Genomic DNA, 72,089 nt, shown 5'->3' with positions numbered 1-72,089 from the left:
CAGGGAAAGATAAATCCAGGCATTTACTCCAGTTTATGTAAATATCACCCCTGATATTTTCAAGGAGGACCTAATGTTCCTGGGTGGAGAGAAGTGAAAGGCAAGAAGGAACATAGTATACACATTACCCACATCTGAATATACAATGAGAACCACATCCCTGTATTTCCCTCACCAACTAGAAGTGTATTCTGGCTACTAAAAATATTAACAATCCCTCTTTCTTACATATGTATCTACTCTCCTTCCCCCGTACCCCAACTGCTTGATAAAGAATATACAATCCTCATTCAGGTTCAGCTGAATGACTTCCCTTAACTTCCATAATATTAAGAAAAGGGGAGGACACACTATCAAATGCAGAGTTGTTCAGAATAAAAATGATTATCTTAAATAGCCACACGGGGGCACCTGAGTGGCTCAGTTGGTTCAGCATCTGACCCTAGATTTCAGATCGTGCCATGATCTCAGAGTTGTGAGATCGAGCCCTGCATCTGGCTCCGCACTCAGAGCAAGTCTCCTTGTCCCTCTCCCTCTGCTCTTCCCTGTACTTTCTCTGTCTCTAGTATCTAGTATTGTGCTAATATCACAGCTCTGTGGATGGCAAAGGGCTATCTCAGTGAAGTTATAAATACATATATGTGGCTACATTTACATTTGCTGGGAGTTTGTAAATCTTAGACGGTAAGAGGCCTTATTGTAAATACATATTTTTGGATCCTTTAAAAATGATCTTGATGATTTCTGGATTGGATGGTCGAATTGATTTTCCTAGTTTGTTCAAAAAATGTTGTGCAGCCAGAATTTGAAATCCTAAGAACTCATGGGTTTTTTTTTTTCTTTCATTCACCCTTTAGGTTATGTAGAATATATTCATGTCAATATAAATAGGAATATGAATAAAAAAGATGGATTAAATAAATTTAACACAAATTCCTATGCTTACTTGGCCTCCGGACTGCGTGTCTGCATTTCCACATTCATAACACCAGATGGCGCACTCTTCCGTTAATTTTACTATGAAAATGCCAAGCAATTCTTCCAATCTCAGAAGGATCGTTTTACAGAATTAACAAACATCACATACAGAGTGTGTGTATACTTTGCATTCTAAAACAATCCACAGCTTCCATCTGACTATGAGATAAAAATATGTTTTGTAAGTAAAAACAAAAAAAGAAAAGAAAATCAAATTTTAGTCTATAATTGAAACATGGTTTTTTCTAATATTTAATATCAGAGAATCTAATATCTAATAATTATTATAATTATGGTCTCTTAAAAATCCTCATTTGTATAGGTTAAGCATGAGTAATAGCTAAAAGAACATTTTCTCTATTCAGAATAAGTTTCACAGTCTACTTTTTTCTGCTTGATGTTAGTTCTCCATGTAACATTTTTTTTAAAAAAATTTTATTTATTTAAATAATCTCTATACCCCCATGTGGGACTTGAACTCAGGACCCTGAGAACAAGAGCTGCATCCACTTGGGTTCCTGGGTGGCTCAGTCAGTTAAGCGGTTAAGTGTCTGCCTTTTGCTTAGGTCATGGTCCCAGGACACTGGGTATCTAAACTGTGTTGAGCTCCATGCTCAGTGGACAACCAGCTTCTCCCTCTCCCTTGGTCCCTCCCTCCTTTTTTTCAGCCCACCTCCACTGACTTGTGCTCTCTCTTGCTCTGCTTTCTCTCTCTCAAATAAATAAATAACATCTTTAAAAAAAAAAAAAGAGTTGCATCCACATAACATTTTTAATGGGTTTAACAGATTACCCCATTGGCCCAAGGTTCTTCTGATTAATCAGTAATAGGGGAAAGTCAGAAATTGGTTATAATTCAGTTTTTTATTATCGTTATATAGTTCTTCTTTCTTGATGTAATGACCAAAAGAAAAAAATATTTTTAAATATTTTTAAAGAATATATCATTGAATGCAACCAATATGTTTTAGGTCTCAATTTTTCTACTCTTTGATTCATAAAACATGTTGAAATCTATCCTAATTAAAAAGTAAGAGCAAAACATAATAAAATATACCTTAGACAATGATGTGTGTGAAGAAATGTTTGTCTCAACATGATTTAAAATTAGCTGACTCCCATTAAAGCTTCAATGTCTAACAGTAAGAAATGGGGTGTTTCGCTTTATTTAACAACTCATAATTTTATGCAACTTGACAAAACATATATTTTTTAAAGATTTTATTTATTTATTTGACAGAGAGGGATCACAAGTAGGCAGAGAGGCAGGCAGAGAGAGAGGGGGAAGGAGGCTCCCCGCCAAGCAGAGCGCCCGATGCCGGGCTTGATCCCAGGACCCTGAGATCATGACCTGAGCTGAAGGCAGAGGCTTAACCCACTGAGCCACCCAGGTGACCCTATTAAAACATATTTTTAAAACACATTTAAGATCCTGATAGATTACTATAAAATGCTTTCAGTTTAATGTGACTTTTTTTCCAAAGACTGCAACACACCAGTTTGTATATACAGTTAAAATCCCAATTTTATGAAACAGATACAAAGGTATTTATTGAAGTAGTTATTTTGTGGTCCTGATTAATCACTTCACATATAAGATCACATTTTATAGATACAAATTACACATTCAGCACCCCCATTAAAAAAAGAGTAGAAAAGTTGCTAAATTGAAAAATGAACTCTAAATTAGTTTTCTGCAAGTCCTCTGAAGTATTTTGCAAAAATAATTTAGAGAATTGAGCTCCCATGGAGCAGATAGAAAATCTTCTAGCTTAAGCCTATGATTTGCAGAAGACAAGAAATTGTTCTATGCCAGTAGATCAAAGCTGCTAACGCAGCTAACCGAAGATTCAAAGAATATGAAGACAATACACAGAACAATGTAAGTATAAAAGAACTAAATATTGGTAGCAGAAATTATTTCAAGTAATTAAGTCTGATGTGGACAAATTTGTTACATATTCTAGAAATTTTTTGTTGTGAGATTTATTAAAAGTAGCATTTGTCCATTTATATTGCAGTGGCATTAATGCACTATTCTTCCCCTACCTTACTGAATTCTTGTAGTTCTTTACTTTGTTTCAAGCCTGAACCCTTTTGTACCACTAGATAAGAGAAAATTTTCTCAAGGAAGAAATCATTAACATGAAAACAAAGAGCAAAGATGACACAGTCTTGGTTTTTAAATTTGAAAACGCTGGCTTGGGTATAGGACAGATAAGAGATCCTGACTTGTGTCCTTGAGAAGGATGTCCTTGGTTGTTGGGCAGAGTCTGTTCCAGAGAAAGGAGTGTTCATTTTTTGGGTAGGAAGCTGTAGATTAAAATTATGGCGTGGATGTCTAGTCAGAGAGGGCCTGAAGCACCCTTTCACAATGCAAAATTTCTGTGGAAGAGCATCTAAAAGTATTCCATAATTTTAAAGGATACACCAAGTGGGCTGACAGGTGTGCATGTGTATTAAGTTTAAGTCAAGGACAGAACATGTGGATGTGTGGACATGTAGAGTGGATTCCCTCATGGGGAATGATCCTACCTGAGACCAGATGTACAGGACAATGTACATCTTAGTGGATGCTAGGATAAATTAGTAGTGTACGTCAGACACCAAATGAATACTTACCATCTCGATGCCACATCTATACACTGATGTAAATCTATACAACTATTGGTCACTTTAGTGTGGAGGATGAAAGGCAGAAAACCCTTAATTGATGTAACATAAACTTGAAACTGACTCAGGTTTTCTGAATTTGATTAAGACTACAATTTTCCCCATTAGGAAGAATGAGTCCCAAAATAAAGATTCTGCAGAATTATTGAAACAACAAAGGATTGCACATTCAAATATTTACCCATCTCATATTCATTTAACATATATATATATATATACATATATATATATATTCCTTAATATGTCCCAGAATTTATGATGGTCCTGATAATAACAAAACAGATTAGATACAGATTTGTTCCTATTATATTGTGCAGACAGATAATCAAATGGATAAACATAAACATATACCAAATGCAAAGAGTCCTATAGTCCAAGCTATAGCCTAATAATGATCTTGTAGGGACAACTGCATGGCTCATAGGTTAAGCATCCAACTCTTGATATGCGCTCAGGTCAAGATCTTCAGGGTCATGAGATCATGCCCTGCTTTTGGGCTTCCCGCTGGGTGTGGAGCCTGCTTGAGATTCTCTCTCTCCCTCTGCTCCCCCCACCCCACGCTTATATACTATTTCTGTGTCAAAAATAAAGAACTAAATAAAAAAAAATCAAGGTCTTGTGGTGTAGATAAACCAAGTATTTACTCTGATGTGGGTGTTATCTAATTGTATCCATGGGATGGAGTGAGTTTAGGATCTTCCTAGTCTGCCATCTTCCCTGACGTCCTCCCTGCATTCAGCAAGTAAAGGAGACGAAGTAGCTGTGTCAGTGGAGGGGAGGTGATGAATGGGTGAAGCGAAGTGAAAGACAGGAAAGACGAGGAGCTTAGGAACGGCATGCACATTCAACGAAGGAAATGAAATAACAGATTGCAGGAACATAACTAAGAATTGTGACAGATGAACCTGGGTAGGTGGCAAGAGTGAGATGATGGAAGCTTTGTAGGTCATGGTAGAAGTTTCGGATTCAACAAATGTATGAAATAACGAAACAATATAAAGGAGATAGAAGATACCTGATTAATTTAGAGGTATCATGGCTGGATCTTGATCTTCAAATACTTTGGGGGAGATAGGAACAGCAAAGTTATTGTTGGGAAGATTGATGGGTTGAGAATTGTATGTGTTGAACTTGAGGAACACTTACCAGCTTTCTAAGAGACATATCTGGTATACATTTGGGGGAGAATCTAGATGTTGGCAACTACTATCCTGAACATTTTGATTTTTTAGTTCTCAATATGCAGGTAGGTAAGCCCATGGCAATATATAAGATCGATAAGATGGAGTGTTAAAAAGGCACAGGTTGGCAGAGGTAGAGGTTGGAAATACAGGGAGTACTTTTATGCAGAGAGTACATTAAAAAAGAGGAAATCATGAAAAGATTAGTCAGAAAAGGTAGTGTAAGTTCAGTGTTTTGTAAGCCACATAATTGTTTTCAAGAAACAGTGAAAATTCAACAATGCAAATTGTTGAGTAAAATATGGACTCCAATAAGATAGACCCCCCAAACACTGATTGAATTGAGAAATTATTAGATGAATTGAAAATTAGTTTGTCATTGAAACAGGAAGAGAGAAGGTAGAATTCAAGTACCAAAGGATTGAAACGTGAGATGAGATGAAGAGACACACATTTTAAATTGGCACCCAATGGACACGGCTTGCCATCTTAATGTCGTCTATCCACATGACTGTGTACGTCCTCAGAGCCATGGGTCACTTTTGTGTGAAAGGCTCTTTTATAAACTTAGACTACTCTTTTATGAAGGTGTCCATGAGAAGGAGAAGTAGACTGATTATTAGCCAGATGGATCCCTAAGATTAAAAAAAGGATTTTTGAAGACATTTACAAATAAATCTCTGGAGAACCTCTCGTTAATAAATTGTCCATTTAGCGACAGTTTTCACCTACATGGCATCTGATATTGGAGAAAACATTAACATTTGTGGGATAGGCAGGTGACTCACAATGTCTCTAAAGGGGAGATTTTATTCGTCCCATTTGGTGGTAAGAGAGCTGGAGCTTCAGCCCTCTGGTTAATTTGAACATGACTTCAAGGTCAGGTAAGCATTAGAGATGAGACTTAAACCCATTTTTGCCCATTTAATTTATAAATTCTTGCTCTCACATGCATATAACCATATATAACAGTATTTCTCAAACATAAAACCTCATAATCACTCCTAAATGCCCACAGAAGCCAATCTGGGAATCACTACATTAAAAAAAATTAAAATACTTTAAAGCGATCATTTGGTGCCAGTAAATAAAAATGTTTCTAAATAAAATTTCCAAATAAAAATGCAAGTGAAGACCCTGGAATTACATTACAGTACTTAGTTTTATTGTGGCTAGAAATGGCCAAATTATACATACACCTTTTCAGTTATAATAAAAGTAAAAACACAATAAAGTAGATTTTAGATACAACTAGCCCCCACTATGTAGCAAAGTTGGGATCCAGATTGTGATCCTAAAGACCCAATGCCTTTTTTCTGTCAGTTATAGGCCCCTGGTTTTCTCATCTTCTCCCTCTCTCTCTCTTTTTCCTGTCTAGCTACACGTACACACACACAGAGACACACCCACACACACACACACACACACAAACTGTAGATGTGAAAGTTTAGAAAACCAAAGAAGTCATATACTTTGCCATGATAAGTATTAAAAGCTAAAATTATGTATACTCTTTAACCTTATAATTCCACTCTATACTTCTTTTCCTATGGGGGAGGGAGGCATTTGGAAAAAACCATTTTTTTCTTTTGGGAAAGTGTGCATTTCTAAACTTTAGCAGTTTTATTTTCCCAGTTTAGATTTTCCCTCCTTTAGCATTAACTACTTTTTCTCTCCTACTGTCAGTTGAGTTCAAGTCTCTACGGATACGTCATGATATGTTAGTGATTCTGTATGTTTGGGAGCCTTGTCCTTTAAAAATTTTCTTTCCATATTCTGGCTTCCTATGTGCTATTTGTCAAAGTAAAATTCTTGGAGTAAAAATGTCCATCCCAACTTCTGCTGATAAGCACCTAAAGCCAAGACATGAAGACTCAACCTTCAGGTGGAGAAGAAGCTCCTAGAGGTGCAGTGATTAGAAAATATACTAAATTTCTATCTGAGCACATAGGAAGAGAGAAACCAATGGCCAGCATGCAGTGATCCAGACAGAGGAGATGGCCAGTTTTCACTGGCTAGGAAGAGGGAAAACAATTCAGAGGCTCAGAGAGATAGACGATCCGTTAATTCATTGGTTAATGTATTTACATACCTGTTTTAATTGGTAGATTTGCTGATTTGCTCATTCATTTGACAGATTTGTACTGGACTCTTAATTTATGCCAAGTAATGTGCTAGGTTTTAGAGATACTAAGATTAATAGGACATAGTTTCTCGGTCAGTATGATAGGCAAAACTTAAATCTGTATATTGTTAAACTAAGACAAGACAATCCAAAAACCATTGTAGATACATAAGTATGTATCCGTGTTATGATTTTAATCATAACCATTAGGTATAGGTTAGACAAAGGATCAAAGAAAAAAGATGCATTTTTTTAAATTCATGGAACTTACACATTTTTGCATCATGAACAAGTCTTTAGTTTGTCCAGTGGGTTCCCATTACCAGTTACAGTTATTAACTTAGTGAAGAAGGATGTGCTCAGAATTACCGTTTGTTTTCCCTGGAAGACCAACTTAAACTCCACCACAGAGGGAAAATATTGAAATAAAAACACTGTATTTAGCAAAAAATTGAAAAATTATTGTATAATTTAATTTGTGATGTAATTTTCTAAAATTCATTCAAAGCAGATCAAGGAAACGAGTGCACAATAGCAAAATGTAATCATTACTCCTATTTGAAATTGATATTCTTTAACTAAATATCTAAAAAATTTTGCTGATAACCCATTCTCTCTTGCCCGTTTACCAGATGAAGAAACTGAGGTACCCAGGGGATAAGTGTAACGTGCCAAGGACGCACAGGTTAATGAGCAGATTCAGGATTTGGGTTCATAATCTAGCTTTAGAATTCCCCACCTCTTTTTTTTTTTTTTTTATAAACATGCGGAAAAATGGAAAGCAACATGTTTTCTGTAATGCAATGGAATCTCTAATATGTGGTTTTATTTAAATTTCCTTGGCTAAACTCTCCTAATTCATGATTTGTAGCCACTAATCATTATGACTATGACAATTACTAGAAAAATAAGTAAAATCTTATTTATCCCATTCAAAGAGATCCCAAAATTGAGTTGTGTTTCTATTGCATGAATTTTTAATTAGAAAGTTTTGGAGATGATTTGCAACATTTTAGGTTGCCACATGTAGCGTGTTTTGTATCAGGTAATATAATCTCTTTACAGAGGTGCAGGGGATCCCAGTTCTTTTTCTCTCATTATTCAGTGTTTGATAGTTCGGCAGCTTGGGTCGAATGTGTATGTGTTAGAAAGGACAGGTTTGCAATTGAAGCTGATTGTTTGCCCAAACACCATCTGGCCTACCCATTTATATTATGTCAAATGAGACTGCCCAAGGTGTGAGGAAAATCTTAATTTCACATTTATTCAGGTCGTATTGGTTGAGAATCCTCTGGCCACAGTTCAAACTATACCATTAAAATGACTATATTTTTACCAAAGCCAACATGTCTTTTATTTTTCTAAATTCTCTAGAATGTTTACCTGATTTTCACTAATTTCCTTTTAATTATTTTGCATACCTTACAATGAAAAGTTTTCACCCACTCTCAATCATAACATTAAGCATTTTGCTATAATATATAGATTATTATAACCTTCAGTAAAATAATTTAAATGATTTGAAAACCAAATGTCCTTGATGAATCTCGCTTCTCTTAAATTCATACTTATTAAAATTTGAGTATGCATAGATGAAAATAAATATATATATTATATATTACATATTATATATATATATATATATATTTAAACACACGTATATGTATATATTCAAATATTTAAATCACTGCCTCTTAAAAGAAAAATATTCTTGCTTATTATTACATTTTGAAAAATATATCAGTAGGTAGGTAATAATTATCCACAAATTTGAGATTTAAACAGAGTTAATGACTCAAGAATTTTTTTTAAAAACTGAGCAAATATTTAAATAAGACTAAGAAAATAAACACTTAACTTTGCAACAGGCCCTCCCTGCAAGAGGAGATTCCATTAGAAGGAAAGGCTGAGACTTTTTTTTAATAAACTACATGAGATATTTTAAATCACCTTACTAGTTATGAAATGATTTCTACTTTCTTAATTGAAAGAATGATGAGTACTAGGGTCCAGAAGCAATGGCATTTTGTAAAAATACATTACTTTAATGTTCTAAAAGGAATGCAAGTTATGAGTATATGTTCTGTTGAATTCAGTGCCAAAATTATACTGAGAAATAAAACATTTTGTGTAGAAATGGATTCCTACTTAAAAAGTAGCAATAGCATATTACTAGCTTAGATTAATATGAAAAGCTTATTGTGAAGCTGTTTTCCCAAAATGTCGTATTTCATAGTGTAACTCCTTAATTGCTAGTCAAATGAAAACTCTAGTACAGGTATTCCAAAAAATATCATGGCATTAATTAAAGAATGAGAATTTTCTCAGCTCATTTAATAGTGGACATATTAAGTCGTTTTAAAATGCTAATTCCACGATCATTATGGCTGATTTTAAAAATGTCACTATTCATCGATAAAGAATATATTTTCAAATTAAAATTTGGTCTGAAAGAGAAAATAAGTTCTGATTCGGAAATACATAGAATTTGAGTTTTCCACATAATATACTTTACTGTGTGTGTGTGTGTTTCCCAGAAGGCATGTGTTAAGACTAAGCCCAGAACAAGAAATGCATGTGACTAGTGTGTTCTCAACTCTGAAGATCACCCTAATGCAAATTCTTATTTCAGTGGTGGATGGCAAGTCAAGTGAAGAGAGGAAGACAAAATATTTACATTAGTGATGAATAAAATATACCAGAGTAGTACAATTCCCTTGGTTTAATCGGACATATGAAATGTTAAAGTCTTACAACTGATAAAAAGAGTTTGGAGGTATATATTCCTGTGATAAGAATTGTGTATTTTGGACAAGCAAAATCTTTTTTTTTTTTTTTTAAAGCAAAATCTTTTTAACATGTAGCATTTCTCAGTGAATCATTTTGTATATGCTAAATGCTATTGGTGATATTTGGATACAAAAATTGCACATGCTTTAGAGTCCTAAAATGAAGCAATTATATTCTTCCTAAATTAATTCTTATGGCAATCCAATTAACTGAATACTTTATTTCAATTCTTAAAACAATTGAATTGCTCATTTTCTTTTTAAACATTTTTACCTGAACTGTGTAGGAATTATTACTCAAAGATGAACAGATTAGTACACATATGCTATTTTAAGGAAAGTATAATTACATGGTAAAAGCAAGTAATAGTTTATTTTTTAACTCCATATATCATGTAAAAATTTAGAAATCAGATGATATTGACTCTTTCCAGTTAACCGCATAATTAAGATATTTATGAAAAATTCTTAAAGGAATTATTTACCAAGTTTCCTAATTTCAAAATTTAAATATCCTATTTCTGTTATTAGAATTAATTTCATTGCCATATCTAGAACAGCCAATGTATATAGAGGTAGCTATTAGATACTTTATGAAACGTATGTTGGTATAAATAACAACAACAACAACAAAATCTAAGCGAAAAAAAAAAATCTAAGCTTTTACTTCTTCCAGAAATAGCAGTCATTAGTTTATGTTTTGTTTTGTTTTTGATTCCAGTATAACTAACATACATGTTACATTAGTTTCAGATGTATGATACAGCGATTCACCAATTCGATCCATCACTCAGTGCTCATCAGGAGAAGTGCACTCTTAATCTCCTTCACCTGTTTCACCCCTCCCCCACCCGCCTCCACCCCGCTAACCATCGAGTTCTTCTCTATGGTTAAGAATCAGCTTTTGGTTTGTCTCTTTTTACTTTGCTCATTTCTTTTGTTTCTTAGATTCCACATACCAAGGAAATCATGTGGTATTTGTCTTTCTGTAACTGATTTATTTCACTTAACATTATAATTAGGATTATACCCTCTAGATCCACCTGTATTTTTGCAAATGGCAAGGTTTCACTATTTTTTATGGCTGAGTAATACTCCATGGTGTGTATGTGTGTGTGTGTGTGTGTACACATAGACAACATATATAGTATATAAGTGATATATGTATATCTGTGTACACATATGTATATATGTATATCACTTCTTTATCCATTCATCAACCACTTGGGTGGTTTCTATAATTTGGTTATTGTAAATAAAGCTACAAGAAACATAAAGATTCATATATCTTTTTAAATTAATGTTTTCATATTGAGTAAATACCCAGTAGTGGAATCGCTGGTTCATATATGATAAATATATTTTTAATATGTTGAGGAACCTTCATACCATTTTGCCCATCAGTTGTCAGTTTTTTTTTTTTTTTTTTTAAGATTTTATTTATTTATTCGACAGAGAGAGATCGCAAGTAGGCAGAGAAGCAGGCAGAGAGAGAGAGGAGGAAGCAGGCTCCCCTCCAAGGAGAGAGCCCGATGTGGGTCTCGATCCCAGGACCTTGGGATCATGACCTGAGCCGAAGGCCGAGGCTTTAACCTTCTGAGCCACCCAGGCGACCCCATTTGTCAGTTTTGAATGAGGTTTTGTTATATGAACTCATCTTTACATCAAACTTAGCAAAACATTATAAATGAATTTATTATAGTAAAAGCACACTTAACTGTTTAATATTTTATGTAATCCTTTTTGTTTTGGTATATTTAACTCCAAGAAATGATTGTCATTTTTAAGTACCTATTTGATTTTTAAGTCATGTATCTTTGTAGTATTTCAAGTTTTATTCTTCAGTTATGCAATTAACTGTTCTTTTGAAAGCAACAAAAAGTAAAAAAAGTATATAAACTTCTCATAAGAATAATAAACCTGATGTGCTTAAGAATGAAGCTTTCATGAATGCTAATCAAAAACTTTAAAAAGAACCAATATATAATGAAAATTGAATTCTCCTTTGTTGATTTTGAAGATGTGCTTTGAACAAATTGCTTTTTCATTGGAAGATCAAGTTCCCTTTTTTACTTCAAACTATAGTTGTGACAATTTTGCGTGTTACTACAGAGATAATTGTGAGGTCTGAAATAGTGTTGCAATTTCACTGCAGGATCAATTTACATAAAAGATTATATGGTATGAGTGGACATTTTCTTAAATATACTCACTTTTGCTGTTCTTTGAACAGTAAGATAAAAATAAATACTAGAAATTTACAGAATAGTTTGGACACTATTGTATTTGTGGTTTTTGTCTGCTTATTTGAAAGCCTTTCTTTTAAATTCTGTTTATTGAGTAAGTCACTTTCACTTGCCTTGCCATAGAGAGTATTTCAAAATGGAATGCTAATTTATTTCCCTTAATCTGAAACTTCAGATTGCTTTTTCCCTATACACAGTTAGACTGCAGTTTAATGGCGGTATAATAGCAAATAAATAAGAGAAAAATTAATATGTGACAACTAAGAAAATATTGCAATATGGTGTATGATAACTGGTTTCTCATTTTTGGAGTCCCTATAATGTACATGCAACAGTCTTTTTCATCATTTTATGTATTTATTGGATGTTCAAGGGTCAGGAAAATTGATAGATTGAAAATTTCTTGCCAAGCTGGCATTTTGGTATTTCCGGCTGAGCTGGCCTTCTTCCCTCACTGCTTGAGTTGCACTTGAAATGTTCGTATTATAATATCGACAGAAACTCCGGACTAAAATACTGCCATGGAGTTAGGCAAGGTTATCTGTAAGTACAAGTGGTAAAGGTCTCTTTAGGTGGTAGTGCATAAACAAAATGTAAGTGAATAAATGTAATGTAATTATACTAACAAAAGGAAACTGACTGATAAATTAAGAATTTTTAAAATCAATTACTCCTACGATCATTTAAAATATTTCATTATTCTCACTATATTTGCCATTTTCAATACCAGTGAATTGGTTTTTTTTTTTCTCTTGGTAATTTGTCTCAATTTAGTCTTTGGTGAATTTTTAAAATTCTTATTTATTTTGAGATAAATCAAACTTAAGTTAAATTTTTATCACTTGAGCATATGCAATTCACATATTTTTTGTTTTCATATTCTATATTTTATGATAGAATTTTAAATGTGAATTTTTAAGCCATAGAAAATATATTCATGCACATCAAATATATACCATATCTTGTCTTTATAAAACTAAAGATTGTATCTTACAAATTGCCACATTATACCATACAGTGGGTTAAAAATTTTGTGAAGAACCAAATAAAGAATGCTGATTAGAAATATTTGGGATGTGTTTTATAGATTGTTTTTCATTTTGAAATGAAATGATCTAATTATAGATATTTAGAAGTACAATAAAGTATATGCTTTCCAATTTATATAATTTCCAGAATAATTATTTCCTGGAAGGTAGATCTTACGTAAGTCTTTTACAAGATTTGTACTTTCTCGTGTGGAATCTCTGATAAGAAAATAATGTGTCTATAAATAAGGATATTATTTCATGCACTTTCTTATTTCATATCTATTGGCTGTATTTCCAAATAATCCTGTTAAAAAATAGTTTATGGCTACCAATGGACAGCTGTTATAAAGTGGAAAGGAGAAATACCTCTGACCTCCAATAATGATTTAGAAATGATGCTTTGCTTAAAGTAGCATATTAACACCAAAAATGAAAGAGAAATATTGTAATGAAAATTTCTGAATCATTGGGTAGATGTCATGGTAACATTTAACATTAATGGGCTGTTATGTATATTATTGAAAGAAGAAAAGATATATTGATTAAAGTTTTATTAACATTATTGTGAAGATATTTTTGTCATATGTTTAGACGGCATATCTAAATTGACTATACTAAGTGTTACACTCCTTGTTTCCTTCTTCAAATATATTTTAAGTTATGATCATCTCGCCTTCATGGCAAATCCCCAAGACTCTTCTTTCTTTCTTTTTTTTTTTAAGATTTTATTTTATTTATTTGACAGACAGAGATCACAAGTAGGCAGAGAGGCGGGCAGAGAGAGAGAGGAGGAAGCAGGCTCCCCGCTGAGCAGAGACCCTGATGCCGGGCTCGATCCCAGGACCCTGAGAACATGACCTGAGCTGAAGGCAGTGGCTTTAACCCACTGAGCCACCCAGGCGCCCAAGACTACTCTTTCCTATCCAGTTCAGGGCCCACTTCTTATTGTGACATTCACACCCTTCTGTGGTTGGATTCCTCCTTCCTCCCCAGGGGTGTCTCCCTCTTCTGAATACTCGCTTCTCTCCCAATCTCATCCTGGAAGACCTGATTCTTCTTTTTCAAATATGTATGAGGATAGTTGGCCGCAATGAGTTAGGCGGTCCTGTGTTTAAGTTTGGGTTTCATTCTCAGAAACCTAATTTTAGGTAAAATATGGAACTTGTTCAAGTCTTGTTTCTTCATCGATAAAAAGTATTAAATAAAATATACTCAGTTCATTCCCAGCTCACAAGGTTGTCTTATATACCTTTTCTTTAATAGTCAAATTACTTCTGAAGTCATTAACTATATAGAATTATCATATTAAAATTCTCCTCTGAGGAACAAACCATTTTGTAAATAAAGTATATAATTATCCATACTACACTGAGAAAACAACAACAAAAACAACCCTTCATCTGTTTCTGTTTTTTAAAATGGTGTATGTGGTTTACATGGACTTAAATAGAGGCTCTAAGGAAATGTCAGTCTTCATAAATTTTTCTGTGACTTTTTTATATCTTACATTGGTTTGCTGAATTTAACTGAAAACTGCTTGAATTTTAAACATGCAAAAATATTATATTGGTTTTAAACCAGTCTTTCTAAAAATTCTTCCTTTTCATCTTTTCCCCCCCTCTGTTGTCAAACATTTATGCTTTTGAGAGCTTTCTCCGGTACAGTCTTGCAAATCACATCTAAGTGTAATATTAATGTTATTTTATATTATTAGGATCCTCTAAAGCAAGGTATTTGGATTAATATGTATTAATGAACTCATCTGCTACCCTGTGCAATAATTCAATTCCTCCATCATCACCTCTGCTCCAGCCCCTGGCTTCTTATCTCTGCTTTTCATTGTTCCTGCTGCCTGGCAGTGTATTCAAGACTACAATTTGAGATAAAAGAAAATGAAAGAAGAAAATGGGGTGGTTTTGAATTGTATAAATAGATACAGATAAGGATAAGCATAGCATTAATTACATCATTTTGTCTTCAGAGCACGAAAGTTGAAATATTTAGGTTAGTATCTAAATTGAATGAGTATATATTACCTGGCATCCCAGAACAGAGATGGTCATGGACTTGTCCACTTTGAAGTAACGTATATTTAGTGACTCATATATGAGCCTTAGTACTAGAATACTCTGGGCATCCAAATGTGGTTAAGACACAGTCCATTCTCAAAGTGGTGGAGAACAATTAACATGCTTTGCATGAACACGTCCTGCCAGGCTTTGTTGTCTTTCTTAAGAAGTTTAAAGTCTGGGAAGAAAAAAAGAATGCTAAAACTTCAAAAAAACAAAACCAAAAAAAGTGAATAGGAACAGGCATAACTGAGTAAGTGTTGGAAGTGGACTGAGGGGTTTTAACGTTGAGCCAGATTGAAACTTTGATCTTAGAATAAGAAAGAGGTCTTCGGTGCTGACATGAACAGCACAACATTCTCGGACATCTGGGGAATGGGATCCAGACCAAATGAAACACACAGCTCAAAATGGCAACCGTCCATCCCTTCTTGACTTCCTCTTCTTGATTTAGCTCCCCTTACACTTTCAGCCTGGCATATTTAATTAGCTTTATCTCTATAACTAGAAGACTTTGGAGTGTGATAGACATTTCTCTGTACTTTGGCTCTGGCACTTGCCTGCCTTGTGACTTTTGACAGAGAATTTGAGAACTACCTAGATCTTGCTTTCTTTATTCTTAAAATGACTATGTAAACATCAATTTCTTACAGATGCAATGAGGAGTAAACTAGCAAATTATATAAAGTGCTCGGCATAGTTCTAAGTACCTTGTAACCTCTCAGAAAACATTAACATTTTTTATAATCACGTATATATTTTTTCAAATCTACGTTTCTCTTTCTTCATGGCTAGTTAGAAAAGGAAACAAATGATACAATAGGCTAGAAAAATATTTAAAATAATATGAAAATTGTTAATTTCAATCTGTATCTCAAGAGACCTTTGCAGATGTCAACTTATCCATGGTTTGATTGTCCTTAACAGGTTCTACAAAATCTTAGTGGTTTAAATGTAGGAAATCAGTTGTAAGTTTTAGTTGCCCAAAGAATTGTACTATACTATTAATCCGATGAGGATTCTTTTCAGGAAAATGTAGTCTTTGTTTTATCTTTCTGCATATTATATTTTAAATGTAGTCTTCATTTTATCTTTCTGCGTATTATATTTTAAATTCATTGATTAATACCTTTTTGTTTTTCTACATTCAAGTTCATCTTACATTTCCTTTTTACTTCGGAAGAATTCCAAAATCAAATACATCATTGGTGTGATGATCTTCTAAGTATTTCTCAAATAGTATCAGCTCACCTCTTAGTACCTCAACTGTTATCTGACGACTGACAACATTAGCACAACCAGAAATGTTTTGGATGTGGCAGTTCTTGGGCTATTCCTCAGACATACTGAAACAATATCTGTGGGAACAAGTTGCAGGAATCTGCTTTTCCCAGCAATCCTGGTGATTCTCATGCACAAGGAAGTTTGGAAATGACTCATCTAATAGAAGCAACAAATGAATTATGAAGGATTCCTTTTTCTTTATTTTTTTTTCATTTCTTTCTTTAAATGATAATCCAGACTACTTTAGAATAAATATTTAATTCATTTGTACTTAATTGGCAAGCTATTCCTGAAATATAACGTTTCTGGAAATCAAAGCAGACTTAGCTATTTATTAACTCCATATTCACCCAAGTCTGGTTGACAGGTCACCCATGTGTGGGAGCTGAGTGCAGGGACTGTTGAAAATGTGAACCCTGGGTGGCTCAGTGGGTTAAGCCGCTGCCTTCGGTTCAGGTCATGATCTCAGGGTCCTGGGATCGAGCCCCGCATCAGACTCTTTGCTTGGCAAGAGCCTGCTTCTCTCTCTCTCTCTCTGCCTGACTCTCCGCCTGCTTGTGATCTCTATCTCTGTCAAATAAATAAATAAAATCTTTAAAAAAAAAAAAAGAAAATGTGAACCCTGGGTCCAGCCAGCCCAGAACTGAAACAGAATCTTTCTGCATAGGAAATAGGAATCTGCATTTTTAGCAGTCTTCAGTGCTGACTTTTGGGAACACAACAATATGAACAAATGTTGACTGCTATTGGTAACAGTGATTCGGTTAGCTCTCTTGAATTTATAAGAGAGTAATTCATCTGTAGGAAGTTATGGTATGAATTGATTGATTGTAGATAAGAACTGATTCAGTCTAACACCAAGACACAACAATTAAAATTTTGAATAGCTAGTCCATTCACAGGGCAGTACATTTTTATGTTTCTTCTTCTTTAATTTCTCTGCATATTTCTCAATATTTCATGTCAGTATCAAATGGCAATTAAGACCAGCCTCTGTGGAGTGAGGGAGAATTAGTGGAAAGCCAGTTTTGCCTGCCGGTAGTCGCTGTATGTCCCAGGAAAAGGATGAAATGCATAAACCTGAGTACTCTCATTTTTACCGTTGAGTTAGAAAGGGTACTTACCCCCAGGGTGATTGTGATAATATATTTATATTATGAACATGAAGCACTTAACATATTATTCTGCCTTCCTCTCCCCTGAGTTGTAAGCAATGCAACTAATAAAGTTAGATAGTGATTACAGTACGGTATGGTATTTGTATTCTCAAAATATAAGTCATCTTGCATACAGTGTTATAGAGTACCAGTTTAGATACTCTTCATTTCTATCTGAAATCTAGATCTTGAAGACGTCTTACAAAATTTAACAAATAAAAATACTGGAAGCTCAGTTAAATTTGAATTTAAGACAAACAATGAACAATACTTTGCATAAGCCTATCAATGCAATATTTATGACATATTTGACTAAAATTATTTCATAATATATCTCAAATTCAAATTTAATTGGATGTCTTTTAGTTTATCTGGCATCACTAAAACTGTAGTTAGCTTGTTTTCACCACATAGACCTTTACCCAACCAGCCTTATGAAAATGGGAGTCTGTTGCATTATTTGGTCATTGCTCCAATAGAGAAGCTGAGAAATGGGCCCTACAGCCCTTAGAGCCTGCTGGTCAGCATTAAAATGAAGCCTTCTGAGGAGGTTCCTTAAAAAGTTGAGAATAGAACTACCCTACGACCCCGCACTTGCCCTAATGACTGGGTATTTACCCCAAAGATACAAATGTGATGATCTAAGGGGGCATGTGCAACCCAATGTGTATAGCAGCAACATCCACAATAGCCAAACTATGGAAAGAGCCTAGATATGCATCAACAGATGAATGGATAAAGAAGATGTGGTATGTGTGTGTGCGCACACACACACATACATATGCATACAATGAAATATTATGCAGTCATCAAAAAGGAAATCTAGCTATTTGTAATGATGTGGATGGAACTAGATGGTATTATGCTAAGTGAAATAAGTCAATTAGAGAAAGACAATTTTATCATGTGATCTCACTGATATAAGGAATTTGAGAAACAAGACAGAAGATCTTAGGGGAAGGGAAAATGAAATAAGATAAAACCAGAGGAGACAAAACGTAAGAGAATTTTAATCTCACAAAACAAACTGAGGGTTGCTGGGTGGAGGGGGGCTGTGGATAGGGTGGTTGGGTTATGGACACTTGGGAGGGTATGTGCTATGGTGAGCGCTGTGAAGTGTGTAAGACTGATGAATCACAGACCTGTACCCCTGAAACAAATAATACATTATTTGTTATTAATAATAAGAAAAAATAAAATAATACTAGGTCTTATACTAGAATAACACCTTTTGAGGTTTTTCTGGTTTAAAGAATCTTGAAAATACTCAGATTTAAAGTGTTGAGAGAAACATGGAGGAAGATTAACCCACTGATAAAACCAAAGCCCTGACCATGCTTTAGAAAACACTTCTTCATACCATCAGTGGGGTAAGTTGTTCTCGCTGCCCTCAGGAAGGGCTGAGTAAAGCACTGGAGAGAGGGGATGTTGGACCATCCTTCATTCACAGAGAAGGTTCAAGTCACAACAGAGGTTCTTTTCTGGAAACCAGTGGATGAATATTAATGATTACAAATCATGATGCCCTTATAGATGTTTTGAGAGCAGGAACTATCTTCTACTTATTTTTTGTTCTGTAATAAATATGACGTTAGATAGCTTTTGGTATCTTGGACAATACTATTTTATAGGAGAGAGTTTATGGTAAATATAACTTGACACCTATGCTAACATTCTAGATAAAATTTTTTTATTAAATGCTTTATATTGAGTCAGATTCCATGACTAGAAAATACTTCAAAAATCCCAGGTTTACCTGCATCTGACGTGCCTTTAATCCCTGGAGATTTGGTTGTTATAATATAGTCAGTGAGAAAAATACCATGTAAGTTTTTTCTTCAACAAAGATGCAAAGTAAAAAATATATATATATATATATATACATATACATATATATATGTGTGTGTGTATATATATATATATTTTTTTTACTTTGCATCTTTGTAAAGATATATATATATGGATATATATGTATATATATATACATATACATATATATGTATGTGTGTATATATATATATATATATATAAAATCAATTCATGAAAATCTCTGAGGTGGGCCCAACCGCAAAGATTAAGGCAAATATTAAATGCACAAACTTTTAAAAAATATTCACTTATTTGAAAGAGAGAGAAAAGGTTCTCAGGAGCAGGGGAGAGGGAAAAGCGAACTCCCTGCTGAGTGGGGAGTCCAACGCAGGGCTAGAGCGTAGGACCCTGAGATCATGACCTGAGCTTAAGTCAGACACTTAACAGACTGAGCCACTCAGGTACCCCTAAATGCACAAACTTATTTTCTGCAGAAGATAACTGTAGAGAAAATCAATGTAAGTAAGACAATAAAGTATACTGTAAATAAAGTATGTTATCCATTTATAACATAAATTTATTATAAATATAAACTTATAATACTACATTTGTTATATATGTATGATAAAACACATAGAAAGTAAAGCATGCATGTAAACATTTACTTTTCTTTTTCAAAAAAATGTGATTCGATTTTAAATAAAATGTGTGTTCTTTAAAAAGTCCATTATTTTTCTAAACACGTATGTTTTTATTGTAGCACCTAGGTTTTTATTTCTTCATCTTCCAAAATGATGCAGTAATACTGTTAGCAGTTTATTTCTTATAGCTTTTCTAGGAGGTTTCAATGTGTTGCTCCACATAATGTTACTTTGTTCTCTAAACCTGGCCTGTCTGCTAAAAACGTATTGGGGGAAAAAAAAAATCCCTGTTCTTCCCTTCCCTTTGATTGAGTTATCTTTTCTTGGCAAAGTGTTGTTAGCTTTTATACTCTTCGCTTGGCTTCCAGCGGCTCTCCCCCTAGACTGCTGCTACAGCACCGCCAGGAGCCTGAGATCCCTACAAGGAGGAGATCAAACCTCCACAACAGGGATTCTTCAAGGCAGGTCAAGTTCAAGAGCCTGCTCGGGAAACACAGTCTACATCACACAAAAATGTTATTACTCATTTGGAATTCTTTTTCTATGCATGGTCTCCACTTCTAAAACTGACTGACGAGTCAAGTTCAAATCCATCTACAAATTTCTGGCACTTACTGGCCTCTCACTCTCTTCCATCTGAGTTCTTTCGTGTTACAGACACTTGCCTCGTGTGAAGACGTCAATTCAGCGAGCCATCTATTGTGCCGCTGGAGTTTAGCTCTGTTTCAAGCAACAGATCATCTGTTTTAGTCTCAAGGTTAGTGTACGTTATAAATGTAATAGCCTTGAATTCTAGGGCATTTGGATACTTCAGAAAGGGGCCGAGAAGAAGATAAATATTATCACTGATCTCATCTGTTGAAAACAAATGACTTTTGTCATTTACTCATGTAAGAACAATTGTATAATTTTTATTTAATATTGTATGATAGTTATTTTCTCTTATGGTTAACAGTATTTTTCAATGGGCAAAGGCTTATCGTGCCATTTACTGTATGTTTTTGATTAGTTTAACTATTGCTAGTCATGGGTGAATGCGTTAGTTCCAATCCACCAGATATAAAGAATAATTAATATAAAACTTTTGGGAATAAAACATTGTCCAATTTATATATCTTTAGGATGTACTCCTACATGTAAATTATTTCATCATTTTATGTACTATGCGTTTGCTGTGTGTTCAGAAATTACATTAGAAACATTTTGAATGCTTATTTCATCCAATCTTGACATTGTAAGTGTCCATATTAAGATTGAGATTAATCTTGGGGCGCCTGGGTGGCTCAGTGGGTTAAAGCCTCTGCCTTCAGCTCCTGTCATGATGCCAGGGTCCTGGGATCGAGCCCCACATCGGGCTCTCTGCTCAGCAGGGAGCTTCCTCATCTGCTTCCTCGTCTCGCTCTCTCTCTCTCTCTCTCTCTCTGCCTGCCTCTCTGCCTACTTGTGTTCTCTCTCTGTCAAATAAATACATAAAATCTTAAAAAAAACACAAAAGATTGAGAATAATCTTAATCTCTTTGTTTAATAATTAGGATAAATATTTTCCGTGTTTATTCCTCATTTGTAAGTTAACTTTTTAATTTTTTAAAATAACATAAATACCACCTTCAGCCTCCACAACTGTTACAGTCCACTGTGCATTCACCTGTTGGGGTTTTTGTGTTATGTCAATTTTTATAAATGGCGTGTTTATTATAGTTATCAATTTTATGTTTTGTTTATTGAAAATTGAATAATCTGCTATCCATTAAATCTATATTTCCTTTGTAATTTCTTCTAAAAATTGTGTTTTGTACCAATATAACATTAGAAATGAAGCACACAAGATTATTTGAGTGTCAACACTTTGTTGGCTTAAAATTCATCTGTATATGTTTACATTTTTCCATAAAAAGTTGGAAACACACTCACATAACACGAATCATTTCTAAAACCCAGACCAGTTTGGTACCAGCTACATCAAAGTAGAGTTTTTACATTATTTTTTGTAAGAATCTGTACCAAAATACATTTACAAAGAATGTATTTTTTCAAATTGAAGCCAATTGCATTTATTTCACATATAAGAAACAGGGTTTCAGTGTAGGGATTCCAGAGTGAATTTTCACTATATATCCTTGGAAACTAGACTGCCAAACTGCTATTGAAATATTTGCATCAAATTGTTTATCAGGTCATTTCTTGTTGGTATATAAAAACATAGCAAGCTTGCCTAAAGTGGATATATTTTGAAAGGATAACAGAAAAATGAACACAGAGCAGGTCTGTACCTACGGAGAATTAAGGAAACCAGACTGAAATGCACAGAAGAGAGAAAGTGGCTCAGGAGAGGGAAGGAGGTAATATGTATTTTAAAAGATAATGGGAACAAGAACGAGATTTTTCTAACCCAGAAAACAAAGGCCCAGAGGAGCTAAAGCCCTAAACTGTGAAACTACATCATTTAATACCCTTTGAGTATAAGGAACACTAGAGCCTAACAGTTGACCCAACTTTTTAATCTCTACCCCTAATCATTTAAATAAGGCTGAGGGATGATTCTCTGCCCAAGCCCTGCCTTCACCACCAACAGTTCTGAGTTGGTTTCTGATCTTTTTTTCCTAAGGGTTGCATAAAATATTGCTTCCAGTTATGGGAATAGAAAACATACAGCTGAATCTAGAAACCTTACGGTGTCAGGCAACGCTCTGAAGTCAGAATGGCTACTTTAATTTGAACAACCCTAAACAAACTTTGCATATTTCCACACCAGGAACAAAGGTTTGTGAATTGAAGAACTATGTATTTTTTTTTTAATTTTTCTTTATTTAATTGACAGAGAGAGACAGCAAGGGAAGGAAAAAGGCACAGGAAGCGGGAGAGGGAGAAGCAGGTTTCCCGCTGAGCAGGGACCCCAATGTGAGGCTCGAACCCAAGACCTGGGGATCGTGACCTGAGCCTAAGGCAGACACTTAAGGACTGTGGCATTCAGGCAGCCCTACCCATGTAGTCTTAAAAAAAAAAAAAACTATTGACTCACAATCGTTGTGAAATGCTTGTAGGATAAAGTTAATACAGATAAAATGATCATGGTTTTCCAATAAAACCCACCTCTACTCTCAGATTGATAATAATACCCTTTAAATAATTTTCTGAGGAATAATCATGGGATTTAAAATGTATAATTTTCAAATGCAAAACATACAAATATTTGCTATTGAGTGATCGCCCGAACAGATAGCTCAGATATCTCTAATACAAATAACTCAAAAATATGGAGAAACAAAACACATATATTTCACTAAGGATATATGACATAGCAAATTAGCATTTGTTTTAAAATGAGCTCCTTGAATCTAATTTTAAAAAATAAGTGTAAATGGGCGTCTGCTCTCAGGAACATGGCAGAGATGTATTCTTCCTTTCTAAAGGAAGGACTAAAACCTCTGGAAATTATATATAAAACAAACATGAGACTTTGGAAAGGGGAAAGAAGAAGTCAAACCAGCTATTGACCTTGGAGCACAAGGAAAAACTTGGTAGTGATTTACTGGATTTTTTTTTTTTAATCTCGTATTTTCATCTTGTTGCTGAAGAAGCCAGCAACTCAGAAATGCCAATGGGCACAGACAGAAATATTCCACAATGGAAGCCTGCTCTTTGTAGCCAAAGGAGCAGGAAAGGGGAGCCTAGCAAGACAGAACAGATTAGACATACCCATCAACACTCAACGTAACTTCACAGAAAAAAACCTTTGGCCACACCCTACCTTTACCAAGAGATGCCGAGTGGGGAATGCAGAGCTTCTCTCTTTTGAGTCAGTAATGAAGTGCCTCCAAACCCTGTTAGGTTGATGCCAGCGAAGGCCAAAAGATGAGCTTAGACTTTCATCCTGTCTGACTGGAAAACCTCCCCTTTCATCCTTACCAAGGTGACAGCCTACATTACACAGGGAGACATCTCTTTACATTCCCCTGAGGTGGGATCAATAGGGTCCTAGAGGAGAGTCCTATCAAGGAATATGATGTAAACTGAGTGGAAATCTAGACTAGGGTTCTACCTGGTGGTGATGAAATGGTGCCCATCTCCTTCTCCTGACACAGTAGCATCAGAGAAAGCCAACTAACACAGAAGGCTTAAATGAGAATCTTAGAATAAGAAATGCCCAGGGGCGCCTGGTTGGCTCAGTGGGTTGAGTCTCTGCCTTTGGCTCAGGTCATGATCCCAGGGTGCTGGGTTCGAGCCCCACATCGGGCTCTCTGCTCAGCAGGGATCCTGCTTCCTCTTTCTCTCTCTGCCTGCTTCTCTGCCTCCTTGTGATCTCTGTCTGTCAAATAAAAAAATAAAATCTTAAAAAAAAGAAAGAAATGCCCAGGTTTGAGTTAAAAATCTTTTATCATGCCCAGATCCAGAAAGATCTAAAACTCAATGAAAAGAACAATCAACAGATGCATGTATCAAGTTAACAGAGTTAGAGAATTACCTTAAAAAGTTGTAAAACAGCCATGATCAAATGCATGGTAAAATATCTCAATAAGCATTTACAAATTAGAATGTGTCTATGAAAAACTTAGGAGATATAAAGAAGAACCAAAGGGAACTTTGAGCATTTGAAAATAAAATAATCAATACAAGAAGTTTAATGGATGGACTCAAGAGCAGAATGGAAGAAACAGAGAAAAGAATCCATGAACTGGAAGACAAAATGGGACAAAACAAGATTGCCCAGTCTGAACAACAGAGAAAAATAGAAAAAAAAAGAATTAACAGAATCTCAGGGTCTTGTGTAACTATAACAAAAGATGGAACCTAGAAACATGAGTGGATTGAACAGTGGCCCTTTCCAAGAAACATGGACATGGTTATGTCCTAACCCCTAGAACCTGCAAACAGGACCTTCTTGGGGAAAAGGGTCTTTGCATATTTAATCAAGGATCTCAAGATGAGATCATTCTAGATTATCTGACTGGACCCAGAATCCAATGATGAGTGTCCTTTTAAGAGAGAGAAAAGAGAAAAACAGGGCAAAGGTCACGGGAAGACAGAGGCAGAGATTGGTGTGATGTAGCCACAAACCAAGGGACACCTGGAGCCACCACAAGCTGGAAGAGGTGGGGAGCATTCCCTTCTGGAGCCTTCGGAGGGACTTTAGCCCTACTAGCATCTTGGTTCCAGACTTCTGGCTTCCGCCACGGTGAGAGGATACATTTCCATTGTTTTAAGCCTCTCAATCTCTAGTAATTTCTTAGGGCAACACTAAGAAACTAATATAATGAGTGAACATGATGATGATGGAAATATTCTCTACCTTGAATTTATCAATGTCAAAGGGCTGATTGTACATTGTGCTACATAGCTCTGTGAGGGGTTGTCATCAGGAGGACACTGGGTAGATGGCATGTGGGATCTTTTGTATTATTTCATACACTGCATATGAATCTCCAGGAATTCCAAATAATTTTTGATTACAAATAAATAGAAGTATGTTTTACTTAATCTATTGTTTGTATGTAGGAACATATATTTTGAGTACCTTAGTTCACATATTTACTCTTAATGAACAGTAGACCGACTTAGTATGTTTAATTATTCTCTTAAATTATAACCTGGAATTACTCACCTTTTAGCACAATATTCTAAGAGCATCATTATAAGCTATGCAGAGACTACTAATGACTAACTATAATTTACCATTTTGGATCTTCTAAAAGAAATTGGGCTTACCTAAGTACTTTTATCTCATAATAGACAGAATTTGTGGCAGCTTATAAAATGTATCATAAATGAGATGAGAAGTAAGTGAATAAACTAATAGAAGCAGGAAAATAAAAATCTCAAGGAGACAAAGGTAAAATTAGCACACAAACAGGGCAGAGAGTTCAGTAGTTAGTAAATTCGGACTGCTAATCCTCAAGAACAAATATATAAATGTATAAAGATTTTTAAGCAGTTATAAATTAGTCAATGTTCTTATGTCAAGAAAACTAAAACTTAAAAATAAGCAGCTCGGGACGCCTGGGTGGCTCAGTTGGTTGGGCAGCTGCCTTCGGCTCGGGTCATGATCCCAGTGTCCTGGGATCGAGTCCCGCGTCGGGCTCCTTGCTCGGCAGGGAGCCTGCTTCTCCCTCTGCCTCTGCCTGCCATTCTGTCTGCCTGTGCTCGCTCTCTCTCCCTCTCTCTCTGATAAATAAATAAAATCTTTAAAAAAAAATAAAAATAAGCAGCTCAATTAAATATGTCAAGGTTAGCCACACTTTAAAATATTCTATTTATATGCAGTACAATTTCCGAAGTAATTATTTCAATTCAGGAAGGGAGAAACCTGCTAAATGCTTAAATGCCAAATATATCAGTGATAGTTTCTGATCATATTTCCTGACTTTTGTTCTGGAGTAAAGGAAAAATCTGCATAACTTTAAAATGCAGTGTTTTTTATCAGCATTAATAGTGGGCAGTTGAAAGGCACCATCAAGAACAGAAATGCATTTTTAAATTACCAAAAGAGAAAAGGCAGGATAATTTTAACTTAAAGTACTTCATTTAAACACACAAATAATTAGAAGTGAAGATGGTTCCATTTTATTAAGTTATTTAAAATATAAAAACTATTTCATGCAGTATGTAAAAGTTGGCCTTGCTAAAGAGAAAAAAGCCCAAGGGTTCTGTCTTTCAAAGTGGAAAGTGACTTTTTTTGTATACTTGTAATCTCTAATGGTTTTTAACACCTTACTCTGAAGTTTCTTCTCGGAGACATCCATAGGTTAAAAAGAAAACCTGTCAATTTAAGTGTATATTTATTAAGATTAGATGTAATTATTAAGATTGTAACTTATTTATTTACTAAGATTGTAATTAATGTAAAGATAATGCCACACCCTTAAGATTATATTAAGAGAAAAATGGACGTGGAGTGAACTTTTTATCATTTTATTTTATGTTCTATCACAAATGTGCTTTTTCATCCCATCCACAATCTCCCCCATGCCCTACCAACCTCCTCTCAGGTAACAGTTTCTTCTCTATAGCTAAGAGTCTGTTTCACTGTTTCTCTCTTTTTCTTTGGCTCATTTGTTTTGTTTCTTAAATTCCACATATGAGTGAGATCATACGCTACTTGTTTTCTCGGAGTTATTTTGTTTAGTTAGCATTATAGTCTCTAGATCATCCATGGTGTTGCAAAAGACAAGATTTCTTTCCTTTTCATGGCTGAATAATATTGCATATTATACACACACACCACATTTTCTTTATCTATTTATCTATGGCTGGACAACTTGGCCTGCTTCCATAATCTGGCTGTTGTAAATAGTGTTGCAATAAACATAGAGGTGCATGTATCCCTTTGAATTAGTGTTTTTGTTTTGTTTTGTTTGTTTTTGTGTTGTTTTGTTTTGTTTTTGTATTTTGGGAGCTAAATACCTAGTAGTGGGATTCCCGGATTGTAGCTCTATTTTTAATTTTTTAAGTAACCTCTATACTGTTTTCCACAGTGGCTGCACCAATTTGTATTACCACCAACAGTGCAGGAGTGTTCCTTTTTCTCCACATCCTTGCCAGCATTTGTTTCCTGTGTTTTTGATGTTAGCCATTCTGGCAGGTATGAGGTGATAGCTCATTGTAGTTTTCATTTTTATTTCCCTGATGTTGAGAGATGTTGAGCATCTTTTCATGTGTCTTTCAGGCCTCTGTATGTCTTCTAAAGAAGAAGAGATGTCTGTTCATGTCTTCTGCCCATGTTTTAACTGGATTATTTGGTTTGGGGGTGTTGAGTTTTATAGGTTCTTGATATATTTCAGATAGTAACCCTTCACCAGAGTTGCCATTTGCAAATATCTTCTCGCATTTCATAGGATGCCTTTTAGTTTTGTTGATCGTTTCCTGAAGTGTGCAGAAACTGTGTTCTGATGTAGCTTTAATTTCTCTTGCCTCAGGAGACGTAGCTAGAAAAATGTTGATGTGAGACAGATTACTGCCTGTGCTGTCTTTTAAGAATTTGGGGTCTCACAGTTAGGCCTTCAATCCATTTTGAGTTTATTTTTGTGTATGGTAAAAGCAAGTAGTCCAGTTCTATTTTTTGCATGTGGCTGTCCAGTTTTCTCATCATCATTTGATGAAAATAGTATCTTTTCCCCATGGTATATCCATTACTCCTTTGTCAAACATTAATTGACCATATGATTATGGGTTTCTTTCTGAGTTTTCTGTTCTAGTCCATTGATGTATGTATCTATTTCTATGCTAGTACTATACTATTTGTAATAGAACTTGAAATCTGGAATTGTGATACCTCCAGTTTTGTTTTTCTTTTTGAAGGTTGCTTTGGCTATTTGAGGTATTTTGTGGTTTCATACAGATTTAGGATTGTTTGTTCTAGTTCCGTGAAAATTGCTATTGGTATTTTCATAGGGATTGCATTAAATCCGTGGATTTCTTTGGGTAGTGTAGACATTTTAACAACATTTGTTCTTTCAACTCATGAGTACACAATGTCTTTCCATTTCTTTATGTCATCTTGAATTTCTTTCATTGGTGTTTTATAGTTTTTAAAGTACAGGTCTTTCACCTCTCTGGTTAGGTCTATTGCTAGATATTTTATTGTTTTTGGTGCAGTAGTAAATGGGATTTTTTTTAACTTTGACTTCTTGCGGCTTCATTTTCAGTGTATAGGAATCCAATAGATTGCAGTACATTGATTTTGTATCCTACAATCCTACTGAATTCATTTATCAGTTCTTACAGGTTTGGGGTGGAATCTTTAGGGTTTTCTGTATGTAGTATCATGCCGTCTACAAATAGTGAGAGTTTGACGTCTTCTTTACCAATCAGGATGCCTTCTATTTCTTTAGGTTGTTCAATTGCTGTGGCTAGGACTTCCAGGACTATGTTGATTGAAAAGTGGTGAGAGTGAGCTCCTTGTCTTGTTTCTGACTTTAGGAGAAAAGCTGTTTTTCACCGATGAGTATGATGTTGGCTGTGGGTTTTTCCATATAAAACCTTTACTGTATTGAAGAAATAAATATTTTTTAAAGATGTATTCATCTAAAGTATATTCACTTTTTACACAAGAATTATGTTTCCATGGTTCAAGAAATACAACATAAAATAAGCAATGAAAAAAATGATTACTCATCTACCGCAAGAACTAGTTGAAAAAACAATTTTTGCCTTTTCTCGACTGCTAACCTTATTTATTTTAGAACTCTCTTATTCTTTGTTATTTACGAAATTGAGATAATTTGTTCTTTAAGAGACTATTTTGAGGCTTAAATAAAACGATACATATGAAAATAATATGAAATGTTATTATAATATGAGACAATTATTGATAGTGTTATCATTATTTGAAAGCGACAAGTAATAATATGAGAGTAGAATGATAAGCCAGGGTGTCGTTGCTAAAGCTATGAAGTAAGGGGAACCTGCTGACTCAGATGGTTACGCGTCTGCCTTGGGCTCAGGTTGTGATCTCCGGGTCCTGGGATGAGCCCCATGTCTGACTCCCGGCTCAGCAGGGAGTCGGCTTCTCGCTCTGCCTCTCCTTCCTGCTCGTGCTCTCTCTCCTCTCTCTCTCTGTCTGTCTCTCAGATGAATAAATAAAATCTTTAAAAAAAAAAAAAAGCTGTGAGGCATGACTTGGTTGGATTTGGAAAACAAAACAAACACTAACCATTATAAGAAAGTTTGACTACCTGGTTAACGTGATATGCTTTACTTCTCTCCTTATTAAGCAAGTAAGGTACCTCCCCTCATCCCTTTTAAGTCCAATTTAAGCATGTGACTGAGATCTAGCTACTAGAATGTCAGAAGCAATGACGGGCATCACTTCTAGGCCTTGCCTTGAGAACCGTCATACCCTCATATTTCTTCTTCTTTCTCCATCCATTGACTCATTGCACAGTCCTCAAGAAACGTGTAACTGTCGGATGGCAGAAGCCTGCTTCCCCAAGTGACAGTACAGAGTGAACACCAGAATTGCCTGCAATTAACCATTGCCAGAAATGAGAAATCAAATTCGTCATGTTAAACTGTCATAAAATTTAGGCTTTCATTGTACAGCAGCTCGTTTGCCAGCCTGAAGAAGGAGAAAGCTATCGTATTTGCTAGAAAGTAGCACTAATATTAAAGTTATGGTGATTAATATAAAAATATAAACCACAAAAGAAACAAACAGGCAACACAAATAAAATCTATTCTAAGGTAGGTCTACTAGCTCAAACACTAGTGTTTGACTCTGGTCAAATGTAAATTGGAGGATAAATTATTTAATGCTAAGACAAGTATTTTAAATAGTTCTTGTGAATTCCCCTCAGTGCAGACTCTCAGTTTGTCTTAGTCTAACAGACAGATTATGACAAATAGTATTTTCACTCTTTTCTTCAACGTGCGATTGTCAGCCAAACTTGAGACTGTATTCTTCATACTCTAGCACATGATAACATTTTATGACTAATTCCATTAGCTGGCATGGTCTCAGCCTTATTACCAGTAATAATTATTTATATTTATACTACATTATAACAGTTCAATTCTTGGCTTATGTTTTTATAGTAATATATGAGTAAGATCAACATTTCTTTACCTTTCTAAGAACCTTCCAGTTCTTACTTTCCTACCTGCTTTTCCAGTGATCCCAAATATTCATATCTGTCTATTTAATAAAGTCCTTTTCTCATATAAAAACAAACAAGTGAACAAACAAAAAATGAGGCTGTAGAAATAACTGGGTGGATTCAATCATAACAAGAGATATAAATATGTTCTAGAGATTACTATGTTAACTCTCAGAGAATAGGCTCTACTTAATTGACACTAAATTTTATCCAAATCAAAGAATATGTAATTTTGCAATTTAACCAACAAATAGTATTAATAAGAAGTTTTTTTCCTTTGGGGGGGATCACTGTAAAATAATCTAAAATAATACTAGTAAATACCATTGGTTTCCAGTGACTGTTTCTTATCAGGTCCCATTGGACAGATTTTTATACGTGACATCTAAATTTTTATAAAGCATTATTTTGCACATTTTCAGGTGATGTAGCTACACCTCAGTGACATCCAGTGGTTTCCTGAAAACTAGAAAGGGGTAGAATCAAGATTCAAATCCTTGTCACTTTTTCTTCAAAACTAGTGCTTTTTTCATGGTATTATGAAATAACACTGAATTTCCTCTTTTCTGTATTTTGTTTCCTTTTGTGGATTTGACTACTCTGTTTTGTCTCAGTAACTAACAATGCATAATCAGATCAGTTTAATTTTAGATCAGGTAGTAAAGAATCTGTGGTACATACGGAGGACACCAGGCTAGTTTCTGAGTATATGAAGACAAGACGCTCTCAGTCTAGTTGGTGGAAATACATGGAAACAATTGATTGCTTAGTGGTGGGGTTGTGAGAAATGTTCAATGAAAGGACAGAAGCCCTACAGAGAAGATAGTGATTAACTCCATATATGTCGTTTCAAGGGAAGTTTCTTGGTAAAGGCAGGGTCTGAGAAGGAGTTAGAGGGTTATTGGGAGCTCAGCACGCCAACAGAGCAGATGGGGATAGGGGTGGAGAGAAGACAACCAAAATATAAAACAGTGGGTCTAGTTTTGGTGATACTGTGTGCCATGCTAAGCAATTTGAACTCTTTTTCTGTGCATGAGAGGGAACAATTAAAAATTTTACTCAAAAGAATAGCCAGAGAAGATTTTCTTTTCTTTTCTTTTTTTTAAGATTTTATTTATTTATTTGACAGAGATCACAAGTAGGCAGAGAGGCAGGCAGAGAGAGAGGAAGAATCAGGCTCCCCACCGAGCAGAGAGCCTGATGCGAAGCTCGATCCCATGACTCTGGGATCTGACCTGAGCCGAAGGCAGAGGCTTTAACCCACTGAGCCACCCAGGCGCCCCGAGAAGATTTTCAGTGTAAGAAATCACTGTCATCAGCAGATGATCAGCAAAGAAGGGCCAGGGAAAGAAAAACTGATTGGGTCTTTTGTTAGATTATAAATGCTGAAGGCCAGATCAGTTGATGATTATCTGTGTATGTAGCTACTTCTCCCATTTGTCAGTCCATCTCCTTCCATTGTATTCCCCAGATCTTGGACTCACAGGCAGTAGTTGGGACATTCAGAAGAAGACAGATTTCTTTCTTTCTTTTCTTTTCTTTCCTTTTCTTTTAGATATTTACAGGATGAAATTAAGACATTTTAGAGACTTAAGGAACAAACATTCTTTGACAGGCAGCTGGATATTTAGACTCACAAAACAGCAGACAGAGAAATGGGGGACTTATAGAAGTTGTTGTTGGAAAACAGTTGTTTTCCAAAATATTCTCTTAAAGAACAAATTATCTCAATTTCATAAATAACAAAGAATAAGAGAGTTCTGTTGTTTCCAACAGTGTTGTTGGAAAACTTTCCTCAGAAAGTTAAAAATAGAGTTACCCTATGACCCTGCAATTGCACTACTGGGTATTTACCTCAAAGATAAAGATGTAGTAAAAAGAAGGGCCATCTATACCCCAATGTTTATAGCAGCAATGGCCATGGTCGCCAAACTGTGGAAAGAACCAAGATGCCCTTCAATGGACGAATGGATAAAATAGATGTGGTCCATGTACACAATGGAATGTCACGCCTCTATCAGAAAGGATGAATATCCGACTTTTGTATGAACATGGATGGGACTGGAGGAGATTATGCTGATTGAAATAAGTCAGGTGTCAAGAATCAAGTGTCATATGGTTTCACTTATTTGTGGGGCATAAGGAATAACACGGAGGACATGGGGAGATGAAGTGAGTTGGGAGAAATCAGAGGGGGAGATGAACCATGAGAGGCTATGGGCTCTGAGAAACAAACTGAGGGATTTTGGGGGGGTAGTGGGTGGGGGGTTGGGTGAGCTTTGTGGTGGGTATTATGGAGGGCACGTATTGCATGGAGCACTGGGTGTGGTACATAAGCAATGAATTCTGGAACTCTGAAAAAAAAAATTAAATTAAAAAAAAAAGAAATGGTTGTTAAATCCATGTGAATAGAGTCTGTCACCTCAGAGTAGAGTTAGGAGACAGGACCATAATCCCAGAAAAGAGACATGTGAACAGAGGAGAAGCAGTGAAGGTGGAAGGAGGCTGGGGAAGAGTCATGTGGGAGACCAAGAAAGACATTTTCTCAAGACTGTGAATTGCTGGGATGCCTGGGTGGCTCAGTCCGTTAAGCCTCTGCCTTTACCTCAGGTCATGGTCCTAGGTTCCTGAGATCGAGCCCCACATGGGGCTCTCTGCTCAGCAGGAGCTTGCTTCTCCTTCTGCCTGCTGCTCTCTCTTTCTCTCTCTCTCTCCCTCTGACAAATAAAATCTTAAAAAAAAAAATACTGTGAATTGCTGAGTTTCAGAAACCACAAGGAGTTTCAGAACAGTGTTACGCAGGCTTCAGAAAGCAGATCATTGAAGGAAACCCTGTCCATGGCAGTATTAATGGCTGAAGCTATTTAAAGTGGATTGAGTACTTAGTGGAAATTTAGAAAGTTAAAATATTAATGTGTATTAATGTGGAATTTATGAACAGAGAGTAGGGGAAAAGAGTGGTAGCTGGTCCAGGAGCACAGAGCAAAGGGCAAGTTTTCCTTCTTGATCTCATTTGTCTATTGGGGCTCATTTATTGATTTGTTTGCTTATTCATTTATTTGGACGGGAAGAGAGAATTAAGAGAGTTGGCAGACAAAGAGAAGTTGAAAATAGAAGAGAGCCAAGTTCCTTATGATTGAGGAATTACCTAGAGGGGAAACAAGGCAATGGAATGAAAAGCCTATTGAAGGATTAACCATAGAGGAGGGGGAACTCGTTTTCTGAGAGCTGAATGAGGAATAAATGAGTGGAATCAGGTTTTGGTGAAGGCATTAGGATGATGGCTGTAAGTTTGAGGAAACTGGCAAAATCTAAGCCACTCTTTTTGTTTGTTTGTTTGTTTTTTTGATTATTGAACTATTTCTTTATTTAACAGGTAGCATTATATTGCATTAACTATTGGCTGTCCCGACACCTCCGTGGATTTCCAAAAATCACGGTAACATCAAAATGATTTTCTAACATGATCAAGGAGTACTTTCAACTTATAACTGACATAATTTACCAGAATATTTTAAAATCGAGATATCGTGGGGCTTATTCATATTAATAGTGATAACTGATAATTTTATCATTTACATGTTTTAATTTTTCTGAAATCAATCACCTATTTTCATTTAGAATTTATGCAAGCAAAATCTTACGCCACCTGTAATGCATTGTTCCAACTTGTGATAGCCTTTACTGGTTGTTAATAAACACTATATAGGAGGTATTTTACAAAACTCTCTAGTCTGTGTGAGAGAAAGGCACATTTCTTATCACTATAAGCAATGCTCTGTAACCATGTTAGAACATGCAGACATTGCTTTGATAATCGATTGCCAGGAAAACAATTATAGAAGAATTTCCTTTGATGTTTATAATGTTTTAATTAAAGTTGAAATGTGAGGAGGCATACGCTTCAGAGAATGTAATATTTGAATCATTTATGGGCAAAGATATTTATATACTTCGACTAGAGCTCATTTCTCTATTCAGTGGCATTTCTGTATGATATATAGAGCATTTTTAAACTAAAAGTAGTTTTTTTATTTTCCCTGCAGTGTTTTACAGTAATCGTATCCTACTATATGAACCTTGGAGTTCTTTTAATTTAGCATGAAGGAAATGCCTTAAAGAAACAAAAAAATAAAACTGAAAGTTTTTGACACATGAATTTTGAAACATGTGGACTTTGTCTGCTTTTTTTTTTTTTTTTTAAATATTGTCAGTTTAAAAAACTATACCTAACACTTGACATGAAGGCAGTAATTGTAAGCACGCTACTGAAATCATATAATGGGCAGGCCTGTCAGTTTTATTAAAAAGTTTACCCGCAGCATTTATTGACGAATTTCTATGTTCAGTCTCTCAGAGAGTGTCAATTTCTTGAACATCGATCCCTTCCTTAATATAGTGTACTCTTTTTAGTAAAAGAGGACGTTTGTGGTTTTTAAATATTCATGAGGCACAATAGTTTCACAACAAATCAAATTTAATTAAATGATGCATTTCCTCCACTTACAAAAGGTTTATTAAAGGTTTATTTGCTCATGCAAATGAAAGTGTTAGAGTAAAAATCCACATGAAACTTGGCACTAACAATTAAAAAAAAATATTGAAAGATTTCTCGCCTCACTGCAATACCTTGCTATGTTTAAACTGCTCAGCTTGTCATTTAGAATCTTTAATGAAACCGGGGAAGAGGCTATTTATTTGCATAATAGGACATAATTTGCTGTGGTGAAGTTTTAATTATTTATAGGCTGTCTGAAATATTTAAAATGGCATCACTAAGGAGCATGAAGTGTTGGATAATGCCTTCATTTCAGGTTTCCTGCCGTTTCTTTTATGGGTCAAGCGATTTATTTCTAATTAGCATACCAGGCTAGTGGCTTTAAAAACATAAGGAAAACAAATTGGTTTTAGTCTGTTTGCAGCTTGAGTAGTTGGAGACGGCCAAGGGTCACTGACAGAGACTGAGTGGAGTTAAGAGATGAAGCCAGAAGTCAATCTGGAGCTTGGAAAGCACGGGCTGGACAAAGCCATCCATTCATTCGTGCTCCCTGTGTACTGTCTGCGTGCATTTCTCTCTGGGAGGTGGGGGCTTGTAGCTAATGGACTTTATGTTAATTGTCCCTTAAAATATTTTCTAACATTAACATATTTCTTACTGGAGATGATGTTTGAACAATCGAAACCATTCCTTTCCCTTAGATGAAAGATACAGTAATTCCATGCAAAGGGAAAAATGCATGTTTCAGGGTATGATCTAATAGTTAAACATATGCAATATTATTTATATATATATTTATATTATATTATATATATATATATATATATATATATGAATGAACGGGAGCCTGTGGTTAAAACACTGTGGTGTTCACTTTTTAACACACTATACAGAAACTCAAATACTATGAGAACTTCTGAATTGGAATACACTAAAATGATGTTAAAATCTCTAAATGATAGTTTTTGTGCATTGCCTGGGTTGTAGATAAAATATAAAAAGCCCAGTTACGTGTCGCCCATAAGATCTCTTATTTTATGAAACAAGATGCCATCGGGAGGGAGACAAACCATAAGAGACTCTTAATGTCACAAAACAAACTGAGGGTGGCTGGGGTGTGGGGGAAGGCAGTCTGGAGAGGGTGGTTGGGTTATGGACATTGGGGAGGGTATGTGCTATGGTAAGTGCTGTGAAGTGTGTAAACCTGGCGATTCACAGACTGTACCCCTGGGGCTAATAATACATTATATGTTTATAAAAAAATTTTTTTTTCAAAAAAAAATCTCTTATTTTATAATAAATGGACTTCAGTGTTGCTAAATTTCTATTTCAAATGCAATAGTTTTCTTCCAAGTAGTTTAAGAAGTGTCACATTTTAGGGGTGCCTGGACAGCTCCCTCATTTGGGCATCAGACTCTTGGTTTGGTCTGGGGTTGTGATCTCAGGGTTGTGGGATCCAGCCCTGCGCTGGGCTTCCTGCTCAATGGGGAGTCTGCGTCCCCTCTGCTCCTTCCCCTGCTCAGGCTCTCTCTCTCATTCTCTCTCCCTCAAATAAATAAATCTTAAGAAAAAAAAATAATTGTCATGTTTCAATAGCATTCCACAGTCAGGAGAAATGTTTATTGCAAGGGTTTATTATAGTTCATGATGATCTTGATATTCTCATCATCACGCTCAGATTTAAAGGGGTGTTAGTGTGCACTCTTGTCAAACATTCTCTCAACTGTCACCTTCTGGCCTCAAAACACGGGTAGAGAAATTGCTGCCAGATGTCAAGAAACAGCCTTTGGGCATTACAGGGAATGTTCTCTGTGCCCTCTTACGTAGTAGACAGATGCTACATTCAGAGTGAAGAGTTTTATGATTATCAGTCACATGGCTCAGGTGATTGGTCCAGGCTGCACATGGCTGTGTGATTGGTCAAGGCTGTATGTATGGCGTCTCCCGTCCCCTGGAGGACTTCTTTGCTGTTGCTTTACCCTGAAAGCAAGAGGTAGTTATTGCTTCTGATGTTGTAGCCATCAATTGTCATTAACTTATCTTTTTTTGAGTGTTCACTGGGAGCAGCTAGTTGTAACTAGGAAAAGAATAGATGATGAAATACAGAGAAAGTGTTGTCTCGGCATCAAAATTTTGTAAGTTACCAGGAATTGATAGGAGATTGAAATATTCTTATCTGCAGTGTACATTAAAATTCAATACATTCTGGTAATCTACAAATAAAATTTCAAGGAAAATACTGATCAGACTCAAGTGTGAGGCAGGACTAACAAGTGATTTCAGGAAGTGGGATCCAGGGAATGGTAGGAAATGGATTTGAAAGAAGTTTAACAGACAATTACATTGGTCATAGTAACACTGGTTTTTAGGTGCTCTTTTTATTGAATTGTAACATACCAAGCTGCCCCTTTTGAAGGTCAGAAAGTTGGAACCAGTGATTTCATAGGATTCAGTCTGGTCAGTTATGAATTGAGAAATGACCCTATTCTACTATAACCCAAAACTATAGCAGCGTTGGTTGTTGAATGAGCCTCCATAGTTTTAAAAATGTTGCCAAATGCACTTCAGAGGTCACTGGTCATTTTTAAAAAGTAGACTTTGATTTTTACAGTTTCAGATTTATACCAACATTGAGCAGAAAATCAATCCAGGCTTCCTAAATATCAACATCCCCTTGGATCAAACATCTCCTGAATGTCAAAAATATCCAGGCTTTCCCACTCTCAACATCGCCCACCAGGATGGTATATTGGTTACAATTGATGAATCTAAAATGATGCATCATTATCAGCTAAATTCCATAGCTCATATTAGGGTTGGCCCTTGGTATTGCCCATTCTGTGGGTTTAGACTAAGGTCTGATGACCTATATCCATTATTTAAGTATCACACAGAATTGTTTCACTGTCCGGCAAATCCTTGGTGCTTTCCCTACTAATTCTTTCCTCCGCTCTAATTCCTAGCAGCCACTGATCTTTATAATGTCTCTGTGGTTTTACCTTTTCCAAAATGTCATACGGTTGGAAACATTCTGTAGCTACCTTTTCCAGCTTGGCTTTTAATATATCATAATATGTATTTAAGGTTCCTCCATGTTCCTGCAAGCTTTTCCTAGCTTGTTAGCTCATTTCTTGTTAGTGCTGAATAAGGTTGCATTGCCTAGATGTACCACGGTTTATTTATTTATTTATTTATTTATTTATTTATCTATTCCCATACTGAAGGATTTGTAGGTTGCTTCCAGCCACTGGCAGTTATGAAAAAAAGCTTCCCATAAACATCTGTGCGCAGGTTTTTGTACGGACATAGTTTTTAGCTCATCTGGGTAAAATGCCAAGCAGAGCAGTTGCCGGTAGGAGTATATTTCATTTTGTAAGAAACCGCCAAACTGCCTGTCAGTGTGGCTGTACCATTTCACAACTCCCCCGGCAATGAGTAAGAGTCCCTCTTTCTCCAAATCCTCCTCAGCATTGGATCGTGTCTTCTCTGGTTTGAATTTTGGCCATTCTAATAGGTGTGTAGCAATATGTTACTATTGTCTTAATTTCAATCCCCTAATGACATAAAATGCTAAGTATCTTTTCATGTGCCTATTTGCCATCTTATCTGTATATTTTCCTTGGTGAAGTGTCTGTTCAGACTTTTTGCCCATTTTTTCAATCAAATGGTCTGTTTTGTTATTGTTGATTTTAAAAAGCTCTTTGTTTATTTCAGCTGTGTGTCTGTCTTCTTATTCTCTTAAAATTATTGTAATTCTGGTAATATTTTTATAACAAAAACATCAGGACATCCCAAAGAAATAATCATCTTTCAGAATTTTTTCTTTGTAGCTAAGGAACACTTGTCAGAGTGCTGAGACCCCTTTTTTGTGTGACTCACAACTATCCCCACAATATTGAGGCTTAGTCTAAAAGGGGAAGAGAGAATAATAGTCTCTGAATTACACAGAGCCATAGAACCACAAAGTAACTTTTGTTTATACTTATGCAGCAAAGAAATTTTGTCTGGGGCTTATTTTCAGAAGATAATTTTTACAGTGATGCATTAAAAATAAAATTGGCCTAACTGGATTGATCTGAGGACCTCTGCCTATTTAGGGTTCAGTGTAATCAGCATTTGTCATCCCAAATGCTGGGGTTGGCAGGATGCCCAGTACATTCACCCAAGGAAGCTGAAGTCCAGAGGACCAAGTCAAAGCTACTGGTCATCCAGTATATGGACAGTGGAACATGCTTTAATTTTCTCCTTAAAATCAACTCACTACGAATCTCTGAAAGACACATAAGCTTTTTTCTGTAATTCAGTGATGTTTGTGCTCTATATAAAAGTGTGGATTTGATGCCCCCACGTTAAAGTGAGAATAAATATTCATGGGGGGCAAATTAAAAAAAAAAAAAAGTGATCCAGAAGATATAAACCTCTGTGTGTGTGTGTGTGTGTGTGTGTGTAATCCAAGAAATGCCAAGTATCCAATCATTGATAAAAAGATGCCTCAGACATAACTTTGAAGAATTCAAAATTATTAGATAGGCTATATATCAGAGTCAGTGTAAATAGTTAACATTCTCAGCCCTAAAACAAACTGATGAAATACTTCCATTATTCTTATGTAGGTACAGGAAAAACATATCTCAAACCCACATGCCTCCCTGTCCTTCAGCCTCCCTTCCAAATCTGGGGTATTTGAAGACTATGCTTTTATTGAAAACTACCTGATGTTATTCAGAGTTTAGATGAGAAGTAATGAGCAGTCTGTTACTTATTGCCCAGAAAATAATTACTCCACTGTCACATATGGGTAACTGTAAAGAACCCCATTTCTCAATTCTGAAAAAGAAAAGCAACTATTTCTATGATATCGATGGAAATTTTCTGTGTAATTTTTCAGACAAAATTGACAGAAAGATTTGATAAATTCTTACTTAAGTGATGCTAATCAGGATAGAAGTGGCATAAAATTTGAACAGAGACCAGCTATGATCATCAGAGAGCTAGATTTAGCTAAACCCAAGTTGCAGCTCTTAATCTCCATTAATTAAATATAATTCTGGTATTTAATTTTTGCCATTAGATTTTTTTGTGTTATTTTCTTCCAGAGAATTGAGAAAAGTTTTCTCTGTAATTGTTGCAAATCATCTTTCCTTGTTCCGTGTGTGTGTGTGCGTGTGATTTTTTTTGGTCATTCTGTTTGAATGGAATTGTCTCAGCACGTGAAATGTCAGCACACTTTTTATAGTAGTTGAACTTTATAGATGGAATCAATGAAAGTAAATGAAATATGTATTCTGATCTTGCCAAAAATCCTTCTTGCACTGCCAGCACTTAAAACCTGAATTTCCCATGTTTTATTCTATTTTCTTATTGTGGATTAATTCTGTCCTTAACCATTTTGATTTATATTTCTGTTAGGCAATAGGGGAAAATTTATTTTTTTTCCTAAGAAATATAACTACCTATGTCGCATTTGTTTATGACATCATTTGCTGTTCAAAAAAGACGATACTTATTTAGACAAAATATATTTACTACAACTTGTGGGTTTCCATTTTTGAATGAGAAATTATCCCCAATCCCTAGAGTAGATATATAACCTTCCAAATTTTTATAAGAACATTACATGTATATAACAAAGTATTACATATTATGGCTATAATATATAAATATATATCATGCATTATATTATGCATATTATTTGTGTATCAATATATTATTGTATATAAAATAGTAACCACATCTCTTAAGGAAATAATATATAATTGCACATATAATATGTGCATAATGTTTGAATATAATGAACACCCATGTGTACCCTAACAGCTTAATTAGTATAGCTTCCTCTCCTAATCACGTCTCGTCTTTAACCCTCCCTGCAGAGATAATCAACATCTTGCATTTTTGTATGAATAATCCTTTTGCTTTTATGTATAGCTTCAAAACATACGCATATTCTCAAACAATGTATTGTGTGGTTCTGTGTGGGGCTCTCCTAGTAATGGATCCCTGCAGAGTGTACTGCTCTGCATATTTTGTTCACTATTATGTCTGTGGGATGCGTTCATTTTTGTGAATGCAGCTACAGATTATTTTTATCGCTGTGGGTTATTACATATTTTGAATATATTATGGTGTATATTTTTGAAAGATTTTAATAGTTTTATTTTTCATTACATTGTAACCCATCAACATTCAATTTTGTGCACATTAAAAGATAGGTGTTCGTTTATATTTCTTTACATGTGAATAATGAATTGCGCAAGGAGTTTATTAAAGAATCTATTCCCTTCCCACGGGGTGAAAGTATCAATTTAGTCATGTACTAATTATATAGGGATCTTTTTCTATATGTTATATTCTGTTCCATTGATGTCTTTAGATATCCCCATATCCATATGTTACAGCTTTAAAGTATGCTCTGGACCCTGGTAGGGAAAACCTTTGTCACACACACACACACACGTGCACGCACACACCACTGCATAGCTATTTTTGACTTTTTTTTCTCTACAAAATTCTCAAAACTGAGAATATCTTGCAAAACTTAAATAACTATAGCAATGACAAAAATCTGTTCTGACTCTAAATGGAAATACCTTAATTCATACACTGAACTCGGTTAAATTCATTTCCAAAATAAATCTCTCTTGTTAATAATACATTATTGTGTTAATCCATTTCTTCGTGTTAATCTTTTAATTAGCAGTTCTGCTTATATAGTAAGTGAGAATAATCTCGTTTTCGTTTTTTAATCAAAATTACAAAAGATCATAAAATGAATTTGAGAACTGAAAACTTCCAAGTTTAGTAACATTGTAAGTTAAATCGGAATTAAGGCTCCTTTGAGGATTGTGTCAGACGTTTGTAAACCCAGTTGCTCTTTTTTTTTAACCTAGATGCTCTTACTGCTGTTTCCGATGGTTCATATTTGATCTTCCTAGTCTCTTTGGCCATAGTGATAGTCAAGGGTTCTAATTCTTCTTGGGTAATATTAGAAACTATATAGAAGAACTATCCATTTTCTCTGATATTTCAAATCTGCTGTCGTTAGAGCGTAGAGTATTTTCTTCGTACTTCTAATCTGTCCTGTAGTTGTGTGTATTTATCTGTCCTTTTTCCTAGCATGTCTGTTTGGTTCCTCTCCTTTTTTTTTTTTTTTTTAAGATTTTATTTACTTATTTATTTGACAGGCAGAAATCACAAGTAGGCAGAGAGGCAGGCGGGTTGGGGGGTAAGCAGGCTCCCTGCTGAGCAGAGAGCCCAATGTGGGGCTCAATCCCAGGACCCTGAGATCATGACCTGAGCTGAAGACAGAGGCTTAACCCACTGAGCCACCCAGGTGCCCCAGTTCCTCTCCTTTTTTAAAAAAAAAAAAAACAAAAAACTAATCAGACTTGTAAAGTGTTTATCTTATAAATACATTTAGGCTTTATATATTCTTTGGTTTTTTTCCCTATTTTCTTAGTTTTAGGTTTTAACCTTATTAATTTTTCGATCTTGTTATATTTTGTAGTTCTCCTTCCAGTTGCTTCTGTTTGCCCTAAATTTTATTTTTTCCATCTTTCTCCTTTATTAAAAGAAAAAAAGGAATATGGGAACGTTCACATTTAAAGCTGTCTCATCAGTCTTGTATCAGCCTTTTCATTTCTTTTCTGCGAGTTAGTGATTTCTTACTGGTCCAAGGACAATTTAATCTGTTTATTGTTGTTCTAATTCTAAGTAAACTATTCTGTAGACATAGAACGCGCACACACACAGACACACACACTCACACGTGTTGTTGTTCAAAGGCTGTAGAGTTCTGTACTTATCTACTAAATCAAGCACTGCTCATTTCTCCTTATCCTTTATATTTTAAGTGCACTGAATCTTTTCAATTATGAAAGAATCTTTTCTGAGCTTCCAAGTATATTTTATATCTGTCCTATCCTGGTATGTAGATGCCATGTTGTTTGGTAATTACACGTCTGTTGGGGACATGTTGTCCTTGTCACTTCTGCCTTCTTTAAACGTATAGGGTTTTCTTGTTTGTACTGTTTAGGGTTTTCCACACTATGTTATGATTTTTCTGAAAATCACACTGCAACTCTTCTTTCCATGGCACTTACATGTTATTCTTACATTGTCTTTACATTTTCAATGTTCCTTTGTAGAGTTGCTTTAAATATTTTTGTTATGAAACCATACAGATAACTTGTTTTCTTTTTTTAATTTAATGTGACCGTCTAGTATACTTAAGGGTAGTTTCATTTAATTATAACAACTGACTTACATGGTTTTATTCCTCCAATCTGAATATGGCTTACTAAAGTTATATTGGTGATTCCTTTTTTGTTATTTTCTCATTTTTGCTTTAGGTTCTTGGTTTTTGTTTTTCTTTTTAATTTTTTTTGGTACATTCTTCATTTTTTAGTTGTTTATTTCTCCTTGTTAATTTAGACGTTCTGTACATGATTTATTATAGGATTATCTTCCTCACCTTTTACCTTCTTGTATATTTTTCTGTTTACTCTTTTCTTTTAAAGATAAGATGTTATTTCCCCTAAATATGCAGTGATTGTTAATCTTTTAGATTAATCTAATTAATCTAATTAATTAATTAATTCTGCTATCTTCCTTCTCTGTCCCCAACTGGATCTTTAACTTCAGCTGAAAAAGACGTAGAGAGTCTATTTATTTCTCTCCTGCCTGCTGCTCTCCCAGACCCCGCCTACCTAGTGAAACCACTGAATTGAGTCTCTTTCCCACCCCAAACCTTCCCCACACTTAGGTTTACTTGGGTCCTATAGTACATTGCGTTCTGGACCATTATCGGATTTTTTTGCTATTATATTCTACTGTTGCAATACATCTTCTTTATTCGTGTGCTGTGCATTGTTAGAACACCCACGACTGTGTGCGTGTGTGTGTGCCTTAGAGTACAAGACTCAGAATCTTGATGATCTCTTCTTCTCTTTATCTTTTGGAGGTCTCTCTTCCTGGCCATCTGTTGTTTGGATCAACTGTTCTCTATTACTTTTCTCAGATGGTGTTTCTGTGTGGTTTACTTTACAGCTTCTACCTTTGAAAACTTTATTTTGCTCAGACAGTAAACTTTGTATTGTTCTGGTTGGGATTCTAGGTTTGTCGTGCTCTTCCCTCAGGAGACTTTAGATGCTATGCCCCTGTCTGGTGGCTTCAGATGTAACAACGGATAACCACCATGGGGTTCTTCTCATCTTTAGCCAACTTGTCCTTTCTTCCTGATGCCTGTAAGATTTTCTCTCTATTTTCACAGCTCAGTAATTTTCATATAGTCTAGGTGGGGTTTTTTCTCATCAATCCAGTCTGGACTGTGGTGAGGTCTTTCAACCCACAGACTCAAGCCTGCACCTCAGCAAATTTCCCCCTATTATTTGTTTAATTAATGCGTCTCTTCCACTTGTCTATTTCCCTTCTTCTGAAATGTCCATTATTTATGTGTTAGATTTCCAGGCCATATCATTTTATCTTGTCCCTCAAGATATTTTTTTCTCTCTGTGTTTTCCTCCATACGTTGATAGAACCATAAGAAAGCCTAGTGAATTTCCATAAGAAAGCCTAGTGAATTTCAATCCTTTCCCATGATGCAATTTTCATATTATTACTTGGAAAATCATGACTTATTGTTATTGTCTTAACTTTGCTTTTTTTTTTTAATCTTGTACTTGAATCCTTTTAGTAATTTTGTCAGTTTTCTATGAAAATTATTTTTTGTCTGTGTAAGAATTCTTATTTTGCCAGTTGCTTCTTCTCTTTGTTCTGAGTTATCTCCCTCTGTCTGTCTACTGGGTTTCCTTAGTGGCTATAATCTTTCATCGTCAGCTTCCCTACATTCTGTGAATCCAGCCCAACTAGCAGAAGCCCAGCAGGAATTTGAATCAAGAGAAGCAGATTTAGAGTTGGCAGCAGAAGAAAACGTATTTGTGTTCAGTTCACCATTTTGCCCAAAGCCTCCCTATTGCTGCCTTATGACACTGGAGATTGAAATAGATCCTGGAGTTTTGACCATCACTCCTGATATAGCATTATTTCTTTTTTCTGTGAAGCTTTTAGAAAAATGATCAAAAGTTGATAAAAATTAATTTAAAATTAGCAAAACAAAACTTGTATTTGAATATGGATATCAGTGACATAGAATCATAAAGCAAATCCTTTATTTTAGGCATCTTCAGGTGTATACAAAAGACTTATTAGCAAAACACACACACGCACCGGAACACAGGGGTGAATACCACATAAAGTTTTCCTGTACCCTGAACCTAGAAAAGCACCCCTTAGCATTTTCAAATAGTCTAATGAAATGTGAAAAGTTATACTATTCCTTTTTTCAGAGTGACTGTTCTCTAATTAGTAGAAGAAAAACCGTTAAGAAAATATTTTTTGCTCTCTTTATATTTCAGAATTATTAAATTACTGCAAGCGAGTCCTGATTTATTTATTAAGTACATATTGAGACACATCTTCCATTCTCCAATTCTGGTAATCTTAATCAGCAATGTAGAAAATGCAAAATAGCTCAAAAACAGAAATAGGGCAATGTAGTTTATCATGTAAACCACTTTGATATCATAATAAGGAATGGAAATAAAACCAAAAAAAAGTGTTTTCTGCAGTGCAGTGGACACATTAGGAATAGGACCTAGTACTACCGTCAGTAATGCCTGGGTCAGTTTAAACTCTGAACATCAGCCATTGTTATCATTATAATAATTAAAGTTTATTGGATTGGATATTTTTTATATGCCAGGTGCTGTGTTAGGTGCTTCATCTTTTTCCCCATCATAACCTTATAAAGCCACTTGATAATTTTATTTGCTGCTTTTTAACAGAAGAAGCAAGTTCATACAGTTTCAGTGCATTACCACCAGGATTCAAACCTTGGTATTCGGACCCCTGGTTCTTTCTTAGAGCCAATATGCTGTATTGAACTTTCTCCATAGTTTCTAATATCATCAGTGATGAAGAGCATAGTGGGGGCCGTGGATTTCATTTTATTACTGTGATATATCCATGCCCAATGCAATAAGAATGCATAGAAGAACAACACTGGCACACACTGTGTTTTCTAGTCCCACAGCTCAGGGTCGGTGACAAAACAGCCACATTTTCCTGATAGTGAGAAGTTGGTGTGTTTAAGACCACAGCTAGAAATATAAAATGTCAAGATAACCACAAAATAACACATGATTGAACTTTTCATTTGCCTTATATAAACGTTTAATTTTTTTTTTTACATCTTTATTTTTATTTATTTGACAGAAACCACAAGTAGGCAGAGAGGCAGGCAGAGAAAGAGAGAGAGAAAGAGAGGAGGAAGCAGGCTAAGCAGAGAGCCCGAAGTGGGGCTCGATCCCAGGACCCCGGGACCATGACCCGAGCCGAAGGCAGAGGCCCTAACCCACTGAGCCACCCGGCGCCCCTAAACGTTTAGTTTTGAATACAAATGACAGTTTTGGCTGTCTTGAATTCCATGATTTTCAAGATGGGAGCTTTCTATGACTTGGGTTCAAATTACCAGGGTGTTATGTCCCACATTAAAGTTTTTTTCCTGACTCTCCTCAAATTTAAATATGTGTTCAAAGACAAGTCTGTGTACATACATTTGAGCATATGTTTGTATAAACACATATGTATATTGTGTGTGTGTGTGTGTGTGTGTGTATGTAAAAGTTTAATAATTCCACATCTGTACTAAAGTTGTCACTGATTTCCAAGAGGACTTTAGGACTATTTAGGAGATTTTTATATCTTACAATAGAAATCTGTGACATGAACAGCTCTTTGATTAAGCCTGTTATTTACTAGTTGTGAATTAGTAAGTGCTTAGAATGCTGCAGATAAAACATTTCATTATTAAACCAATTAAATTTATTGTTTTTATCCTAAGTGTGAACACTTTTGAATGATTACAATATGGCAAATTCTCTCCTTGCTACTGTTTTTTCTGATGGTTGTTCTGTTACTGTTTACATGGAAGATATTTTTAGAAACTGAAAAGAAATTTCTAAATATTAATGTGGATTTTAGTCTAGATTAGGCTCAGTGACTGAAGTGACCTTTTCTTCATCCACTTGTCTTCCTTAGCACTTCTGTCCATCTTTTTCAATGATCACTTTTAAAACATTTATAATAGACCTTTGTTTACAAATGCCTGCCTTGTTCTCCCCTAACCTAGCTCTGTCTCAGACATCCTAACAAAGCCTATCTAAAATATCCTTCAACTTACCATATCACCATAGACTTTTATTCTCTCTTGGCTAACTAACATTGTTCAAGCCCAATATATATACAATTTTGGCTCTATATTTTATATCTAGTATATTATTTATATGTAATATATATCATATCTATAGACATTTTTCTTAATGATCCTTCATTGTTGAGGTATAATGGACACATAACATTATATTCATCTCAGGTGTACAACATAGTGATTCAAGATTTGTGCCTATTGCAAAATGATCCCCACAAGAAGTCTGGTTAGTATCTGTTACCATACATAGTTAAAATGTTTTTCTTGTTGTAAGAACTTTTAAGATCTGATTTCTTAACAACTTTCAAATACACAGTACCATATTACTAAACAACTTTCAAATAGTAACCGTAGCTGCTATGCTGTACATTACATCCCATGATTTATTCATGTTGTATCTGCACGTTTGTACCTTTTCATCCCCTTCACCCTTTTCACCCCCGTCCACCCCCACCTCTGGCAACCACCAATGTGTTCTCTGTGTCTATGAGCTTGTTTTTTAATTTTTTTCTTTTCCTTTTAAAAATATCCCACATGTAAGTGGAATCACACAGCATTTATCTTTCTCTTATTTCTCTTATTTCACTCAGCACTACACCCACAAGGTCCACCCTGTTGTCACAAATGGCAAAATTCCATTCTTTTTTGTACATTGCATGTATGTATCCATTTTCTTTACCCATTCATCCATCCGTGGGCACTTAGGTTTTTCCCAATGTTCAAGCCAAATTCCTTTTAGCGAGTTCCCTCCTCAGTGAATTCCCACCAGTTTGCATACAACCCCCATGCCCCCACAAAAAAAAACCACTGTGCTGCCCATCGGTTAATGTCGTCTTACTTTGCACTAGAATGAACCACTAATAATCATCATACACTTGAGGAAAGCTGTGGCATGAAAAGTATACACCCAAACAAGGAAGTAGATAAATGGAATTTGAGGAAACAGGAATAAAGCCAGGGGTAGAATGAAGTTTTCGTTTAAGAGCTATAAAATCTATTCTCACGGGGTGCCTGGTTGGCTCAGTCATTTAAGTGTCTGACTCTTGATCTCAGCTCAGGTCATGATTGCAGGGTCTTGATTTCAAGCCCTGTGTTGGGCTCCACATTGGGCATGTAGCCTACTTAAAGAAACAAACAGTTTTTTTTCTCGAAGTTGTACCAGTAGATGTTGAATCCAATAAACAAATTAGGATGCTATTAAAAAAGGAATGTCCATAAGAACAACAAAGAACACTTGAGGATTTAAAACAGGATAGCCAAAATTGTGAAGACACAATTTTAAGTGGAAAATACAGATCTTCAAGGAAATAGAATAAAAATAATAAGTATGTAAACATAAAGAGATTGAGATTAAGAAAACTGAAGTAGCAATTTATGAAGTCCAATATCAAATTCTAGGAAAAGAAAACCAAATGTGTGTATAATGGTGGCAGGCAAAGGATGGTAAGTGGTAGAATAATGACTAAGTTTTAGAATTTTTTTTTTCAGAACTATAGGACAGCAGTTTCTAGATTGATAAAGACCACCAAGTACCTCATATAATGAATAAATGTTTCCTTCATGGTATATTATTGTGAAATTCCAGACTATCATAAAAATCACAAAAGTTTTCAGAGAAAATAAAGATCCCATACAAAAATGGTCTTAATACTTAAAAGGTAAAACAGGGGCGCCTGTGTGGCTCAGTGGGTTAAAGCCTCTGCCTTTGGCTCAGGTCATGATCTCAGGGTCCTGGGATCGAGCCCTGCATCGGGCTCTCTGCTTGGCGGGGAGCCTGCTTTCCCCTCTTTCTGCCTACTTGTGATCTCTCTCTCTGTGTCAAATAAATAAATAAAACCTTTAAAAAAATAAAAATAAATTAAAAAGGTAGAACAATTACCAACCTACAGTTCTGTACCCCAATAAGCTTTTAAGTATAAAACTGGAATTTAATGTATTTTCAGCTACATCAGTTTTAAAAGATGTTTCATCCTCTGTACATGTTCTCAGAAGAGGACAGGAGATATTTTCAGGCAAGAATGGATGAATGAATGAGCAAATGAAGAACACGTGGAATACAAGGTTCTGAGCTTCAACAGAGAAGGGAAATAAGGTATTTCTCAAATAATGATTAGGGAGTGTCCAGGTGACATGAGTGGATTTGCAAATGAAATTGTACAGTATTCTCTAAAAGGAATCAAACTGGACATGGAGCAATAACATTAGAAAATATAAATATAATTAACAATAACAACAGTAGTAATAGTAAGGAGACTGAAAACTTGTTTCCTGTCTTTGACCACATTATGATACTACATTTCCTTCAGTGTTAGGAGGCATTCATAGTGAGTATGTACAGAAATAAATCAAAACACACACAAAAAAAACAAACTAGGACTTCTTAACTGAAGCATCAACTCAGACAGTTATGGAAATATATGCGCTCTATAACAGTGTCCGTGACTTGGTTTTATAGAATATATTTTTAAAAGATTTATTTATTTATTTGACAGAGATCACAAGAAGGCAGAGAGAGAGAGAGGGAAGCAGGCTCCCTGCTGAGCAGAGAGCCCGATGCGGGACTCGATCCCAGGACCCCGAGATCATGACCTGAGCCAAAGGCAGAGGCTTTAACCCACTGAGCCACCCAGGTGCCCCAGTTTTATAGAATATTTTATAGGGATAAAATCTTAAACTCTGATTTTTGGCTTAGAAATTGTGATAGAACTAGGGCGCCTGCGTGGCAGTCAGTTAAGCTTCCAACTCTTGGGGTTTAGGCTCAGGTGGTGATATCAGGGTCCTGAGATCGATCCTGGGTCTGGCTCTGGCCTCAGTGTGCAGTCTGCTTGAGAATCTCTCTTTCCCTTTACCCCTCCCACTCATTCTCTCTTTCTCTCTCTCTCTCAAATAAATAAATCTTTTCAAAAAATTGTGATAGAAGTTTTGAGAGGCTGAAGAGAGGGAACCTGCTTGTGTGGTTCAAAAGAGTTTGATTATCTTGTTTTCATACTAGAAAGGTACTACATAGTATTCCAAATTGAGAAACTATGAAACAGCTGTTTAAGCACATTGTTTAGAAGTCTTACGGTAAACACTGTAAGAATCAGCCTAATGTCTTTTGAAAGTAGACCCTGTATCTGTGCAGCTGGATGTTATTAGACTTAAAGCATCATTTGATATGTCAAAACTCTGTATTTATTTGATTGATTACAGTACACATAAAAATGTTTAATCGATGTAATAGAAACAAGTAAGGGACCAGGCATGGTTTCATAGATATTAGGTTAGAACACAGCTCAAAAGTTAACCTGAAACTAACAAGACATCACTGTTTGTTTTTCTCAATTTATGCTTTGCACCAAGTACCTCTCCAACCCCAGAGTTCATTCAGTGGGAAGATAAATGAATAGTACCCAAGTTTCTCATGATATTAATTACATTTAAAACTTTACTCTTAAATACTTTTGTTCTTTTTTTTGGGGGGGGGCGGTGGGGGTGGGAGATTGAATCAACATATATCTGCATTCAGACATACACAGATAAAATGGAATAGCTTCCTGTCTGAATCTTCCAGAAGTCCATTTCTTCCAACCTTCATTCTTCCTCCTGGAGCTCTGGCTACACTTTTTTTTTTTAGTTCTCTACTCAAATTATTTGCTGTACTTCTATCCCTCTGAGAGCTTATTAAGTAAGTGCCTAACTGATCTAAGAAACAAACTGTTTTGTGTAAGGTACACAAAGGAACTAATTACAGCATGGTAACTTTTTATGGTAGCATGTTTGCATTCTGGCAAAGGAGACAGAAGGGATCTGATCTTGAGAATTACGAGAGCTGTGAATGTCCCAGATCCGTTCTAGGCAGATAGGTCCCCAGACCATTTATCTCACACTGTTACATACAGGGCAAATACACCATGTTCTGTATATACAGTCTTGTGCATGATTATTCAAGCACACTTTAGGAGAAACATGAAGTTCTTGTTTGTTTGTTTGTTTATTTTTCATAAAGATAGATTGTTCTTAAGTACTTTTTCCCCTCATATGTTAAAAATTCTTTTATCTTTTGACCTTGAACCCTTGAATCAGATACACTGTGAGATTTTGTAGCAACCTCTCTTTTCTGGTTGCACGACTTATCACTCATGCATTGGTCTGTGCTACGTATTCACATGGGATGGTCCGCTTGCAAGCACTCGAAAGTACCAGAGCGTTCTACAAAGCAAGGACTCAGACTGAACTTCTGGAGATGTTAACCAATAACGTGACATTAGCTTCAGTACTTAAGATACTAGGTTTATTTATTATAATTCATTTTCTAATATTTCAAGCATTTACATTCTAGAGAAGGGCCATTCAGAGATTTTTAAAAAAAAACAATTTCTCTATTTTTTTCTTTTCCCAAGTATGTGCATTACTTGTTCTTGTAATCCCCTGAAGACATTTGAACTTAACTGTAGAACTTTCTGATAATTCACAAAGAAATCTACTTTAACAGATGAAGAGGAGGTTTTTAAACTTTATTTGAAACATATGGCTGGTAAAATACTGGGCTGCTGTTCTTCTCTTTTGGAAAGTCTAGTAGCATGCTATTTTAGTTGATTATATGTGAAGCTGGATTATTAAAAATATCCATGCCTCTTCTGGCTAGCAACTATTTTATGGCAAAAAACAGCTCTTTCTTTTTGAGAAGAGACATGTTTTTGAAATAAAGTTTTGTAATAAAATAGCAATCTGACATTTGATGAATTTATTTGAATTTTTTTTCTTGAAAATGAGAAATTAATATTGGGAACGGGGCAGGGCAAGTTCAATACAGTTTTGTCAAAGTGGAACTCTTGGACTATTGCAAAATTAAACTCCCTAACATCCTAGTCCTATGTATGAAATATCCTTAATTTTCACAACCTTCAACTCACATAAGGCCTGTAAGACAAAAGAATGTGGGTCTAAAACACAATTTTCTACTTTCAGTACTCAAATTTCAAATGTCAATATTCAAAACTTCAGCCCTGAGTAATAATTAACTAGTTACATGTCAGTATACTTGTCTCAATTTTTTAAAAATAGTTTTTATGCCAATATTACAAGATTTTAAGACCAAATACCAATTCTTATATCACATAACTGGTATTTTCTTTTTAGATGACTGTTAAACCTATTTTAATTCACAAATTTAAAAAATTATTTGAATTAATGATAATCATATATAAAAGGTAAACATGACTTAGTAATAGCGTTTTGGGTTTTTTGTTTAGTTTTGTTTTTCATTTCAAACTACTTCTAAATTTACTTTATTTCTCCTGTATTGACATATAATGTGTTATTTGTTTCCAGGGTACAGGTCTGTGATTCATCATCTTACACAATTCACAGCCCTCCCCACAGCACATAACTTCCCCAGTGTCCATCACGCAACCACACCATCCTGCCCACCCACCTCCCGCAACCCTCAGGTTCTTGGCTGAGATTAAGAGTCTCTTATGGTTTGTCTCCCTCTCTGGTCTCCTCTTGTTTCATTTTTCCCTCCCTTCCCCTACGATCTCTGTTTTGTTTCTCAAATTCCTCCTATCAGTGAGATCATATGTCTTTCTCTGGTTGACTTATTTTGCTTAGCATTATACCCTCTAGTTCCATCCCTGTCATTGAAAATGGCAAGATTTTATTTTTTTGGATGGCCACAAAGTATTCCGTAATATCTATATCTTTCTCTCTAACTATATATATGGATAGATAGATAAATATATCACATCTTCCTTATCCACTCATCTGTTGATGGACATCGAGGCTCTTTCCATCGTTAAGCCCTTAGTTTCCTAAATCAAGGGAAACCATATTAGGTAGTCTTAGGAACTATCTCCCTGTACTCTGTGAATCAAGAAATTCATGGGTCATATAATTTAAGTAAGTCTGTCCAGCTCAACATTATTAAAACAACATTAAAAGCAAAATCTGTCATTCATTTTCAGTATATGTATTGTTTTCTGAATAATTGTTACATAATTTACATCCTTTGGATTTAACTACCAAAATTTAGGTAGGCCTAATCTTAAAGATCATTTAGAAATTAGCAAGTATTGTGATAAGTAACTCATTTTGTAATTAATAATTTTACTGATGGAGCTCTTGGGTAGCTCAGTAGGTTAAGCATCTGACTCTTGTTTTCAGCTCAGGTTATGATCGCAGGATCTTGAGATGGAGCCCTGCTTTGGGCTCTGTTCAGTGCTGAGTCTGCTTGGGATTCTCTTTCCTTCTTCCTCTTCCCCTCCCCCTGCTTGCATTCTAAATTAATAAATAAAATCTTTAAAAAATAATTTTAGAGATAATTACACAATCCACTCAATAACTTATATTCATAAAGCTATTTTCTAGAACTGTGGAGTGGTCCATGAAATCCACACTTCCCAGCAAGAGTCCTTCAAAATTTTTTTTTTCTGCTTTGAAACCTTCTCAGATATCTCTTTCATTCCTTCTATATTCCCTGTAATTTTTCTGTATTTAAGTCACCCAGAAATACTAGTAATTACTCACTTTCTAGACTCCATAATGTTTTTCATAGCTTTTAATGCTCACATTGAGCTGAATTATTTTTTAATCTATTGAAACTGAGTGATCTACCATTCCCAACAAGCCAAGTGTTCCCCTTCCTAGGAAACAAACCTCAGGTAATTATGGTCAAATTAAATTGTATTTGGCTTATTAGAAATTTTTGAGTCATTCTATTCAATTACTTTTTAGTACCTGTAACATGGTTGAATTTGCCTTTTTTATAAATGACTAGTGGCGTAAAGTGTAGATGTAATTCATTTGCATCTGGTTAGAGAAATCTGTTTCCACATAAATGAGGTGCCATTGGATGATAGTAATCTTTTAAATATCAACTTTAAAAATCATATATGACATATAATGTAGTTTCTTCATGAAGCAGTTCCATATCGTTTGATTGTCTGAGTTTAAACAGTGTTCAAGCTCATGGAAACAACATGATATATTTACAATAATTCACTGACTTGTTCCCAAGGGTGTATTTTTCATTTCAGTGTTTCTGATTGTTTAAAAACTGATATTTAGTGACCCAAGAAATCTTTCTCCAACTGAATAACTCACATTTAGACTGAAAACTTACCTCTGATGTCAGCTTCATCACAAAGCTCTCTCTAGTAGATTAGTTGCCCCAAATTCTGTGTTCTTATAGTGTAATAAATTTATTACCCTGATATATTAACAGATGTACTGAATAATAATAATATAATGTTTATACAATGTATTAGTACTCTGGGCCATCCAGTTAGTATCTGTTGGATAACCGAAGGAGGGCATGGATAGTTAAATGAATAGATGCATCAACAAAATTTACCTAATACTTAAGATTAGGTACCTCAAAGAATATGAAGCATATGTACTTTATAGTAGTTTAACCTTGCAAATGAAGATTTAAAGAAATATCTTTCACCCAAAAATATGTTTATAAGTGATACAAAAGTTCTCAATTAAATCTTCTTTGAAATTTAAATACTAACCTGTTTATAGTTACATGAAATTTGGAATTAAAGTTAGTTACAGTAACTATGGACAGATTCCATATATATTGGTAAATTTATTAATAAGGACTGACCTATTCCAACCATATATTACAGAATAGATGTGACAACATATTTAAGAAGAAATCTATCTTTCTTTCTCTCTTTCTTTCTCTCTCTCTTTCTTTCTTTCTTTTTTTTGGTTTTTGTTTCAGAGGTAGAGTTTAGGGATTCATCAGTTGCATGTAACACCCAGTGCCCATTCCATCAAGTGCCCTCCTTAATGCCCATCACCCCATTACCTCAAGCCCCCCCCCACCTGCCGTCCAGAAACCCTCAGTTTGTTTCCTTTAGTTAAGAGTCTCTTATGGTTTGTTTGATTTCATCTTATTTTGTTTTTCTCTCCATTCCCCTTTGTTTATCTGTTTTATTTCTTAAGTTCCTCATGTGAGTGAAATCAGATGATAATTGTCTTTCTCTGATTGGCTTATTTTGCTTAGCACAATACTCTCTAGTTCCATCCACATTGTTGTAAATTACACAATTTCATTTTTTTGATTGAGTAATATTCCATTGTGTGTGTGAATGTATATATGTGCATATGTGGATGGATATAAGTATATATATAACTATAACTAAAACTATATATAACCATATATATATGAAACTTCTTAATCCATTCATCTTTCGATGGACATCTGCGCTCTTTCCATACTTTGGCTATTGAAAACATTGCTGATATAAATATTGGGGTGCAGGTATCCCTTAAAATCACTACATTTGTATCCTTTCGATAAATGCCTAGTAGTGCAATTGCTGGGTTGTAGCCTAGCTCTACTTTTAGCTTTTTAGGAACTCTCCATAACTGTTTTCCAGAGTGGCTGTACCAGCTTGCATTCCCACCAACAGTGTAGGAGGGTTCCCCCTTCTTCAGGGACATCCTTGCCAACATCTGTTGTTTCCTGACTTGTTAATTTCACCCATTCGGACTGGTGAGAGGTGGTATTTCACTGTGATTTTGATTTGCATTTCTCTGATCATGAGTGAGGTTGTGAGGTGGTATCTCACTGTGGTTTTGATTTGAGTTTCCCTCATGAGTGATGTGGGGCATTTTTTCATGTGTCTGTTGGCTCTTTGGATGTCTTCTTTGGAGAAATGGCTATTCAAGACTTCTGCCCATTTCTTGACTGGATTATTTGGTTTTGGGGGTGTTGAATTCTTCATCAATTTTGGATACAAGACCTTTATCTGATAAAATATTCACAAATATCTTCTCCCATTCTGTAGTTTGTCTTTTAGTTTTGTTGACTGTTTCATTTGCTGTGCAAAAGCTTTTGATCTTGATGAAGTCCCAATAGTTCATTTTTGCTTTTGTTTCCCTTGCCTTTGAAGATGTGTCTAGGAAGAAGTTGCTGCGGCTGAGGTTGAGGAGGTTGCTGCCTGTGTTCTCCTCAAGGATTTTGATGGATTTCTTTCTCACATTGAGGTCTTTCATCCATTTTTAGTCTATATTTGTGTGTGGTGTAAGGAAATGGTCCAGTTCCATTCTTCTGCATGTGGCTGCCCAATCTTCCCAACACCATTTCTTGAAGAGTCTATCTTTTTTCTACTGGATTCTTTCCTGCTTTGTTGAAGATTAGTTGACTGTAGAGTTGAAGGTCCATTTCTGGGCTCTCTATTCTGTTCCATTGATCTCTGTGTCTGCTCTTGTGCCAGTACCATGCTGTCTCGATGATGACAGCTGTATAAAGAAGAAATTTTTAAGACAAGTTTTTTACAAAAATAATATAATTTGGTTTTATTTATAATTTGTTGTCCAATATGTTATATATAAAATGCAAAAATGCTAAATACATAATTTAATGAATTATGTTAATGTGTACTCCCTCATAACCATTGTCCCATGGAGAAATAGAATAACGTTATTATACCAAAAGTGCCCTGGGTTCTCCCTCCCAACTATACTTACCTTTCTCCTGCTTAAAAAAAAAAATCTTTTTGACTTTTTAATTAACAATTTCTTTCCTTTGTATTTTCAGGCCCCAGATTTTCAACTCTACTTTACAACTTAAGACTGTATCTCTTCTTATTGTATTTTGCATTTGCTGATGTCCAAACTTTATTTTTTTTTTTAATTTTTGAACCTCATATAAATTGAATCCTACAGTATGTGTGTATTCTTCTGGCTCACATTGTGTCCATGAGGTTTGTACGTGTTGGGTATGCATAGCTACTTTATATGCTCATTTCTTTATGGTATTACAGTATATCAATATACCATTTTCACTTCATTATTTGACTAATGGACATCAGAGTTGTTTCTGGGGCTGTTGTAAATAACACTGCTAAGATTATTCTTGTGAATGGCTTATGGAGTATATCTGAACCCATTTTGGGCATCAGAGGTTTACCAGAGGGGCAGGAATTTATCTATAAGTATGTGACAGGGAGTCAGATCATTACCTGTAGTAGATAAGGACAACCTGTTTTCTAAAGGGTTTGCACCAGTTTCCACTTCTATTAGTTGTGCAAGAGAGTGTTTTTTACTCTGCATCCTTGCTAACATGTGAGATTACCCCTCCTTTTCATTTTTGCTGTTCTGGTGTGTATGGTTTCAACTACTTCCCTTACTAAGTTCAGGCTTATAATGTATGGTGGCATGTACTGAAATGTTATTATATTTAGAAAAGCATCAATTTCTAGATTTAATACTTTCTTTAATGTTTCAATTAAGAGAACACTTGTAAATTACTTAATATGTAACGCTCAATAATTAAGAACAATTATTTTCTGAAGTACTTGTCCCTTAGTCTAATTTTACCTTTACCAGATCAAATGCCATCTTTTAGAATGCAACGATAAATTATAAACAACGCTGTTAACCTCTCTGTGAGTTAATTTTATGTAATTAGAATCTTTCTCCATTTCATTAAGGTGCTGATTTTCCCTAAGCAAATAATTCCCCAGGGATGGAGAGTGAAGCACACAGAACTTTTGTGTAGTTTCTCATCTTTATTTGCCATAAAGTAGGCTGTGATTTTAAAACTTTGTCTGAAATTGCTTTCCAGTATGTTTCCTAAAGTTGTGTATAAAGTTTCACGAGCATATTGTTGTTGATACTTCCTCTCTGTCTAGTGACACTTAGTTCCCTTCATTCTCAGAACAAGGTGATACTGGAAAACAAAAACAAAAACAAAAAACAAAAACAACTGTGGGCTTTAAGAAAATAAAATCTTGTTACCAAACAGGCTTTGGGAGAACCAGATATTACTTTCCAGGAATGCAACAATACCAAAATGAGGAAGGCTTTGCTCTGGAGTCACATTTCCCAAGTCGGCCATTTGAAGTTTCTCAGAAAAATTTCTTCAGTGTTCTTTTGCTGGTTTGCTTGTAAGAAATTTTGATTTTGCCATGGATAAACTTGTGACTGTTGAATTTTCTGCAAACCAGAGTAGAGAAGGGTAGGCCAGTGACTGTTGTCAGTTTCCCAGGTCACAAGAAGCTTGTGCATATGTTGCCATTTCTCACCATGGTCCTTCGTCACGTACCTGCCGCTTGGTGTCTTAGTTGCTCTGGATTCACAAGTTGTACCCTATTCACTGTCTTGAAATATCTCGCCTTTATTGTTTTCTTCTTGATTTCGTTTGTTGTGTAGAAATCTCTCTTTTCCCTCTTTACTGTCACTTTAATGGGGTTTTATAAGGGAGAAGTGATAAACTCAAGTCTTCAACATATCTTACTGATGTCCTACAGAAACTCACTTTTTTGTTTTAGCATTGGTAGTAAAAAAAGAGTTAGAGAATCAAACAAATGCCTTCTTTGGTGAACATTTTATTTTACCTGTTAATGGGCTCTAAAAAATTTGTCAGATAGGATCCTCCACATTTCTTGCCTTAATGTTGCAGTATGCTACTGGATTATATTTTTTCACATTTTTTTGTGATTTTGGTAAGCATACATAAAAGAAAGGACAGTAATTTCCTTTTTGAGTGCATTCTTTGCTAGCTTTTTTTTTTTTTTTAAGATTTTATCTGTTTATTTGACAGAGAGAGAGCGATCACAAGTAGGTAGAGAGGCAGGCAGAGGTGGGGGGGAAGCAGGCTCCCCGCTGAGCAGAGAGCCCGATGTGGGGCTCCATCCCAAGACCCTAAGATCATGACCTGAGCCGAAGGCAGAGGCTTTAACCCACTGAGCCACCCAGGTGCCCCTCTTTGCTAGCTTCTGATGCCAACACTATTTTCCCTTTCTTACAGTTACATGAATACATCATGGGATTTTTTTTTTCTATGCTAAACAATAGGGCACCATTTATAAAAGCATGGGGATTTACATACTTGTCAGGATTCCGCTATGAAATCTTCTAGAGTCTTTTAGGGTGACTTAACTTTAATAACTTTCTCATTTTTCTTTTCATTTTGCTCTGCTCACGTGTTACACGAGAAATAAGGTAAGGTGTCGTCCTTACGTAACATGCTCACAATATTTGGAGAGATATTTTATCTATGTCATATCTATGTCTGTCTATGGCATACATGAAACAAAGTATGGAGTAAATCCCCTGTGCACGTTCCCACGTGCGCGCGCGCACACACACACACACACACGTGCACACTAGGCACCACCACACATTCTCTTTCTCTCCTACCCTTTTTCCCTCCCAACTTCCCCTCCTAGAGGTGATGGTTTTTCTCCTTCCTCTCCTTTTTCTATACACACACACACACACACACACACACTCACACACACACGTTTCCATTATCGTTAGTCTTTCCTGCCATCAAAATGTGCCATGCCGCATTCCATTTCCCCAACACGTTTACTTTGAGGAATTTTCCGTGTCTATTCATGTAACCGTATCATTCTTTTTAATTCTTTCTCGTATTTATGGTGATTTGTTTTGTTGGGATTTATGCCATTTATTTTGTGTTTCCTATGTGCTTTTTGCCTTTTTGTTGGCGGTGTTGTTTATCTTCTGTGTTTCTTTAGATTTTTTGTTTTCATTTCTCTAGTATTTAAAAATTTTGAGCCTTATTTCTCGCCCTCTCAATGGTATTATCAAACTTATATTTTCAACATTTTAAAAAATCAATGTCTGGAGTTAATTGGTCTGTTTTTCCCCTGCAACCCAATCATAACATGCTTTTCTTGCTCTCAATCTGAACTCCCAGAGTACATTTCTAGTAATTTTGTCCTAAGTAAGGATAATTGGGGAATAAATAAGCCTTACAACATCATTGCTATTTAAAGCCATGCTCTTGGATTTCTCTACCCATTTACTGTGTTTTACATTGTAAATTTTCCTTTGGAGGGTGCAGTTTTGGGTTTCTCCCATGCAATCCATTTATGTTTGCATTCTTTTGATTGTGTCTTTGACAGAGAATAGGATTATATGTTCAAACCAATTTTTTTTTTTGTTGGAAGTTTGAAGAGACCTTGACATTATCATCACTATCCGATGTTGCTGAGGGAACTCTAATTATGAAGAAAATCTGTTTATAATTCCACTGTCACATTCTCAGTCTAATTTTTATTTTTTTTTCTCCCAAGTCATTATATTCTTCAGGATTTCCAGATTCTTATATTTTGTTCATCTCTCATTTTTAGAACTTACTGTCTCTGAAAATAGCGTTCCATTGTTTTTACACTTTAATTGTTTAGGTGACCATACATTTATTAAGAACCATTTTCCCATCGAACATTTTTAAAATTCTCTTTTCATCTAGCATTTAATGATGAGCATGTATGCCTTTTTGTTGTTGATACCCTTAATAGTTTAGCTATTTTCTCTACTTATCTGTGAGTAGGAGCATTTTTTCCCTTCCATTAAGATTTTCCCTAAGATAATGTCCAAATGTGAGTCTCTTTACATTTATTTTGCTTTTTACATAATGAGACTTTTCTGTTTGCCACACACAGATTTTTTCAGCCCACTAAACTTGTCTTCAGTTATATACTAACAGTGCTTCTCTTCTTTTCTTTTTTTCCTTCTGTTTTCTTCTTTTATAAGACCTGTAATTATGAGGTTTGAGTGCCTTACGTACCTAATACTGCTTTCTCAATATTTCCATCTTCTTCTTACTTTTTCCCTGAATTTAAGGGTATTGCTTAATAAATCATCTACTGTTCTGTTTTGATTTTTTGAAGTGTCATTTCTACTCTAATCAGCTGGTCAATTAAAACAAAAAACTCTCAGACACACACACACACACACACACACACACACACAGCCCTCACACAAATATCATGTCTAGAGGGGAAAAAAAAAAAAAAACCCACTGGCTGAGCGAGGTACAGAAATAAAATTTAAGCAATTTATTAATGGTACATAATTTTTTACTTTTAAGCACAAATGCAATTCCTGCATAAAATACAGTTCTTGATTTGGGGATGAGATTGAGAGTTGTCATTCATTAAATATTCCTAGGGCATTTAATAAGCCATGAGTTGTTGCATATAGGATGTTCTGTTGTATTTGGTGTTTGAAACAGCCCATTTTATCTAATCTTCATAATTTATCATCTAAATTTCATGTATGTGTAACTTGCCCTGGGCCACAAAATTGTTTTTGGGATTCAGGGCTGAATGATTCATTGCAGATTCTACTTTTTTGAAGAAAAATTTCAAAATATAAGCATGCTTAAAAAAAACCACACCTACCTTGAAGAAAGATAAACATTAGCCAATTCAAGAATTTTTCTAATTGCTTACAATTAAGGCAATGAAATATTTTTTCTTTTTTTTTTTAAGATTTTATTTATTTTAGAGAGAGAGAGAGAGCATGAACAAAGAGCTGGATGTGGGGCTGACCCCAAGACCCTGAATCATGACTTGAACCAAAGGCAGATGCTTAGATGATCAAGGCACCCAAGGCTATATAAAATATTCTTACATATTCTACATAGTTTTATATATTTTATATATTAACTAACTTGTAACTCCATAATTTAGGTTGCAGTGATTATAGCTGTTAGAGAAAATAATTAGCCAAGAAAAGATACTTAGACCAAAGATTGGTCAGCATTTATGTAAATTCCCTGAAGAACTATGATGTATAATTTTAGCATTGACCATTACAAAAAACTTTGTTTAAAAAATTAAAAGTTGCATAAGAACCTGCAAAGACAATGTTACAGAGACAATAGGAATGCCTTAAAAACCCAAAAGAAGGAGATACAAATATCTAAAATAAATACTCTAAGGTCTTCTTTGTTCTTTAAAAATAAATAAAAAGGCATGACAACATGTGTATTTGTTGAACTCATATAATTTATTTACAACAAACTTACAGGATAGTGGTATAATACTCTTTTGCTCTCACAAGAAAACTTGTGGGAAGCCATATATAACTTAGATCACAATCATTTAACAATAAATGATTACTAAACTTCAAACCTCATGTGTTCCATTTCTTTCAATAAAACATCCCTCCTCCTCATACAGCACTTCTTTAAAACCTTGAGATCCAGAATATTAAGGTTGTTTTTAATCTTTACCTCCTGAGCATTTTCACTTAAAAAAAAAAAAAAGAATGATGTATAAAACTATAAAGGAGATTAATTAGAACTAGCATTTATTGAGAATTGGTTTATCAATGAGTTCTGTGCTGTTTTTCCTGTTTACAGATGAGTAAACTAAGACACAAATTTAAGTAATATTTCCAAGGCCCTGTAAGCTACTAAGTGGTAGAGAGTGAATTTAATCCATGCTCTGGCTCTAACTCATCCCTCATGAACACATGACACAATCCTACCTTGCCCTAAGATGCTGCGAAACCGCCTTAAGCTGAAGTTGTTAACATTGTTTCATTTTTCTTCTCCTTTAATTAAAGAAATAAAAGATTAGAAATAAAATTGAAACTCCCAGTCTCATCCATTTCTCTCCTCAGGCAGTATTTGGCATGAGCTTAATTAGAGCCCATCTATTTTTAAATAAATATATACATAGATGGCCATTAGGCGCACGCTTGTACTGTTCTGTATGTGAGGCATGTTGCCTTTCGTATCATTCTGAAACTTACTATTTTCACTTAATATCAGGTTTTAAAATGTATATGAGTGATATAGAATAATTTAGTTCATTCTTTTTTATTACTTTTTAGTAACCCATTGAATGAATAAATTGCCTTTCTTTTTTTTTCCTTTCTCCTTTGGAAAACTTTTAAAAGTAACTTTCACCTTTGGAAACCTTTTGAAAGAAAAAAAAATAAAGTTTTTGCCATCAAAAGCAATGTTATCCTGGATATCAATGTACATGTCTCCTTGTGCAAAAGTTTGTGAAATTCTGCTGAGCTGTGCCGCCCAGAGTATACAACGAGGACATAGGGAACATGAACCAGGGTGTAGATTAACATACTCCTACATTCATTAAGAAAGTCTTGCTTAAAAAAATGTTGGCTGAACAGAAATAGGAATTTACTGACATGGTCATAGCTGATTTATATCAGAAATCTGAAGTAACAAAAGTTCCCTGCCTCAGTGCATACTCAAAATTGCCTGTCTGGAAGCAGCCTTCCATGGACCACCATACACAGTAGGGCTCTAGAGTGTGCATTAGGAAATAGAATCGCACTATTGTAAGGTTTCATTTTTACTGTCCGTTGCCAGTTTGCTCCCCATTGTGGTTATGCCAACTGTACTTCCCCTGGCAGTGTTAAGATCTGTTCACTTACCTTCTGTCATTGTTAGCATTTGATATTGTTGGCCACTTAAATTTCTACCAATCTGGTAGGCGAGGAACAGTGTCTTATTGTTGTGTTAATTTGCATTTTCTTTATTACCAGCTTCTTTGTATATTGTCATGAATTAACTTTTTTCCTATATATTTATTACCATTTGGGTAAGAAATGACTGCCCTTCACACACACACTCTCTCTCTCTCTCTCTCTGTTTTATTTTTTTAAAGGAGTAATATCTTTTTCCAGCTTTATTGACATATAATTAACCTATGACATCGTGGAAGTTAAGGTTTACGATGTAATGATTTCTTGCACTTATGTATTGCAAAATGCATAACACCAGTAAGATCAGTTCACATATTGGAATGCCTGGGTGGTTCAGTCAGTTAAGTGTCTGCCTTCAGTTCAGGTCATGATCCTGGAATCTGGGGATCGCGTCCTGCCTCGGGCTCCCTGCCCAGTGGGGAGTCTCCTTCTCCCTCTGCTCTTCACCCCACGGTGCTCTCTCACTCTCTCTCTAATAAATAAATAAATAAAATCTTTTAAAGAGAAGATTAGTTAACACATCTCTCATGTCACAGAATTGTATTTTTTTCACAGTAAGAACATTTAAGAAATACTCTCTTAGCAACTCTAAGCATTAGAGTTGCCTAAGTAGAGTTACTTAACAACTCAGTATTGTTAAACACGGTTCCCATGATGTGTTACATTAGATTCCAAGAACTTACTCAGCTTCTAACAGAATGACCATCTTATAACTTTTTCCAACATATCTCCATTTCTCACACCCTGTAGCCGCAGGCAATAGCTATTATACTCTGTTTCTATGAGTTTGACTTTTTCTTATTTCACATGTAATTTCTTATGAATTTGCCTTTCTGTGCCTGATTTCTTTCACTAAGCATAATGCCCTCAAGGTCCAACCATGTTTCCTTCCTTTTTATGGCTGCATACTACTCCACAGTGTGTGCCTATGTGTGTGTGTATCTCACATTTTCTTTATTCATTCATCCATGTCCACTTAGGTTGTTTCCATATATTGGATGTTTTAAATAGTTTTCCAGTGAACATGGAAATTCAGTTAGCTCTTTGACATAGCAATTTTATTTCCTTTGAATGTACACCCTAGAAGCTGAAATGCTGGGTCATATGTTAGTTGTATAAGTTTTGAGGAACCTCCATACTGTTTCTCATAATGGCTAGACCAATTTCTATTCCCACATATACAAGGGTTACCTTTTCTCAACATCCTTACCAAATCTTATCAAATCTTTTTAATGATAACCCTTCTAACAGATACAAGGTGATATCTCACTATGGTTTTGATTTGCATTTCCTTGAGGGTTGATTTTTTTGAGAACCCTTTCATGTATTTGTTGGCCATTTGCCTGTCTTCTATGGGAAAATTTCCATCCATTTTTAAATTCTGTGTTTCGCTTTGTTTTATTTTTAGGTACTGAGTTACATGAGTTCCTTATATATTTGGATATTAACTCCTGTGAGATATATAAAATTTAGAAATATTTCCTGCCATTCCATAGATGGCCTTTCCATTTTGTTGTTTTTCTTTTCTTTTGTTATGCAAAATCTTTTTTAAAATATGGTTTGATATAGTATCACTTATTTTTCTTTAGTTCCTTGTGTTTTTACTATCCTATTCAAAAAATCATTGCCAAGAACAATGCCAAGGAATTTTCCCCTAGATTTTCTTCTAGGTATTTTATGGTTTCAGGTCTTACATGTAGGTTTTCCATTCATTTTGAGGGGTATTTTTTTTTTTTTTAAAGATTTTATTTATTTATTTGAGAGAGAGAGACAGTGAGAGAGAGCATGAGCGAGGAGAAGGTCAGAGGGAGAAGCAGACTCCCCATGGAGCTGGGAGCCCGATGTGGGACTCGATCCCGGGACTCCAGAATCACGCCCTGAGCCGAAGGCAGTCGTCCAACCAACTGAGCCACCCAGGCGTCCCTTGAGGGGTATTTTTTGTGAGTTTTGTAGGATAGTGCTCCAATTCTTTCTTTCTTTCTTATTTTTAAAATTTTTTATTTTTGGTAAATAATCCAGTTTTCCCCATACAATCTATTGAAGAGACCATCCTCTTTCCCCATTGAACATTACTGATGCCGTTGTTAATAGCAGAAGGCCATACAAGCATGGGTCTATTTCTGGTCTCTCAGATCTGTCCCATTGTCCTTTATATCTGTCTTTATACCAGTACCATGTTATTTTGTATGTGACTACTTTATATTATAATTTAAAGTGTGATGTTTCCAGCTTTGTTCTTTCTCAGTATTGCTTTGGCTATTTGGGGTCTTTTGTGTTTCCAAACAAATTTAAGATTTTTTTTTCCTATTTCTGTGAAAAATGATATTGGACTTTTGATAGAGATTGCATAAAATCTATAAATGGCTCTAGGTACTATGGATATTTAACAGTATTAATTCTTCTGCTTTATGAACATGGGATATCTTTCTGCTTTTTCATGTCTTTATTTTTTTCATTTTTCATAAGTTTCTTATAATTTCTACTATATAAAAAATAATTTTCAGCATAGAGGTCTTTCACCTTATTCCTAATGTTTTGGATGGTGTTGAGATACTTTCTTGATTTCTTCTTCAGATAGTCGCTGTTACTCTGTAGAACTGCACCGGATTTTTGCATGTTAATTTTTTTATCCTAAAACTTCACTGATTCACTTATTAGTTCTAGTAGTTTTTTTTTTTTTTAAGTAATAGATTTTTTTTTTTTAAGATTTTATTTATTTATTTGACAGAGAGAGATCACAAGTAGGCAGAAAGGCAGGCAGAGAGAGAGAGAGGAGGAAGCAGGCTCCCTGCTGAGCAGAGAGCCCGATGCGGGACTCGATCCCCGGACGTGAGATCATGACCTGAGCCGAAGGCAGCGACTTAACCCACTGAGCCACCCAGGTGCCCCAGTTCTAGTAGTTTTTGATGGTTTCTTTAAAGCTTTCTATTTATAAGCTCATATCATCTGCAAACAAAGACAGTTTTACTTCTTCCTATTTTGGATGGCAAAATGAAAAAAATATATATATCATTTTTCCTTCCCTAATTGTTCTGGCTAGGACTTTTCAGTACTATGCTGAATAAAAGTGACAAGAGAGAGCACACTTGTCTTATTCCTAAACTTACAGACAAAGCTTTCAACCTATATAGAGTCTGATGTTAGCTGTAGGTGTGTCATATGTGGCTTTTTTTTTTTTTTTAGAAGGAAAGAGGGTGGGAGGAGTGGAGTGGGGAGTGCAGGAGAGAATCTCATGTTGGGCATGGAGATTGACATAGGACTTGATCTCCCAACCCTGAGGTAATGATCTGAGCCAAAATCAAGAGTCGGATGCCTAACCAACTGAGCTATCCAGGCATCCTGTCATATGTGGCTTTAAGATATCCAAGTATATTCTTTCTAGATCCAGTATGTTTAGAATTATTATCATGAAAGGATGTTCAACTTTGTCAAATGCTTTTTCTGTATCTATTGATTTAGTGATACACTTTTCATTCTTTATTCTATTAATGTGGTCTATCACATTTATTGATTCTGTATATTGAACCACCCTTGCATGTCAGGGATGAATTTCACATGATCGAGGTGTATGATCCTTTTAATGTTCTGTTGAATTTTGTTTGTGTGCATTGTGTTGAGAATTCTTGCTTTTATATTCATCACGGATATTGTCTTAGAGTTTTTCTGTTTCTGTTTACTTTGTTTTTTCCTTGTAATGTTTTACTTGGATTTGGTGTCAGTGTAATGTTAATTTTGTAAAATGAGTTTAGTAGAAATATTCCTACTCTTCAGTATTTTGGAAGAGTTTGAGATATATAAGCATTAAGTCATCTTCAAATGTTTGATAATTCATCAGTAAAATCATCCAGTCCTAGGCTTTTCTTTGTTGAAGATTTTTGATTACCGGGTCAAAATCTTTATTTGTTAATAGTCTGCTCAGATTTTCTATTTCTTAATGATTCAGAGTTGGTAGATCATATGTTTCTAGGAATTTACCTATTTTCTTCTAGGTTATCCAAAGTATTGACATTTAATTGATCGTAGTAGTCTTTTATGATCCTTTTTATTTCTGTGTTGTCAATTGTAATTATCCTCTTTCATTTCTGATTTTTTATTTGAGTCTTTTTTTTTCTTTGTTTGTCTCAGTAGAGGTTTGTCAATTTTATCTTTTCAAAAACCCAGCTATTAGTGTGGCTGATTGTTTCTATTGTTTCCTGGTCTCTGTTTCATTTACTTCTGCTGTGATCTTTGCTACATTCTTCCTTCAGTAATTAGGCTGTTTGTTCTTCTTTTTCTAGTTCCTTTACTATAAAGTTATGTTATATATTTGAGACCTTTCCTTTTTCTTAATGTAACATTTATTACTATAAAATTTCCTCTGAGAACTGCTTTTTCTATGTCTCATAAGTTTTTTATATTGTGTTTCCATTTTTATTTAAGACTTCTGAAATTTTTTCTTATGATTTTTTTGACCCATCAATAAGAGTATTTTATTTAATGTCCTTATATTTGTAAGTTTTTCAGTTTTCTTCTAGTTTTTGATTCCTAGTTCTATACCAAAGTGCTCAGACAAGAAACATGGCATGATTTCAGTCTTCTTAAATGTGAAAAAAATTGTTTTGTGACCTAACATACAATCTATGCTAGAGAATGTTCTGGTGCATTCAAGAAGAATATGTACTCAATTGCAATGGGATGGAATGTACTTACTATATGTATCTGTTAAGGCCATGTTGTTGAAAATCAGTACAGTTAACTGATTTTCTGTTTGGATGTTCTGTGCATTGATGAAAGTAAAGTATTGAATTCCTTACTATTATCACATTACTCTTTCTCCTTTCAGGTTTATTAATATTCCTGAATATATTTAGGTGGTTTTATACTATGTGTATAAATATTTACAAATGTTGTGTAGAGGACGTGTTACAAATGTCCTATTGTTGGACTTTGTTTGTCTCATACAGTGTTTACCTCGGAATCTGGTTACCTAAATGTTGTCTTAAAGTGCACTTCGTGCTTGTTTCCATTTGCATGGGATACCCTTTTGTATCCCTTCACTTTGAGCCTATATTTGTCCTCAAATCTAAATTTAGTCTCATTTTTAAAAAAGATTTTATTTATTTATTTGAGAGAAAGAGAGAGCGAGAGAGAGAGAAAGAGCACAAGCAGGGGTAGCAACAAAGGGAGAGGGAGAAGCAAGCTCTCTACTGAGCAGGGAGCCCCACGCAGGGCTCAATCCCAGGACCCCGGGATCATGACTTGAGCTGAAGGCAGATTCTTAACCCACTGAGCCACCCAGGCACCCTGAATTAAGTCTCTTGTAAGCAGCATATACTGGGTCTTGTTCATTGTTTTCATGTATATGCATTCCATTCAGCCACTCTGTGCCTTCTGATTGTGGCATTAAATTCAGTTACATTTAAAGTAATTATTTTTTTTTAAGATTTTATTTATTTGACAGATAGAGATCACAAGTAGGCAGAGAGGCAGGCAGAGAGAGAGGGGGAGGGGGAAGCAGGATCCCTGCTGAGCAGAGCGCCCCGATGTGGGGCTCAATCCCAGGACCCTGGGATCATGACCCGAGCTGAAGGCAGAGGCTGTAACCCACTGAGCCACCCAGGTGCCCCCATTTAAAATAATTATTAATAGCTAAAGGCTTACTAATACTGTCTTATTAATTTTCTCTGCCTGTTTTGTTTTCCCCTTTTTCTTGTCTTTCTCTCTTGCTACCTTTCTTTGTGACCTGATGATTTTTCAAAGTGATACACTTTGATTCTCTTCTGTTTATCTTTTGTTTTTCTACTGTAAGTTTTTGCTTTGTGAGTACTAAGAGGCTTACTTAAAACATCATATGGATATAATAGTCTACTTTAAACTAATAGTAACAATTTAGAAAACACAAAAAACTCTTTTACCCATCCATATTTTTGATGTCATAATTTACATCTTTGTATTGTGTATACATTAGCAAATTGTTATAGTAATAGTTATTTTCAACACTTTTGTCCTTTAACCTTAATACTAGAGTTAACTGACTAACGTACCATCATATTACAGTGTTAGAGTATTCGGAGTTTGATTGTGTATTTACCTTTACCACTGCGTTTGATATTTTCATATGCTTTAATGTTTTTAATTTGCACCTTTTCACTTCAACTTGATGTACTGCTTTCAGCATTTCTGTAGGTAGGTCTAGTGGTGATGACCTCCCTCAGCTTTTCTTTGTCTGAAAAAGTCTTAATCTCTTCTTCATTTCTCTGGGTAATGTATTTCTAGTTGGCAGCTTTCTTTTTCTCTCAGCATTTTGAACATATCATACTCCTTGCTCCTGGCCTATATGATTTCTGTGAAATAAAAAAGATCCCTTTATAGCATTATTGGGGTTCCTTTTATGTGAGGATTTTTTTTTCCCTGTTTCTGCTTTTTAAAAAATCTCCTATACTCCTTGATTTTAGACAGTTTTGTTATCATATATCTTGGTGCATATCTCTCTGATTGAATCTACTTGGTAATCTATGAGCTTGATAATGTTAGATTTCCCAATCTCTCCCCAAATTGGAGAATCATCAACCATTATTTCTTCTAATTAACTTTCTGTCTTCTTTTCACACCATTTTCTTTCTCAAACTCAAGTAATGCATAGATTGTTTCTCTTCATAAGTTCTATGATTCATAATGGTTCCCTCCCTTCCCTTCTTTCTAATTCCTTCCATCCAGTCTCCCCTCCCTTCCCCTCCCCTTCCCTTCCCTTCCCCCTTCTTCCCTCCCTCTCTCCCTCTTTCTTTTGTACTTTCGTTCTTTCTTTCTTTCTCTCTTTCTTACTATTTTGTTTTCTGATCACACAGTTTCAAATGACTGGTCTTTACTTCACAGATTCTTTCTTCGGTTTGATCCGGTCTGATGTTGATACTCTGTCTCCTAGAGTTTTCATTTGATTCATTGTATGCTTCCACATTTTCTTTTGGGTCTCTGTCAGATTTCCTGTGGAGATTATGAATTGCTTTTCCAGATTCCATTGAACTGTTTTTCTGTGTTTTCTTGTACCTCAGTGAGCATCCTTAAAACAACTATTTTGAATCTTTATTGAGCAAATTACACATCTCCATTTTGAGGTTGTTTATCAGAGAGTTACTGTGTTCTTTGGTGGTGTCATGTCCTTAATTTTTCATGTTCTGTCCAGTCTTACGTTGTTGTCTTCACATTTGGAGGAGTCACCTCCTCCAGTCTCACTGACTGGGCCTTGGGAGAGAAATCCTTTTCCTGCATCCCTGTTTGGGATTCTAAATCTTTCTCCAGCTTCCCTATGTATATTCCTGCTCCACACTTCTTGTTCACTTCCCGGGGAAATTCTTAAGATTGAATGCTTTCTCTCCATCTTGCATAGCCAGGCCGAGTGCTCATAACTTCCTTCTTGCTTTCCCTAGGACCTTGCTAGTTGCTCAAGTTTATATGCTTTCTCCCAATCCTACAGACTCAGGCCAATTATCTGCACATACTTGCTTGCCATTTGCTAACACTTGCTGTCTCTATCCTGGGGACATGCACAGGCAGCCCTCCATTGGGTGAGAGGATTCGTGCGGAAGGCCTGTGAAGCACTGGGCATGTCCATGGACCATCTGGGTGATTCTTGGTCCAGGCATTTCTATTGATTGGCTCATGGGTGTGCTTCCTGTTGGAGTCAGCAAAGGATTTAGTAGAATTTTCGTTCCTTTGATGCCCTCTGAGTCTCCTGGCTGCAGTCTTCCAGCTGTTCCCTTCCCATAGGCTTGTAACACAGCTCAGTATTCCAAATAGAATGAGAAAGAAGTGAGTCTCTTTGGCAGTGTCCTGCAGGACTGGGGAAGCTGGGTGCTCACTCACATGCTCTCCCTTTTTCCTGTGGAGAAACCAGGGACCAGAATGGTCTCCCTTCTGGGCATGGAGCTATGCTGCCTTAGAAGAACAGCGACAAGGGTAAAGTTAAACCATTCCTCTAATCCCCTTCAATTCATTCACTCTTGTTCTTGTTGTTTATTTGTTTGTTTCTGTTTTGTTTTGCTTTACTTTCTGTTCCATTGGTGTGCTGAAACTTCCACACTGGGACTCTCATCCTAAGGGCGAGATGGTAGAAAATGCCTATTCCATCATATTGATGACATCGCTCTCCAAAAAGATGTATTCATTTTCTTTACCTTTTTTTCTGCTAGATTATATGTCATTCCTAAATAAGGTGTATATGGAATTCCAAATTTGATAATCAAATCTTTCTTACATATTTTCAGACATCTTTTTCCAAGTTTTTTCTTACTTTTAAACTTCTGATTATTTGTTCTATTATCCTTTTCATTTTTATATGGAAAACTTCAGCAGTCTTTTCTTTCACAGTTGGGACTACTTTTATATTGAAACTATTATTTTCTACTTCAAAAAATATAAATTAAGATTTCTTTTTGTAATACTACAAGTGTATTTTGTTTTTATTTTTTGTTTACCTTTAAGTCTATAGTCAACAAAAATTATATTTATGGTATGAGGCATACTAATTAATTGTTTTTTTTCCCATTTATTGAATAATTCA

The sequence above is a fragment of the Neovison vison genome, chromosome 11, assembly GCF_020171115.1.
Source record: "Neovison vison isolate M4711 chromosome 11, ASM_NN_V1, whole genome shotgun sequence".
In the NCBI taxonomy this organism is placed as follows: domain Eukaryota; kingdom Metazoa; phylum Chordata; class Mammalia; order Carnivora; family Mustelidae; genus Neogale; species Neogale vison.
Note: the sequence above shows the minus strand (reverse complement) of the source record.